General features: G+C 31.6%; 2 long non-coding RNA genes across 3 annotated transcripts; one reads left to right on the top strand and one right to left on the bottom strand.

The window, feature by feature from the left end:
- Window positions 1-40,122: 40,122 nt before the first annotated feature.
- LOC132294754 (uncharacterized) lies at window positions 40,123-44,011 on the top strand. 2 transcript variants are annotated; one of them, XR_009478198.1, is made up of 4 exons: window positions 40,123-40,542; window positions 40,782-40,883; window positions 40,997-41,074; window positions 43,734-44,011. It is a non-coding gene; the product is annotated as an uncharacterized LOC132294754 (long non-coding RNA). The 2 variants fall into 2 exon arrangements; XR_009478197.1 differs by having other exon boundaries at window positions 40,997-44,011.
- Window positions 44,012-49,280: 5,269 nt separating this feature from the next.
- Window positions 49,281-51,572, bottom strand: LOC132294752 (uncharacterized). The gene is made up of 2 exons (XR_009478196.1): window positions 51,223-51,572; window positions 49,281-49,626 (listed from the first exon to the last, which is right to left on the bottom strand). It is a non-coding gene; the product is annotated as an uncharacterized LOC132294752 (long non-coding RNA).
- Between the last annotated feature and the right edge of the window lie 20,517 nt (window positions 51,573-72,089).

The following is a 72,089-nucleotide window of genomic DNA, read 5'->3' as shown; positions in this document are numbered from 1 at the left end:
CAAAACACACCATAATGACACATGTCCAGGTCTAATAGATTGGTTAGATTTATGTGTATCTACCAAATCCTATGACCGTATGCTCACAAATTTAACGTAAATAGCGCTATGACTCCATGTTATTAAAACAATAATTGGTTGATCACACACTTATGTTCCTAACTAAATCACATACCAAATCCCGAGTAATTAACAAAAAAAATAAAATAAAACACATATGATAAACACAATAGAACAAAATATACTCCTACTTAGGACATCGTTCTTTCTAGAAAAGAAAGTCTCCTTTGAAATCAACCTTACTAGATTGTTTCCAAATTTTCTTTTATAGTTTCGTAAATAATCATTCAACCTCGAAACATATCCTTTAAAACATCGCTTAAAAGCACAAATGTTTTCCTAAGCAAATACCAAGGGCTTAACCCTCATCCTCCTTATATGTGGAATGTAAACTGTCTTACTTGACTTTATAAATCGAATTAGAACGTCACAACATAATACCAATGCCTTTTTGTATGTGACTTAAAAATTATGTATTTCGTTCTGAAAAGAACACATCCGATCCCCAAACTCCTGAACAATACTTCCTATATACCTCTTTTAGAGATGATAAGAAAGATTTAATTATTTGTAGATTGATCAACCCCAATTCTACTAATAACATTCATTATACTACTAGCAATTTAGATCACCTCGCGCAATCATCCCTCTTCAAGATTTAGTACCCTCTCTATTGGATACACATAAATCTCCTCCATTAGGATCTTCTTCGGCTCCTACTCCTTGTTTGTCTCCTTTTTGAGATCAACTGAAGTCGTGTTGGTCCCGATATGCGGTGACCTATCACGTACACCTAAATCCTTCATTGGTTTATACTTTTAAAGTAACGCCAAACGAACCTAAACCGTCAATCCTTAATTCTGCCTTCTGGCAACGAAATCGATAACATACTCCTCTACTCCTTTGGGTCTTTATTGATTTCGCCTTGAACCCATCCTTTTTCTAGTGCCAACCATTTTATGACTACAGAGTATAATTGATATCAACTCCTCCTAACAAACCGTAAATAAAGTACAACGAATCCTAATATGGGCTCTAAGTTTTAAGAGACGCAACGTGGAAGTCACATAACGAAAGACACTCCTAAGGACACTTGAACCTGGAGTGCTCTGATACCAACTGTGATACCTCCGAATTTCCGAATGCGGGTTGGCCAGGCCCACGCCCGAATACCCGAGGATATCAAAACAAATTGATAATAAACGAACACAGAGTACAAAAGAATAAAAAAGAATAAATAAAATGCTGACAAGAAACTAAAATGATAATCTAATGATAAACCTCATAATATATTTCCATTAATTAATAAACTCTTCTAATACAACTGATCCTCCAAAATACAACTCGGGAATCCATACTGTGTGAACCCCTAGAAAATCCAAACTAAACAAATGACAGTAATCTAAAACAGGAATCTGAATCATAAAGGAACTCCTATGTAGCATCGGAAGAATGAAGTAGACTGATCCCCGCTCAGCACGAACAACCTCTACTCGTGACGAACACCTGAAAAATAATGGTGGGTCAGGCCCACAAATAAGTTCTACTCTACTACAGTCCAAGCAGAGATCCAATACACGTATACATCCTAGTCAATCCAACAGTAACTAGTAATCCGTATATATATATATATATACACACACTAAAGGAACCTCGCTAGACTATAGGGTTGTCTCAACCTGAATAGTAGGCAACATGCAAAACGTACATATAGTGGGCATGAGTACCTAGACCTACCAGGATACACAACTACATTATATCCAGCTACACATCCCTGGCGATATACGCGTCCTAACCATTGATCCCGAGACTCAAGCTCATATCATGGCACCATACTTATATATATATAATCTAGTAACCATCCTATCCAGTATAAATTAATCCTCCATAAGTCATTCAACTTGTTCAGCTGACCTGACTTGAATATCAGTAGGACTTAACATTTCAGTTAATCCATTCCCTTATATAACAAATTAATCCTCCATAAGTCATTCAACTTATTCAGCTGACCTGACTTAAATATAAGTAGGACTTAACATTTTAGTTAATCCATTCCCTTATATAAAATAGGTAGGACTTAATTGATAAGTTAATCCATCCCTAGAATGCCACCGTCCCATACCGGTGCATTAAACCACACAATCCAACAATTGGTGTAACAATTAAGGAAATACATCAAACATTCCATAAATAACTATGATAAATATGATATCAAGTTATCACATAATAGGAATGACTTATTATTTCTTTAAACTTCTTATATCATATGTCCTACGCAAACTGAATCTTATACATGATGATATTTTATTATACTGTTAAATAAGGATTCTCTATATCCAATTCATCCTACACATTTAATTTTAATTGCTAAAATATTTGAAAGATTAAATCCATTCGTTTGTTTAAAACATTCAAATAGCAAGCATCATTATGATTGAGTCTATTTAAATTTATTAAAACCCAAACCTAGACCCTATTTAATGTTCAGGAATCCTAGACATGTTTCTACGTTCCATCATTCCACAGATATGAAAAATACATAATTTAAACATATAAAAATTCACATAAGAAATCAAATCAAAATCATGCATTTTATCAATTCATAACACAAGAACAAATATGAACCAACTTCATAAAACCTATGTTCTAACCTAATTAAACATGCATAATTATTTAATTTTATGTGTTTAATAAATCCTGGAATTTCTAGGCATGTACAGAAACACGAATCAAAGGGAAAGAGATAGAAGAAGAACTTGCCTTAAACTTTTGGATCGAAAGTTAAACTTCTTCTTCCTTAATCTTCTCTTTACAGGATTTTTCCCCTCATTCCTTCCTTTTCCTCCTTTTCTCTCTAACACTATCTCTCTAGTATATATCACGTGAATAGTTCTAACCCCCTTTTACAACCTATAGCTATATATTTATAGGCTAAATAAAATAACCCTAACCATTTTCCCAATCCAAGTCAACTAAAAAAAAATGAAAATAAAAATATTAAAAAGGTAAGCAAAATATGTTACGTATATAATTTATGTATATGTTTATTAAATAAATAAATTATACACATCCCATTATTTATTAATGGATTATCCAATAATATTTAAGTTACAATAATATTATAAAGTAACTTAAAACATAACACGTATCAAATCTATATATATTTTTATTATTTAAATAAACATATACATCAGATTAAATATTACTACCCAAATTACCATAAAAGTAATTAATAAATTACTTTCTCTTTTATATATATGTATATTAAAAATGTAAGTAAAATATGTTACGTATATAATTTATGTATATGTTTATTAAATAAATAAATTATACACATTCCATTATTTATTAATGGATTATCCAATAATACTTAAGTTACCATAATATTATAAAGTAACTTAAAACATAACACGTATCAAATCTATGTATATTTTTATTATTTAAATATAAAACATATACATCAGATTAAATATTACTACCCAAGTTGCCATAGAAATAATTAATAAATTATTTTCCTTTTTATATATGTATATAATATATATACATACATTATCCATGGGTAATAATCCATACATATCCAACCTCCTATCCAAGTAGTCCATGGCACTCAATTGGTTGGCCCATTACTACTGACCCTAACCATAAAAGAAAAATAAAATAAAATAATAAAAGAAAAGAAAACATTTAATTTACAATTAATCAAAACACCATTTAAGCACATAATCTAATTAAATAATTAACACATAGACAAATACAAATAATACATAGACACATAATCAAATAATCAAGTAATACCTAATTCAATTAAACACATAAGCAATTAGACAAATAATTAATTAAATAATTAAAAAATACAATTAAAATAAATAAATAAATACCAAGACTATCCTTTTAAAATTAGGGGTATTACAAAATCTTCAAAGAATTAAAAGATACTTTTACTTTTACTACTATTGAAATTGAGCGAAATGATGCTAATGGCAAAGTTTTATATTCAATTATTAATTATATTGTTCCATCTGAATATACTAGAATTTCTTATTGTAAAACAACTAAAGAAGCTTGGGATATTTTGCAGGTTACTCATGAAGGGACTTCAAAAGTGATGTTATCCAAAATTAAGTTGCTCTCTTAGAAATTTGGAAGCCTCGTGATGAAAGCAGAAGATGAATCCTTTTCTGATTTTTATTCTAGTCTTCTTGAAATAACTTCTGAACTGGTCACTTAGGTAAAAAAGTTAGTGATAAGAAAATCTGTGAGAAAATATTAAGGTCTTTACCTAAAAGTTTCTAGATTAGAGTTGAAACCATCTCTAAACATTGGAATTTGACCACCTATCAAGTAGATGCAGAACTTTGATTTAAGTCAGAAGGAGAAAAATCTTGCTTTAAAATCTACATAGGTTGAGAATTCTGTGAATGATGACTCTGATGATGATATTGTATTCTTGTCAAGGCAATTCAGTTAGATTTTGCAAAGGCAACAGAGGATAAAGAATAGCAACATAGCTAATCCTTAAAATTTTGACAAGACATCAAAGTTTAGGTTTAATGAAAAGAAAGTAGAAAAATCAAAAGAAACTAAATTTATTTGCTGGAATTGTGGTGGCAAAGGCCATGCATCCAATGTTTATCCTAGTCCTAAGAAAGAACAAAAGGATAGGAATAAATGAAAAGTAATGAAAGTTTCTATGTCAAAATTCTACTTTAAGTGATAATGATTCTCCTCAGGATGATTCTAATAAATTTTCTTATGTCGCTTTTCTTGATGGAGGTCCTCATGTCATTCATTTATCTGACTCTGACAGTTTAGATAACGATGACAATAAAGTTCATGATTAACAGATTGAAGAGGCTGAAAAGGACGATGAAAGACTGAAGAAGATGGTCAAAGAAACCATGGAAGTCAAACATGCAATCAATAAGCTAGCAAAGGAACTTATCCAAGCAAAATGAGAGAATGAAGATCTAAAGAAACAGACTGATGAAGGCAAAAGGAAAGCTATTGAAAGCAGTCCTGTCATCACTAAGCTTGAGAAGCAGATTATCATTCTTAAGGATAAGGTAAGTGTTGCTAACTCATCGAAGGAATGTCTTGCTTTGAAAAATGATTATCTTGAAATTGAATTGAAATCTGAATAAGATAAACTAAAAGGGTTCAATTTGAGTCACAACAGTTTGAATAAGATAATCAACATGGGTAAGGATGTGAATGATAAAATAGGGTTAGGATTTGTTAAAGGTTCTTCTAGTAATTAAGGTAAAATAACTTTTGTTAAACCTGTTATTATACCTAAACCATGTTTGCCTGATGCATTATATTCTGATATGTCTTATGTGCCTAAATTGTTGCATTCCACTTTTTGTGGAAAGAATGGACATAAGTATAACTCATGCCTTCAAAGGAAAAAGAAAGACTTTTCTAAAATTAATTCTCAAAAATCTCATGCTAAGTAAAAGGTGCGTTCTAAGAAGAAACAGAATACGACACCTAAGATTACTAGAACTGAAAATTTGTCTCTATAGAAAGATAAAGAATTTCAGGAAGTGGGAGTGAGAACTGTGTGGATCAAAAAGTCCAATTTGATCAAATTTGTGCCTGTTGAGTCCTTGGAACAAGTTTCTAAAGGACTTTACCTTCAAACTGAGTCCTATGAATTTTAGTGATCATGGCCTGTGTTTAAAGAAAATTTAGTTGCCATTGGATCACTTGTTAGGGTTTGGTTAGGGTTTTGAGTTTCTGATCATAGTCTTCATGATATATTTGAGAAAATTCTTCCATTAAATTTATGATCTATCTTTAAATGCATATTTGGACACATGATTTATCTTGATTTGTAATCTATACAACGAAAGTTGATTTGTATTGATTAAGGGATTCTTAGATTTGAATCTCTTAAGTTCATAACCTTTTGTGCACTAGTCCAAATCTGAAAATTTTGATTGAAAATCTTTGAATTGTTGACTAGGGTATATCGATCACAAAAGTTATAAAGGTTATTGTCTGGAAAAAAAAAAAATAAGAGCTTAAAAAAAAAAATTGAATAAATTCAGCTTGAAGAGAAAAAAGAAAAATGTGAAAAATGCTAAATTCTTTGTTTAGGAAAAGGCTACCTAATGAGATGTGTTCGAAAGCTCCCATGAGACTTTAAAGTGAAGCTAAATGAGTAAAAAAAAAAGGTGGAGACAAGTTGAATTAGGGAATTGCTATCTGCTTTTTAGAGTGAAAGTCACCTTACTTAGAAAAATTGCTCAAAGACAATTTTATCTTGATTTTTTTTATCAATATGGTTTGGACAATAATTTATTGATAATTGATTGAAAATTGATGGATTGCACACACACACACACTTGAACTTGCTAGATTGATTTCTAAATGTTTCATTAATATTTGCAAGTTAAAATTCGTGTTGTGATTATTTCTTGAGAATTGAAATTGAGTGAATATTCTGTGGAGTCAAAATTTGTGTTTATAGATATCTCTAACAATTTTCTGAAAATTTGGAACAGGTATGGACTTGAAAGACTTTGGTTGACTGCTTAATGATTTGTTCTTAATTTTGTTTTGTTTTTAAAAAATTTTAAAAAAAAAAAAAATTGTAAAAACTATAAAATTCAAAAAGATTTTTGATTTTAGTTTGTAGATTTTTTTAGTTGGTTTGATCATTGAGTAAATCAAAAAGTTATTTAAAATTTTCTGAAAAAGTTCATGGCTAAAAAGCATACTATCTCTTTCCTACCAGTTCCACACCTTACTACCGGCTCAGGATGCAAAGGAACAAGGCCAAAGCATTCTGGAGCTTGGCTACCGGTACCACAAGTTTGGTACCGGTTCAACAGTAGTCCACATTCCACGGTTGCTCACTGCTCAGTGGGAACCGGTTCCTAAATGGGCTACCAGTTCCTGGCAACGGGATTAGGTATTAAGTAACCCACTTTAGCATTTTATTGGGTAGTGTTACACGCAACTTTTCTCTCCCTATATTGTGCATTCTCTCTCTACAAATATACATCATATATATCTTCATATATTGTTTCAAATCTTGCATCATTCTTATCATACATTGCAAGTTTGAACATGGAATCATCCATTAGATCTTGAGTTTGAAGATTAAAGGTTAAAGTTGAAGATTGAAAGGAGTTTAGGTTTTTGAGAAAGAAAACTTAGAGGATTTGGTTAAGAGTGTTCTTGATCTTTGAAGGTGAAGATTGAAGACCTTGGATTTAATATAGTGCTCATATTGGCTTGATGTGTTGTTGATTTTTGGGGTTTTGAAGAAACAAATCAAGTTTGTCCAATAAAAAGTGTTGAAGCGCATGCCAAGTGTTCGACAAAATTACCGAGTGAACTTTGAAGCCTCAAACTAAAATTTTTTAGACACAAGATGCTTCCTAAATTGTCTCAGAAAGCCAAAGGTAATGGTATTGCTACTCCGCCACCTCCCGAGAGACCCCGAACGACAATTACCATCCGGGAACCACAAGAGGGTTCACATGCTCAAAGGGATGAACCAACTTCTCCCATGCATCCTTCCTCGCTTTCTACTGAAATACCATCTGGGTATCCTTCAGTATCCGACATCGAAAAGGTTGAGTTTTCTCAAGAACACTTCTATAAAGAGCATGCATGGAAGGTATACACTAAGGTGTACAAGGACTGTCCGATTAAGTCGGAAAGAAATGTGAACTTGAAGAAGCTTAAAGATAGTCCGGGGAAGAAGCTCGTTGACTACATTGAGAAGCATAAGTGGCTTTTTTTTTACCACAATGGCTAGTTCCTACAGTCTAGATTTGGTTCACTATTTCTACTCAAATATCCGAAAGGGTCATGATTCTGGATATTTTGAGGTCTCATTACTTGGCAAGGACTATGTGGTTGATACCGATGGATCGGCAAAATTCTTGGCATTCCTAAGAGTTTTACAAGCAGTGGCTACCGTCTTCCACTTGAGAATTCCGAGCTAAAGTGGGAAGATGTTTGCAATGAGTTATATTTTCCAGATTCGCCGAGATCTCCAGATTATATACCATCTCATTATCTCACGGATGAAACGGCATTTCTGAATTTGTCTACTATCTCTAATCTTAGCTACTTCGGGAAGAAGGACGTCATATGTTCAGATCATGTAGAGGTATTATATCTCATGTCAATTGATGCAATGATACATCTTGATTCTTCTATCTATCGACTGATGGTAGCATACTACAAGAACAATACAAAGAAGAAATCATCTCCATTCCCTATGATCATCATAGGTTTGTACCGACAGTTTGAGATTCCTCTTCCACCCCGTGCTCATCATATTGAGATAATGTCCGAGATGGATGTTAGGGCTTTTACAAGTCTAAATCTGCAAGAGCTTTATCCAGGAAAGCTAGCAGGGGTGCAACTACTTCTTCATCATCTCTTCCTGAGATTACTCAACTTTTTTTTATTAAACGAAATTTTACCACACTGGATACCAATCTGCTCTACTCCCTGATTCTTCAGAATCAGAAGGCCTTGATAGATGCTGTTTTTTATCTTCAGGAAGATGTTCTGTTGCTTAAAGAGCAGAGGACAGGTAGTACATCTGAGGATGTCTAAAAACCAACCCCTCCAGATCCATATCTTGTTGCTGACGAGAAGAGAGATGAAGATGCTGAGATAGATGATGATGCTGAGGATGACGATGATGGTAGTGGGAGTGACACTAATGGTAGGGATGAGGACATTTTGACTTCCATAGTTCCGTTTGCTGGAGATGATGTTGATACTTGATTCTATGTTCATGTCATTCATGCATCACTTTTTACTCAATTTTTACATTGTCATGACTTGATATTTTTGGATATTCTCTTATGATTGCTGACATGAAATTAACTAATTCCTGTTTACTCTGTTTTAGTATTATTTCTCTTTGGATATTTTGATATTACTTTGTCAATTTGGTTCCAAAAAGGGGGAATAAGCTTGGTACAAGGTACAAGGTTACATTAAGGGGGAGAAAAATCTAAAATTTAAAATTTTTTGGATAATTAATTTAGAGGGAGTTTTTAAAACTTGTTTTGTTAAACTTTCACAGGTAGTTTTGCTTGATTCATGTGCAAGAGTTCAGGTGAAATTTTGTCCAAGAATAGAAGAAAACAGAGATAAACACAATTTCATGTTTCCTTAAACAGTTGTAATTTACTTTTCTGCTTTGGGTAGATTATAAATTGTTTTTAGGGTTTTGTTACGAAATTGCTAAAGGGGGAGATTGTGAGATATATTTTTGTAATTGGCATATTTCGATAACAAAACAAGTCCTAGTCGAGTTGTAATTTCAGTTACTATATTAGACTTGACATCAACTGCCGAATTTAGAGGTTGTTTAGAAGAGGAAAGTACTGTTGATCATCGAAAAGGAAAGAACAACATATTATGACTTTATTTCCCACTTAGGACACAATTACCTACATGGCATATTTTCAGAGTTCCAAAAATACAGAAAATCCAAGTTCAAGTTGGATTCTGTCAAATAGGAACCGGTACCTGAATTTGGTAACCGGTTCCAGAAGCTAAGATTCGAGAACATCTTTCTGTCCTTTGGGAACCGGTACCAAGATTGGGAACCGGTTCCAGAAGTCCTGTTTGCAAAAGGTTTCCAGTTTCCTTATTCTGTTTAATTCCTTTTTGATCAAACTTTCCTTCCAAGTCCTATGCACAAAATTTCTTTTATTTTCACAAGGAATAGGACTTTACAAACCTCTATATAAACCATGTCATACACATAGGTTTATTCATGGCTTTACATCATTATTCATATATCATACAAAGCCTTATGAAGTTTAATTCTCTCAAAAAAATCAAAGTTAATTTTTCTGTTGTCTTCCTAGAACACACACATATTCACCTAGTGAGGTTAGAGTTGTGGAATTTGAATCCTGATCGTGATCATACAATTGTATCTATATCAATCAGAAAAAAGCAGATCTTCTTCTACATCAAGTTCAGACAGTTGAAGAACAGAAGTAAAAGCGATCACACTTTGAAAGGGTTGGAACATTCCAAGAGTGTTGTCTAATCTACCTGCTACTCTTCTACAAATATCAAGTGTAAGCCTAAGGTCAAGTTGTTGTTGGATGGGGAGTCGCAAAGCCAGAGGATTGTCAGCAGTTGGTATTTGGTAGAACGACAGGGTGTGAGCCAGAGTCAAAGTTTAGTGTACTTTGTTTCAAGCATAGTGGATCGGTTTACTTTGGAATGCATAGTCCACAAGGTTTTTCTCATAACAGTTGACATATTTTATCAACTGGGGTTTCCTCGCTAAAATCCTGGTGTCATCTCTAACTTTATACTTTGCTTTATTTTATCTACATGTGATTAATTGTTTAATTGCCAAAATAAGTAAAGTTGGAAAAGACACAGATTTGTTTTAACATAATCTAAAACTTTCCTAAGTACATTCCGCTGCGTAAAATTCACACTAAGTTTCAATGAAAGTAAAATATTTTTATGCTTTCCTCAATGTGAGTGCTTGTGACCGTAACCCAATCTTCTTCCCAAGTTCGATTGGGTAGATTTGAACCTAATGATGAATGAAATACCTCCCAATTAAGTTCAACGGTTCCCCGAAATCATTATAAACAGGTCATGTGGGGCAAATTGTCATCTCTAAGCACATATGATCTAAAATGCATCGATACACAATTTTTTGCAGAATTATCCAATAAAAATGAATTTTTAGTAAATTTTAGTAATTTTTATTTTAAATACTTAGTATTATATTTTTTACAAAATTAATGAATAATAATAAAAGAAAACTCATACCATATATAACACATGAAAAACACAATATTGAAACAAAAGAAATTAAAATTAATTTAAAAAGTATATGGTATTATATATTATAAAATAAATTAGACATATAAGATAAACATTTTATATGAGATTTTACAATCAATTTTTATGTTAAGAAGGGAATATATATGTAACCTTTCAAATATATATATATATACACACACACACATATGTAACACGTGTTTTTGCCATCCTACTCTTAAACCAAGTGTGTTTAATTTTATTTTTTTGGATTTTATTTTTGTCTTTCTCATTTGGTCTTGTATTTTGACCAAACCTTGTGAAAAATAATTTGAGTGTCTTATTTGAGTTTTTTTTTGTATGTTGTATAGTCTGGCATTAATATGTACAGAACTTTATAAAGTTCGTACGTTGATGCTGTATGCACACTTTCTTGTGGTTTACTAGATAAAGATAAGGACCACATCAAACAAAATCAATCTTTTTCTTCTTTTTGTCCGTGTAGGGCTTTTAGTAACTTAATCGTCATAAATAATGGAATGGGGACCGAGTCAAATCACAGCAATTGAAACTCGTGAAAAATGAATAGTATTTTTTTTTTTTTTTTTTTGGTTAGGAAAACAACACATGCATGCACCCACATGCCGGCACCGACCCTTTATACCTACAACTCAGTCTTAAACCTAGGTTCATTGTTATAATATCGATCGTGGCATCAGTTAGGGGTGTATAAAAAATCCCTAGAATCAGAGAATCGATTAGAACCAAATTGAATTGGTACTTCGGTTCTAATTTCACACCGATCCGATTTTGATTTTTTTAACCTGTCGAACGATTGAATTTCGGTTCGATTCTGATTCTAAATTCTTTGAAACTGAATCAAATCTGTTATATATTATATATAATATATATATTTTAATTCATGTGGAAGGAATAAAAAAAGGAAGTTGAATTCGATTGGCTACTCAAATGATCCTCCAAAAAAATATGTAATGCAATTTCTTTTACCCATTCAAGTTGTGGTCAACAATTCCTTCTATTACAAATCCAGGCCGGCCATTTGACTGGTCAATTTAAGTATTGTCATGAGGCAGGATAGAAACCAATATCATTTATGAGGCAGGCTCCTTTGATACTATCCAACTCCCGACAATATTTTGTGGATGATATTATATTTTAATAGGAAGTAATCAGCCATTTCTTCAGCATTTTGTTAATCGGCACCGTCTTTCCTTTGCTTTGAAAGATATTGGGTGTTAAGTCACTTGCACAGTTAATCAGATTATCCAATCCCAAACCAAATATACTTTGGATATTCTCGAATTAAATGTTTGGTGCTAAACCAGTGTCATCACCGGTTACAACTCATATCAAGCTCAGTCGAGATTCAGGAGCTCTATTGGCTGACCCAACTAAATACATAAGTATCGTTGGTGCACTTCAGTATCTCACTTTGACACCAGACATTGCATTTGCTGTAAATCAAGCATGCCAATATATGCATGCTATTGTTGTTGAAAGAAAACTAATGGGTTTTGTATTTACTTCGGATCTAGAGTCCATTTGGAATTGATGTTGAAATAAATAAATAAATAAAAACGATTTTATCAATAATGCTGTAAAAAAATTGCAGTAAGTAAAAAAAAACAGGTTAGATGTTTGGTAACAAATTATAATAAGTAATTTTTCCAATTAAATTATTTTTTAATTTATTTGATAACAAATTCTTTAAAATACTTTTATTGCTAATTTTACAATAATATCCCTTAATATGATGTTTTCATATTTGTTAATAACAACTTTATTAAGGAATGAGTAGAATTGCCGTCATAAAAAATAAAATGAATATAATTATTTAAAGAAAAAGAGTTACCTAAAATATTCAACCTCTACTCATAACGCAGTTTTATAAGATAGAAATTCCAACTTCATTCAAATGCTCTACTAAACTAAATTTTGTAACTATTTAAAACGTTTCTCATGGTTACAATTTTTTAAGATAAAAACGAGCTCCTAGTCCAATAACTTGGAAAGCTAAAAAGCAATCTACTATTGCTCGCTCCTCCATTGAATCTAAGGATCGCTATGCATGCTATTGTAAGATCTTCAGATTCATCTCCAAAAAGCCCCCTTCATTTGGTGGGACAATATTAGTGAAATTTCGCTGGCCAATAATCCCGTATTTCATGCGCGCTGGCAATTAATCCCGTATTATTCGTGAAAAAGTTCTTAATTACACATTCAATTCATCCCCATAAAGGATCAAGTCGCTGATAGTTTCACCAAAGGTCTCTAATCAGAACAATTTTTGTTCCTACAAGCCAAGCTTTTAGTATTCAAGAGAAATCACTACAAACCTCCAAAATTTCCTCCACGCAGATTATTGAACCATGGGCTAAATTATAGCCTCGTACATCTGTCGATACCAAAATCAGCTTATAATCAGCTCTTGATTCGTATGTTATATACGTACAATGTACCTATAAATATTTGATGCAATATAGTAGTACAAAATAGAGAGAATCTTAAGTTGGTTTTCTAACAGATTAATCACGTTTCAAAATAAAAGTTTCAAGCTTGTACACTAGGAAATGGATTAAAAGAAAATTAAGCAAAAGGCTAGGTATGTAAATGAAATCTTTTCATGAAATTGTGAAACTGAACCGAATTGGACCGATCTTCACAGTTTAGTTCAGTTTAATTTCACGTTCCAACTACTTCAATTTCGGTTTTAATTTTACTAGTATTTTTTGGAAACGGAAAGTATTCACGTTTAGCATTTTAATTTTTATTTTATTTTTTGTCATTCTCACTTGGTCTTGTAATTTGACCAAACCTTGTGAAAAATAATTTGAGTGTCTCTCTTTGATTTTCTTGAATGTTGTATGGTCTATATGAAAACGAAACGAGTCACTACATCCAACATCCAAAACGTTTGAAAAAGGAGTGGATAGGAATGATTTGTTCTTTAGTTTGTATAAAAGGAATGAGTCCCACGCGTCCACATCAAAAACGTTTGAAGATTGATGGTATGGATTTTACTAGGGGTGTTTAAAAAATCCGATAAACTAAAAAATCGGATCGGATCGTACTGAATTAGGCGATTTAGGCTAGTTGTATAATGGTTTGGTCCGGTCCTGGGCCCAAAATTATGGAACCGTAGTTTTTCGGTCCGGTCCTGGTTTAAGATTGTGCTGGACTGGACCAGCCCAGACCGAACCGTTACTATGTTATATGATATATATATGTATTTATATTTATATATGTATATCATATCCTAAATCTAAATCAAGTTAAGTTCTCACGTGCCCCATTTCTTTCTTTTGTTCTTTAAATTTCTTTTAAAAAAAATTAAATTTCCCTTTTCAAATATATCTCAATTTTCTTTCCTTTCCTTTCAAATATATCTCAATTTTCTTTCCTTTTTTTTCTTTCTTAATTTTTTTTTTTTTGGCGTGTTATATCAATGTTAGTTGATTTTTTTTTTTTAAAAAAAAAAACTTTGCGCCCTCTAAATTAAAATAAAATAAAAAGGAAATCAACTGAAATCGTGTGCTTGTTATTTTTAGCATGACTATATGATGTATTCATTGACATGCCTTATTTGATTATTTTCTACTTCTGTGAGTCCGTAGTCCATTGTTATGTTACATGACAACTGTTTATTTTATGTCATGTTTAGGCATTATGGGTTGTCCCAGCTTGGTTGGTTGAGATTGATGCTAGGACATCATCTCTTGGGGTTTCATGGTGACCTTGATGTGATGATGTAATTGGGGTCTTGTTTTTAACGTCATGGGACGATAGGTCGGGTTGACTCGAGTCCTTCCTTGGGGATTGGGAGGTTTGTTTTCTTGAGCCTCAACGGTGGGATTTTTGCATCTTTTCTTCTTAGAGTGATGGTTAGGGATTTGTTGGGTGCGTTGATCAAAGCATCTAGATTGTCCTTGGATGAAATCATTAAGGTCAACAGTGGAGGTGGAACAAAAATTGGCTGAGGCATTCCCATTGGAACTTGGCCTTGTTGTTGTGGAATGAATGGTCTAGGCATTTCTAATGGTACATGAATGTTCTCATGATGTTTGACGAGGCTGCTTGTATACGCCAAAATAATGTAGTGAATGTGCAGTTCAAGAAAAGTCTTTTAGGTTAAGTACAAACCGAACCGAACCAAACCAAACCGGTTTTTCGTGGTTTGGTTTGGTTTGGTTCCATGAACATTATAGTTCGGTTTGTTTTCAAAAATAGTGAAACTATTATAAATGGTTTGGTTCCAAAATACTCCCAATTCGGTCCAAACCGGACCGTGTGCACCCCTAGGATTTACTACGTTTTTTATGTAATGTTTACGGAAACAAGGCCCAGTTGTCAGCCCCGGGGCTTGGATGAGTTGACAAGGGGAGGACATTAGCTTGTATTCACTAGTGTTCGAGTCTTTCCACCTTCTTTATTACCCTCAACTTAAAATACTGCTTACATTATGGGGTCGGGATGAATATTCGGAAATTTACCTGATAACTACAGGTCCAAAGGACTGATAATTACGAAAGTTCTCAAAATCCCAATTGTCAGCTTTAAGAAAGCTAACTTTGCCTTGTTCACACTTCTCAGTTTCTTTAATGCTGCTTTTGGTAAAAAAAAATGGAAGAAAATTAGATAGAAGAAGAGATGAATAAGAGGTTCTACCTTGTTTAGATGGAAAAGAAGAAAATGAGATCATGCATTATTTTATTTGTTATGAGAAAACGAAAGAAAAGAGAGGTTAATTATAAAAAAAAGTTTTGTAATTTAAAAACTTTTATAATTGCCTTACATTTTTTCTTTAGTGTCTTCCATTCATATTTGGAAGAATGAAAATTTGTGCAAGACAAAAAATAACTTATTCATCATCTTTTATATTCTCTCCTTACCTCTTCGCTATTAAACAAAGGCAGTTTGTTTCTTATTCACAGTGCTCTCACCGGTTTTACAAACGCACCACATACTCATACCCATTTTACTCTTTTGGAGACTCAAGCCCTCATTATTCACTTTGAGAAGTAGATCGGAGAGATAGCAATGGGACAGAAGACACTTGGTGTATTGTCTTGTTTATTGAAGAGTTTAATAAATATATTCCCACATTAATCTTTAAAATAAGAATAAATATTTAAAATAACTATATATAAACCCTTACTAGCTAAGAATTCTTATCACATGGATGCATTCCCACCAAATTAAAGCACTACGTAGTGGCTGTTACATCATCATCAAAATAGTCGCAACACATGGTCCTCATCGCCAGAAACTGGTAATGGTTGCATTTGCTGCAAAATGCATGAGAGCCAATTGTTTGTTTGTACCTAACATTTTCCTTTCTTTTTCTTTGTCAAACTCGACTCCATTGCTGTCATGATTATACAAGTCGTGGCAACTCGTGATACATAAGCAAAAACATAAGACCAATTTTGTTACGCAAATTCTAGGCGCCACAAAAACACATGTAGGGTTAGGTCCACGCTAACATGGGTTGGGTGTTTTTTTGTGGCTACAAAGTTGGTATTATGTTTTTACTTATGTATCACGAGTCGCAACGACTATTGAATGCAAATTCTGAACAACTATTGAATAGTCAATCTCTTTTACAAAATAGCATTGAAGACATCAACCTAAGTATCTATCATCTGTTTTAATATTGCAATTCTCCTTGAAAATTTTTTATGCTTTCCTCAATGTGAGTGCTTCTGACCGTAACCCAATCGTCTTCCCAAGTTCAATTGGGTAGATTTGAACCTAAAAATGAATGAAATACCTAAAAATGAATGAAATACCTCCCATCATAGCTTGATCCTCTCTATCGAAAAATTGAAAGTGGAACCGATGTGGGTCAGATTTCGGTGAAAGTATAATGTGTGAAGGTTAATTTAGGAAATAAAAGTTAATGGTCACTAATCAGCAATTAAGTTTTAAAATCAGTAACTATTCATATTTTTCATACTTTATCTTCATTTTAGAGCATTATTCTTTTGAATTGGTCACTTAAATCTAAATTGGGCAGAAGATGTAGGAGGGAAAGAGGGGATGACTATCCATATATATAATACCAATTTTAACCATTCTAAATATATTTTGTTCTAATGAGGATATATTAGTAAAAAATTACAAAAAATTTTATTTCCTTACTTCCAACCAAACAAATAAAATGTGTCAACCTATCCATGATTTCCACTATCTTTGCCATTCAACCAAACAAAAAGTGAAGGATACACATTCCTTTCCTTAAGATGACTCATCCATCCCTCACTCTCTTCCTTCTATCGTTTTTTCCATCCTTCTAACCAAACGTAGCATTATACTAGTGAAATCTTATTTATGTTAATGTAACAAGGAATACTTACTCCCCCAAAGAGATAGGCCAATTTTTCTGGCCTAATCTATGTGGGTGTTGTAACAAGTGAGTGCTTTATAATCCGACCCAAAAGCTTAAGCAATTCTGCAATTAGGTAGGTCAAACACCCAACCCATATATACCCATTTTACTTAGGGTCGGGACACCCTGCTTACCTAGGGGGCAGACCCAAACTCCTCCGGATCGGAGGCTTGACGTGACATTGAATCAAGGATTGGATGTGACTATAATATCAACTCTACTGAGTGGATGTTTCATGATCTGATCCAAAAGCTTAAGTTATTAAGTAGGGTTAACACTCAACCTATATATTCCTATTTTACTTTTCATCTAGATTCGATATAGGACAAATTTCTAACAGGCGCGAAGATACTACATCACAAAAGTCAGAGTGTTAAGTCTTAGTTTTTCTTCGGTATTTTTCTCCTTTCGCATCTTCACCAATAGTCCAATCTCTCTCTTCCATCCTCTTTTTTTTTTCTTCTTCTTCTTCTTCTCTCTCATCCATTTTTCTCTCTCGTTTCTCATATTCACAAATCTATAATCTCTCTCTTTCATCAGGTATCTCAGCCCATAGTTAGTAAAATACAGTATGAGAAAAATATAGATTCAAAAATGTATGAATATATAATTCATTTTTTTTAAAAAAAATTACGTTATAAAAATTCGGCTAGAAAAAACAGAAACGTAAAAATTTAAATACGGATACATACATGTATAATATGACGTATGGATTAAAAATTCGTGACCGAAAATTCGGCTATATATACAAATTATTTATTTTATTATGTATCATATCCTCTTAAAGACATTAAAATAAATTGTAACAAATAATAAAATAAATAATAAAATGTTAGAAAGAATAAAAAAAAATTTATTCTATGCAAATTGGCACTATCATAAGAATAACCATAGAAGAAATAAACTAATTAAATATAATTAATTAATAACTATGACATCATAAGTTAATAAAAAAAAATTAATTCAAATAATCAACTATATTTATCTATAAATAAATAAAAACTTGCTCTCTTTCCCCATCTTTTCTTGATAACCTATATCTATATATATATATATATAGTAAATGCATAAGTATAATTTATTTAAATTAAATTAATTAAATTAGACTAAAATATCATATAATGCATTTCTGCACATACTTAAATCCTAAAAGTGTTCTCGACTAATTTTATCACTAAAAGATTTATAAACTTTCAAAAATAAAATAAAATAAAATAAATATCTACTTTTACAAACAAAATTTAAAAGATTTTCAAAAAATAAAAAGCTACAAAGATCTATAAGAATATAAGTTTCAAAAAGTGTTTCTATATATAATCATTTAAGAAAAATAGAGAATTAGAATGAAACTAGAAAAGCAAAACTAGTGGGATATACAAAAGCGTATTAAACCATGATTGACACGTATCAACGTTTAAAATCATTTCATTCGGGGTTTAAGAAAAATATAGAATTATAATTCAACTGGGAAAGCAAAACGATTGATATAATTAAAAAAGCATATTAAACATATCAAAACATTTAAATCGTTTCATTCGCGCCTATATCTTTAAAACCTCATAACGAACGGAAGTATTTCAAAAAATAATAATAATAATTCGCCTATCATTCATGAATTTACTATCTAGGTCTCAGCCCTCTTCCTCACAGACCACCAGAATCGATATACAAAAATTTGATTAATTTTTTGTGATTATTCGTACTTATAAAATCATAATAAAATCAAATTACATTACAGAGAATGAATATTAATGAAGTCCAAAGTAGTTTTTTAAGGTATAATCTTTTGGTATTTGAGATTTTCTCTATACTTCCTATTGATAAAAGGACAAATAATGAATGTTAACATAGTCAAGGTGATTTTGTGGGTATTAATTTTTGGGAAAACTATACATAGATAGAGTTAGGAGTCTTAAATAATAAATTGATTAATTTTAAAAGTTGATTTTTCACTTTGATTGAATTAAGAAAAATAATTACAAATGCATCAAAAACTATTGTTAAGGTTCAAAATACCCTCTAAGCTCTTATTCCAAAATACCAAAATATCCTTTTTAAATTATATAATTTTATTATATTAAAATGAGTAATAATACCCTGTCCGATCAAATTGGCCTATTCCTAGTCCGAATCTTATGTGTAATTGCCACGTAATTATCTAAATTGTTGATATTTTATTTGCAACTAAAGATACCAAAAATAAATATGGAAAGAAGCTGAAGAGGTTTTGACGACCTATCTCTATCTCTATTATTTCTCTATTCATCTTCTTCGTTTAACTGCTTCAAATCGTAATGAACTTTTGAAGGTTTTTTTTTTTTTTTTTTTTTTTTTTTTTTTTTTTTTTTTTTTTTTTTTTTTAATCAAATCCCCAAAACTAATATAATATACCGAAGCTAAAATATATATTGGAAAAAAATAAAAAAAATAAAAATAAATAGAGAACGTAATAGGGAGTTGGATGATGAACATGGCGTCAAAGGAGAGGGTATGACTTGACAACCTTTAGGAGAAGATCCTTTGGGAGGCCGTAATCCGTAATGAACTAAAAAAAAAAAAAAAAAAACATTAATACATACTTTCAATCTTATTAGGGTTTGTTTAATGAAGAAGATGAATAGAGAAATCAGAGAGATAGAGAAGGGTCGTCAAAACTTCTTCAGCTTCTTTCCATATTTATTTTTATTTTTGTTATCTTTAGCGCACAAATAAAGTATCAACGATTTAGGTAATTACGTTGCAGTTACACGTAGGATTCAGAATAGCAGTAGGCCAATTTAATCAGACAGAGTATAGTTACTCTATTAAAATAGATAATTTAAAACTAGTTCGACTATCATTTAATTCAAACCACTCAAGAATGTGATACAAATGCCTTATCATGTTAAGATTTTCGTTCAAAAAGCAATGATAGCTTTTCCTTTACTTCTTTGGAGGAGATCAAATCAAAGGATTTGTCCTCAGTAAAGGATGTCTAGAAGGTTGCTCTCATAATCTCATTATAACCATCCATATACAAAATTTATAAATTTATATATATATATATATATATTTAGGGTTAAGTGCCCAAAAAACCCTTCATAATATACAAAATGTGCAATTACCCCCTTATTCTTTAGAAACCCACCTTACTTCTTCAATTTGTGCAAATAAGGACAAATCATAGTTTTGGCAGTAAAATTACTAAATTAACCTTACTTTATCATTACCAAAAAACGAAAAAAAAAAGCAAAAGGCAAAATGTCAAAAGTAACCTTAAAGTCATATTTTCCTTCTCCACCTGCCATAAAATAACAATATTCTATATAATTATATATATATACACATTGACCTATATATATATGGCATGTTGTATTTGTGCACAAAGTTAAAATTTGAAAAAGGAATATGTAAGTAAAAAATTTGCAGATAAAAACTAAACAAGTTCACACAAATGAAAATACTGATAGAATTGATCCAAACTTCCTAATATTGCTGTGACGTGGCCTAATGTGAATACAATAAGTAATTTTCTATCTAATTTTCCCTCTATTTTTTATATATCCCTTTTTTTTTATGATTTCTATCTATTTATACTGAAAATTTGTAACTGATTCTTAATTTTTTTCTCTTGATCTTCTTGAAGAGAGAAGAGATTGGAATTGGATTGCTTATTTTTTGGAGTGAGTTGTGCTCTCTGTTGATACTATAAAATATCTTGGGGCTTACTGATTTCGGGTGCTCTTTCTACTGTTTTAGAGAGATAACATAGAGAAATTTTAGAGAGAGAAAAAAAATTGAGAGATATTATATTTTCTTATAGAAGGAGAGTTCTAGGAATAGAAGGAAAATATATATAAGTTATAGAATTAGAAAAGAATATTTGCAAAAAAAAAAATCATGTTTCTATATATATATATATATATATATATATATATACTGAAATAAATAATATCCTAAAAAATTAAAAAATTAAAAATGATGTACAAATGCCAGAATCTCACTTGACAAACCAAACAATATATATTATCATAAAAAAAAAAATGATGTCTTCTTGGAAACAAATTGCTAAACAGCAATATAGAGATATTTTAGAGAGAAATATAAAATTAGAGAGAAATATTTCCTTGTATAGGTCTTCAAGTACATCCCAACAAACCCATAACATGCAATAAACTCTGCCTCCATGGTAGATGAAGTTGTTAGTGTTTATTTAATACTTTTCCATGAACTTGCTCCTCCAGCCATCATGAATATAAATCCTGAAGTGGATTTCATGCTATCCTGACAACCAGCAAAGTCAGAGTCTGTATAATCCACCACTTCAAGCCTGTCGGTCCTTCTATATATAAGCAAATGGTTCTTTGTCTTTTGCAGGTACCTCATTACTTTCTTTGTCGCTCTCTAATGATCCATTCCAGGATCACTTTGGTATCTGCCTAACATACCAACAGCAAATGCTATGTCTGGTTATGTGTAAACCTGAGCATATATCAAACTCCCAATTGCAAATGCATAGGGAATGTTTTTCATTTACTCCCGCTCTAGGTCATTTCTAGGACATTGGAATTTACTAAATTTATCACCCTTTACTATAGGGGCAATTCCACCTTCATAGTGTTACATATCAAATCTTTTAAGAATCTTTTCTATATAGGCTCTTTGTGACAATCCAAGAATCCCATGAGATCTATCTCGATGAATCTCAATGCCAATGACAAATGAGGCTTCACCAAGATCTTTCATTTCAAAACTTTAAGATAAAAAATGTTTAGTCTCGTGTAACAGGCCAATGTCACTACTAGCAAGTAAGATATCATCAACATACAACACTAAAAAAATGAACTTACTCCCACTGACTTTCATATAAATGCACTCATCAATAATATTTTCTTTAAACACATATGAAGTAATTATCTCATCAAATTTTATGTACCATTGTCTTGATTCTTGTTTTAACCCATAAATAGATTTCTTTATTACACACCATATGTTCTTTGCCCTCAATTTCATAACCCTCGGGTTATTCCATATAAACTTCTTCGAGCAAGTCACCATTTAGGAATGAAGTTTTTATATCCATTTGATGTAATTCCAAATCAAAATGAACTACTAATACCATTATAATTCTAAAAGAGTCTTTCTTTGAAACAGGATAAAAAGTTTCTTTATAGTCGATACCCTTTTGTTGAGTAAAACCCTTAGCAACAAGTCGGGCTTTATATCTTTCAGCTTTACCTTTTGAGTTTCGTTTAGTTTTAAATACCCATTTTTAGCCAATGGGTCTAACTCTCTCTGGTAAGTCAACTAAATCCCAAACTTTATTATTTTTCATAGATCTAATTCATTTTTCATTGCATCCGCCCATTGTTGCGCAAAAGTGCTACTTTTGGCTTCCGAAAATGATAATGGATCATCTTCTTTACCAATGTTGCACTCAATCTCTTGTAGATAAACTTCATAGTCATATGGAATAACACTTTTCCTTTCTCTCCTTAATCTTCGTAATGATATGTCAGCTAATGGTTCATTTAAGATTTCTTCTATGTGAGGTGTTTGCTCTTCAGGCTCTTAAAGACTTAAATCACCATCTTGCATGGTAGCGAGTAGGACAACTACGTCATCTCAAGGAACTAAATTCATATTTTGATTTTCCTCAAATACCATGTACTTGGGCTCTATACTCCCACTTATATAACCATCCTCAATGAACCTAACATTTAGGGTCTCAATAAGTTTGGTACTATGTGATGGACAATAAAACCTATAACCTTTTGTCCTTTTTGGATATACTACAAAATAACAACTGACTATTCTAGGATCAAGTTTCCTTTCATATGGGTTGTATAATTTAGCCTCTGTTGCACATCCCCAGATTCGCAAGTGATTTAAACTGGGTTTTCTTCCTATCCACAACTCAAAAGGAGTCTTTGAGACTGCCTTAGATGGCACTCGATTTAGGATATATGTAACAGTCCTAAGAGCTTCACCCCACAAAAAATTTGGTAAAGATGAATTACTCATCACAGTTCGCACCATATCCATAAAAGTGTGATTCCTCCGTTCAGGTACATTGTTTTGCTCTGGGGTACCCGGCATGGTGTACTGCACAACTATACCACACTCCTGTAGATACTTAGCAAATGGCCCTAGATTACGACCTGTATGATCGTGCCTTTCATAGTATTCACCACCACGATCAGATCGTACTACTTTAATTTTCTTATCAAACTGGCACTCAACTTCTGTCTTATAAATTTTAAAAATATCCAGCACCTCAGATTTCTCACCAATCAAGTACACATAACCATAACGAGAATAATCATCAATAAATGTAATAAAGTATTTCTTCCAGTTTAGTGTAGCAGGAATGAAAGGACCACATATGTCTGTGTGTATAAGCTCTAAGAGGCCATTACTTCAAGTAGCACACTTATGTCTAGACTTGGTTAACTTTCCTTTAGTACAATTAATGCATTTGCCATAGTCTGAAAAATTTAATGTGTTCAGAACACTTTCTTTAACCAATCTTTCTAATCTCTCTCTAAAGATATAACTTAAACACCTATGCCATAACATAGAAGAAGAATCATTGGTAAGACCATGTTTGGTACTCACATTAAAAGACAAAAGAGATTGTGAAAATTTTAGGTCAAGATTTAGAAGATAAAGACTATCAACTAATGAATCAAAACTAATAAATTTGGAATTATAAAAGATATTGATATTGCAATTACTAAAACGAAATTCATAGTTCAACATATCAAGTTTAGGTACAGAGATCAAATTTCTGGACATTGAAGGAACATACAAAACATCTTCTAACTCTAATACAAAACCACTACTAAGGACAAGATGAACAACTTCACAGCTTTAACTTGTGCTTCTACCCCATTACCCATGAAGAGTGTCCTTTGGTTGGGATTAATTTTCCGGCTCCTTACTAATATGAATAGTAGCCCCGGAATCAATCCACTAAGTATTTGGCGGAACAATGGTTAAATTAGATTATGAACACATTAGAAAATGGGTGCTACCTTTCTTTGCTAACTAGTTTTTGTAACTAAAGCATTCTTTTTTGACATGACCTCACTTGTGACACTAGAAGCATTGAACTTTCTTTTTCCCCATTTTATGTACCTGACTGGGTCCAACATCATTAACCTTTATACCCTTTTTCCCAGTTTTCTTATTATTATTTTTACTGTTTTTTGATCCACAATGTGTGCCATATCGGGCTTCTTGTGTCAGGTTCGCTCTTCCTCTTGTGTACACATACTAATTAATTCTGTTAATTTTCACTTATCTTTCTGCGCATTATAAGTAGTTTTAAAAATATCGAACTGCGCAAGAAGAGAAGTCATAATAAAGTGGATTAGAAAAGAGTCACTAACTTCCATATCCAGATTTTTCAATTGGCATGCAATATCAATCATTTTCATGATATGCTCACGCACACCACTAAGACCATCATATTTTGCGTCAGTGACTTAGTCGAAATAGTAAAATGTTCTTCTAGAGCCTTAAGATAATCCTTAGCCAATGGTTTATCAAGAATGACACCCCTAATATATTTAGGAATATTATTCTTAAAATACATTAGACTAAGTCTGTTAGACCTGTCCCATTTATCCCATTCTTTTTTCACCTCTGCACCACTAGTGTCTGTAGGCTTAGGTGGTTCAACTGACCTAATGGCTAAGTCTAAATCCCCAAATCCCAAATTAAAAATTATTTCATCTTTCCAGTTCGAGAAATTAGACCCAGTCAGGGCCTTCACACACGGTAATGAACCAACTACCATGCAATAATAACATAAAATATAATTCACATAAAATCAAAATAATTAAGGCCATAATTAAATAGTTTAATTGATGGGAAAACAATCAAACTTTTCAGAATCAATAAGTAATGCCTCAAAATAATTGACTCCGAATGGGATCAACATCACATTCAACAATATTTCATTTGGGCCAATGTTGTTAAATGTTAGTCTCCTACTAGTGAAACAAATTTAACCTTTGAGACTAATTAATCATAGATAATACAATATCAAAAATAAATTCCTTTGGGAATAGTATATTATCTATTATATATTCTACATTAATTAGCTCAATCCGTTTAATTGGACAAATCTCATTACTGTTAACAGAAGAGATCAAAGCACAAATCCTTGTAAGTAGGAGTGTTCATTTAGTTCATGAATTCAATTTGATTCAATCTGATCGGTGCAGCTCAGATTGGTTTTTAATTAGTCCATTGTTTCGGTGGAAACTAAATAAATAAGTAATTAGTAGGGATTGAATCAGTTCACGAATTTAACTCTTAGAAAACTGATCCGATTCGGCCCGACCTGTTACATATTATATATATATATATATATATATATATATATATATATATACACACACACACACTACAATTATATAGATTAAGAGTACTACTACAAAATCCGATCAGTTTTTTTTGTAACTACATCAATAGATATAGTCCAACAAGAACCTCTTATTAATTTTTTAAAAGAATAAAACTCTTTTCAAAATATATATGTAAATCCTTAATTGTAATACCCCTAATTTTAAAAGGATAGTCTTGATATTTATTTATTTATTTTTATTGTATTTTAATTGTTTAATTGATTATTTGACTAATTGTTTATGTGTTTAATTGAATTAAGTGTTACTTGATTAATTGGCTACTTATTTATGCGTTATTTGTATTTTGTCTAGGTGTTATTTGTATTATTTGTTTAATTAGATTGTGTGCTTAAATGATGTATTTGATTAATTGTAAATTAAATGATTAAATGTTTTATTTTATTTTATTTTATGGTTATGGTTAGTGGTAATGGGCTAAGTAATTGGGTCCCATGGACTACTTGGATAGGAGGTTGGATGGGTATGGATAATTACCCAAGGATAGTTCTATATGTATATATATAGATATATATGTATATACATATATATAAAAAGGAAAGTAATTTATTAATATTATAGTAACTTTAGTATTAATAAATAATCTGATGTATATATTTTATATATTTATATAATAAGGATACATAACATGTTTTAAGTTACCTTTTTAATATTATGGTAACTTTAGTATAAATAAATAATCTGATGTATATATTTCATTTATTTAATGAGGATATAGATAGATTATATACGTAACATGTTTTAAGTTACCTTTTAATATTATGGTAACTCTAGTATTAATAAATAATCTAATGTATATATTTTATTTAATTAATAAGGATATACATAGATTATATACGTAACATATTTTAAGTTACCTTTTTAATATTTTCATTTTTATTTTTCTTTATTAAGTTGACTTGGATTGGGAAAAGGAATAGGGTTATTATTTAGCCTATAAATACACAACTATAGGTTGAAAAAGGAGTGAAAATATATCACGTAATATATTCTAGAGAGAGAGAGTTAGAGAGAGAAGGAGAAAAAGGAAGGAAGGAGGAGAAAACCCTTTAGAGAGAAGATCAAGGAAGAAGAAGTTTAACTTTCAATCCGAAAGTTTAAGGCAAGTTTTTCTTCTATATCTTTCCCTTTGATTCGTGTTTCTGTACATGCCTAGGAAATTCCAGAATTTATTAAACACATAAAATTAAATAATTATGCATGTTTAATTGGGTTAGAACATAGGTTTTATGAAATTGGTTCATATCTGTTCTTGTGTTATGAATTGATAAAATGGATGATTTTGATTTGATTTCTTATGTGAATTTTTACATGTTTAAATTATGTATTTTTCATATCTGTGGAATAATGGAATGTAGAAACATGCCTAGGATTCCTGAACATTAAATAGGGACTAGGTTTGGGTTTTAATAAATTTAAATAGACTCAATCATAATGATGCTTGCTATTTGAATGTTTTAAACAAACGAATGGATTTAATCTTTTAAAATATTTTAGCAATTGAGATTAAATGTGTAGGATGAATTGGATATAGAGAATCCTTATTTAACGGTATAATAAAATATCATCGTGTATAAGATTCAGTTTGTGTAGGACATATGATATAGGAAGTTTAAAGAAATAATAAGTTATTCCTATTATGTGATAACTTGATATCATATTTATCATAGTTATTTATGGAATGTTTGATGTATTTCCTTAATTGTTACATCAATTGTTGGATTGTGTGATTTAATGCACCGGTATGGGACGGTGGCATTCTAGGGATGGATTAACTTATCAGTTAAGTCCTACCTATTTTATATAAGGGAGTGGATTAACTAAAATGTTAAGTCCTACTTATATTTAAGTCAGGTCAGCTGAACAAGTTGAATGACTTATGGAGGATTAATATATTATATAAGGGAATGGATTAACTAAAATGTTAAGTCCTACTTATATTCAAGTCAGGTCAGCTGAACAAGTTGAATGACTTATGGAGGATTAATTTATACTGGATAGGATGGTTACTAGATTTTATATATATAAGTATGTGCCATGATATGAGCTTGAGTCTCAGGATCAATGGTTAGGGCGCGTATATCGCTAGGGATGTGTAACTAGATATAGTGTAGTTGTGTACCCTGGTAGGTCTAGGTACTCATACCCACTATATGTGCGTTTTGCATGTTGCCTACTATTCAGGTTGAGACAACCCTATAGTCTAGTGAGGTTCTTTTAGTGTGTATATATATATATACGGATTACTAGTTACTGTTGGATTGACTAGGATGTATACGTGTATCGGATCTCTGCTTGGACTGTAATAGAGTAGAACTTGTTTGTGGGCCTAACCCACCATTATTTTTCAGGTGTTCATCACGAGTCGATGTTGTTCGTACTGAGCGAGGATTAGTCTATTTCATTCTTCCGATGCTACATAGGAGTTCCTTTATGATTCAGTTTCCTATTTTAGATTACTGTCATTTATTTAGTTTGGATTTTTTAGGGGTCCACACAGTATGGATTCCCGAGTTGTATTTTAGAGGATCAGTCGTATCAGAAGAGTTTATTAATTAATGGAAATATATTATGAGGTTTATTATTAGATTATCATTTTAGTTTCTTGTCAGCATTTTATTTATTCTTCTTTATTCTTTTGTACTCTGTCTTCGTTTATTATCAATTTGTTTTGATATCCTTGGGTATTCGGGCGTGGGCCTGGCCAACCCATATTTGGAAATTCGGGAGTATCACAGTTGGTATCAGAGCACTCCAGGTTCAAGTGTCCTTAGGAGTGTCTTTCGTTATGTGACTTCCGCGTTGCGTCTCCTAAAACTTAAAGCCCATATTAGGATTCGTTGTACTTTATTTACGGTTTGTTAGGAGGAGTTGATGTCAATTATATTCTGTAGTCATAGAATGGTTGGCACTAGAAAAAGGATGGGTTCAAGGCGAAAGCAATAAAGACCCAAAGGAGTAGAGGAGTATGTTATCGATTTCGTTACCAGAAGGCAAAGTTAAGGATTGACGGTTTAGGTTCGTTTGGCGTTACTTTAAAAGTATAAGCCAATGAAGGATTTAGGTGTACGTGATAGGTCACCGCATATCGGGACCAACACGACTTCAGTTGATCTCAAAAAGGAGACAAGTAAGGAGTAGGAGCCAAAGAGGATCCTAATGGAGGAGATTTATGTGTATCTAATAGAGAGGGTACTAAATCTTGAAGAGGGATGATTGCGCGAGGTGATCTAAATTGCTAGTAGTATAGCGAATGTTATTAGTAGAATTGGGGTTGATCAATCTACAAATAATTAAATCTTTCTTATCATCTCTAAAAGAGGTATATAAGAAGTATTATTCAGGAGTTTGGGGATCAGATGTGTTCTTATCAGAACGAAATACATAATTTTTAAATCACATACAAAAAGGCATTGGTATTATGTTGTGACGTTCTAATTCGATTTATAAAGTCAAGTAAGACAGTTTACATTCCGCATATAAGGAGGATGAGGGTTAAGCCCTTGGTATTTGCTTAGGAAAACATTTGTGCTTTTAAGCGATATTTTAAAGGATATATTTCGAGGTTGAATAATTATTTACGAAACTATAAAAGGAAATTTTGAAACAATCTAGTAAGGTTGATTTCAAATGAGACTATTTTTTCTAGAAAGAACGATGTCCTAAGTAGGAGTATATTTTGTTCTATTGTGTTTATCATACGTGTTTTATTTTATTTTTTTGTTAATTACTTGGGATTTGGTATGTTGTTTAGTTGGGGATATAAGTGTGTGATCAACCAATTATTGTTTTAATAACATGGAGTCATAGCGCTGTTTACGCTAAATTTGTGAGCATACGGTCATAGGATTTGGTAGATACACATAAATCTAACCAATCTATTGGACCTGGACATGTGTCATTATGGTGTATTTTGGGATGGGATAATTAAACCATCACTACGAGTCAAACAATATAGAACGATTAATTTGATATACTTTATGTTAGGTATAGATTCGTATCATATTACAACGCCATAATATTGGTGATTGTTAATGTTTCGGTATGCGTGAGGTAGTAGTAAATAAAGATCACTAAAACGCCATGATGATATATCAGAGGTGCTGGATTTACTGAACATCTTCTTGAAAATTTCAGAAGTTGTTACCAAGTCAGAAGGAGGATTTAGTACTGGATTAAGTACTTATTGGAATGACACCGAGTAAGGATAGGAAACTGAATAAATATTCATCAGTAAATTCTTAATCAAGAATTTATTCTAGAGGGTGTGTCATTGGGAGGAATTTACCGGTGTTACACATGGAGGAGGAAACTAAGTCTCTTCATTTCCATAAATAATATGGAATTATTTTTTTTAGTCACAATTTGCAACAATTAGCTGTTGCAAGGAAATTGATGACTTATGTAGAGGATGGGAAGATTTCATATTCTTTTGAAGTTAGATAAAGAAGTCGAATTGTCATTAACTTGTCTTAAAGAAGCAGGGTGTGTTAAAGACAAGATGGTGAGACCAAATACTTATATAAAGACGAGGTGTATGGTATGTATGGAAAGGTCGTAGTTTGTTGACTTTTGTTGAGTTAAAGTCATAGTTAACTATTGATAAATTGAATTACCGATTGATTTTTAATATCGGCAAGTTTATCACGGATCAGTGGTGGATAGATTTAGTTACAAAATTCGCTTTTGAAGATGCTCTAATTTAAACAATGGGTACAGACGAAAGCTGGTGGTACCGGACTAACGGTACTTTCTGTAGACAAATTTGATGGAGGATGCAAGGATTGAGTTTCACAACTCTTAGTTCTTTATTCACCCTAGTAGAAATATGATGCTTCACAGTATGAAGCAGATGTTTGGAGGACAGGCAGGAAGAGGAATATAGTGTTTTTTCTCTAAGTCTAATATTTATTAAATAGTAGAGATGGACCATCAGAGATCACTGGATTCTTACAGCTATTTTCTATACTGAAGTGGAAATGACAGAGCATTTTCACAGATTTAGTTGAGGGATTGCTGATTTGATGCAAAGGTCAGGATTCTAGATGGGATATTGGTTGACTAATAAAATTAAATCAGTTTCATTTTGTCTATTTTGATCGAGCTGGTAAGATATCAGTTCATACGAATATAACGGATCACGAGACGGCTTAGATGGATGCAAAGTGTGAATAATAACACTTGTTATTACCAAGGTAGTTCAGGAGGTCAGTTTTGAATATCGGAGCTGACCCTAGAGAAGGTGTTACCTTACTCGGATGGAGTTTAAGGTACTGGAGGAGGAGTTAGTAATTTCTATAAATAGTGATATGACTGTCGAGCGACTGAGATGGAAATTTATAATTTTTCTTGGTACACCTAGATAGTTAGAAGGTACATCATGACATCAAATGTCAGTTTTGGTGAACAGGTACGGATAGGGACGTGTATATAATTGCCTTAAGTGTAAAACCTGCTACAAAGGTGGAAAGTTGATCATTAGATATCATAGGAATCTTTAGCCACTTCCTATAACAAATATGGAAGTTGAACTAAACAGGAGTGATAGTTGGTGGGAAGGATCGACATTGATTTGGAATTTCAATTTTCCATATGGAATCCGAGTGGTGGATTGAGAAAGATCGCTTGAGGACACAAATTTGAGTGATGCTTATTTTAGAACTTCACAGTAGTTATATAATTCAGTGATAGTGGTGTTATAGTATGTGGATGTCCATATTAGTGGATGCAAAGTGCTATTTCGAAGGAGCTTTATGAAGATTTTGGAGCAGCAGCTCTACTTCATATATATAGATGGAGGAAATAATCGAGAGATTAAATTAGACCATAAAGGATATGTTTGAGGCATATATCCTAGATTTTCATGGACTATTAGAAGTGTTTACTTCACTTGTCAGAATTTTGTCTGTGATATTATTGGCACAAGGAGGTTAGTGTGACAACTTTGGAGGTTTTGTATCTTTCACAATGCATACCTCTCATTTGTTGGTTGGAAATGGAAGTAAGGGTTGTACAATCAAACCTCGACTTCATTTAAAAATATGTCGGAAATAGATACTTCCCTTTATATTGAACTGCGCGCGATTGGGAGGCAACAGTAAGATGTTGTAAATAGTTGAACTCGTATACTAAAGTTTTTCTATCAGGGAGTAGTTTGCTCGTTCTGTTTTCTATGTAGGAAGAAAGGCGATTTTTGGAGAAAGGTCAATTTTACTTATTACATTGACTTTTAGAAGATTATGTTTCGCAATTGAGGCAGTCACCTCTGAATTAGCGTTACCAAATTATTAGCGCTGGGTGCATAAGAGTTTGTGCATATATTCTATGGCACTTGGAGGTATGTAGATCATTCCCTTGTCGACATCGGAGGATTACGTTGTTAATTGATACAACCTACGCATTGTATGATTATTGTGTTTCTTAAAATATAGGAACTCTGTCTACCACTTGGTATATTGGAGTTAAGTGGAGCCCTTATAGTGAGGTTGCGTCTACTTGGGAATAGGAGGATGTTTTTCGCTCACAGTTTCCAAGCATAATGGAAGAATAATGGAAGGAAGTAAAGGTGAATTCCGAGGACAGAATTCCTTTTATTAGGGGGGAAGAATGTAATACCCCTAATTTTAAAAGGATAGTCTTGATATTTATTTATTTATTTTTATTGTATTTTAATTGTTTAATTGATTATTTGACTAGTTGTTTATGTGTTTAATTGAATTAAGTGTTACTTGATTAATTGGCTACTTATTTATGTGTTATTTGTATTTTGTCTAGGTGTTATTTGTATTATTTGTTTAATTAGATTGTGTGCTTAAATGATGTATTTGATTAATTGTAAATTAAATGATTAAATGTTTTATTTTATTTTATTTTATGGTTATGGTTAGTGGTAATGGGCTAAGTAATTGGCTCCCATGGACTACTTGGATAGGAGGTTGGATGGGTATGGATAATTACCCAAGGATAGTTCTATATGTATATATATAGATATATATGTATATACATATATATAAAAAGGAAAGTAATTTATTAATATTATAGTAACTTTAGTATTAATAAATAATCTGATGTATATATTTTATATATTTATATAATAAGGATACGTAACATGTTTTAAGTTACCTTTTTAATATTATGGTAACTTTAGTATAAATAAATAATCTGATATATATATTTTATTTATTTAATGAGGATATAGATAGATTATATACGTAACATGTTTTAAGTTACCTTTTAATATTATGATAATTTTAGTATTAATAAATAATCTAATGTATATATTTTATTTAATTAATAAGGATATACATAGATTATATACGTAACATATTTTAAGTTACCTTTTTAATATTTTCATTTTTATTTTTCTTTATTAAGTTGACTTGGATTGGGAAAAGGAATAGGGTTATTATTTAGCCTATAAATACACAACTATAGGTTGAAAAAGGAGTGAAAATATATCACGTAATATATTCTAAAGAGAGAGAGTTAGAGAGAGAAGGAGAAAAAGGAAGGAATGAGGAGAAAACCCTTTAGAGAAAAGATCAAGGAAGAAGAAGTTTAACTTTCAATCCGAAAGTTTAAGGCAAGTTTTTCTTCTATATCTTTCCCTTTGATTCGTGTTTCTGTACATGCCTAGGAAATTCCAGAATTTATTAAACACATAAAATTAAATAATTATGCATGTTTAATTGGGTTAGAACATAGGTTTTATGAAATTGGTTCATATCTGTTCTTGTGTTATGAATTGATAAAATGCATGATTTTGATTAGATTTCTTATGTGAATTTTTACATGTTTAAATTATGTATTTTTCATATCTGTGAAATGATGGAACGTAGAAACATGCCTAGGATTCCTGAACATTAAATAGGGACTAGGTTTGGGTTTTAATAAATTTAAATAGACTCAATCATAATGATGCTTGCTATTTGAATGTTTTAAACAAACGAATGGATTTAATCTTTTAAAATATTTTAGCAATTGAGATTAAATGTGTAGGATGAATTGGATATAGAGAATCCTTATTTAACGGTATAATAAAATATCATCATGTATAAGATTCAGTTTGTGTAGGACATATGATATAGGAAGTTTAAAGAAATAATAAGTCATTCCTATTATGTGATAACTTGATATCATATTTATCATAGTTATTTATGAAATGTTTGATGTATTTCCTTAATTGTTACATCAATTGTTGGATTGTGTGGTTTAATGCACCGGTATGGGACGGTGGCATTCTAGGGATGGATTAACTTATCAGTTAAGTCCTACCTATTTTATATAAGGGAATGGATTAACTAAAATATTAAGTCCTACTTATATTTAAGTCAGGTCAGCTGAACAAGTTGAATGACTTATGGAGGATTAATTTATTATATAAGGGAATGGATTAACTAAAATGTTAAGTCCTACTTATATTCAAGTCAGGTCAGCTGAACAAGTTGAATGACTTATGGAGGATTAATGTATTATATAAGGGAATGGATTAACTAAAATGTTAAGTCCTACTTATATTCAAGTCAGGTCAACTGAACAAGTTGAATGACTTATGGAGGATTAATTTATACTGGATAGGATGGTTACTAGATTTTATATATATAATTATGGTGCCATGATATGAGCTTGAGTCTCAGGATCAATGGTTAGGGCGCGTATATCGTTAGGGATGTGTAGCTAGATATAGTGTAGTTGTGTACCCTGATAAGTCTAGGTACTCATGCCCACTATATGTGCGTTTTGCATGTTGTCTACTATTCAGGTTGAGACAACCCTATAGTCTAGTGAGGTTCCTTTAGTGTGTGTATATATATATACGGACTACTAGTTACTATTGGATTGGCTAGGATGTATACGTGTATCGGATCTCTGCTTGGACTGTAGTAGAGTAGAACTTGTTTGTGGGCCTGACCCACCATTATTTTTCAGGTGTTCGTCACGAGTAGAGGTTGTTCGTGCTGAGCGGGGATTAGTCTACTTCATTCTTCCGATGCTACATAGGAGTTCCTTTATGATTCAGTTTCCTATTTTAGATTACTGTCATTTATTTAGTTTGAATTTTCTAGGGGTCCACACAGTATGGATTCCCGAGTTGTATTTTGAAGGATCAGTTATATCAGAAGAGTTTATTAATTAATGGAAATATATTATGAGATTTATTATTAGATTATCATTTTAGTTTCTTGTCAGTATTTTATTTATTTTTCTTTATTCTTTTGTACTCTTTGTTCGTTTATTATCAATTTGTTTTGATATCCTTGGGTATTCGGGCATGGGCCTGGCCAACCCACATTTAAAAATTCGGGGGTATCACATTAATTGTTACATCACGTTGGTTGTACAGTGGATAAGGGAATTCATCAAGTATATAATTTTTCATGGAATAATGCTACAATTTTATTTTTATTTTTAAACCATGACAAGAAATAAATTCACACACTTGTTCACGGACTAGAACACTTGATCTTTGGAAGGTGAAAATATACACTAGACTACATCATTTGCAGCCTTTGGTGGTGAGTAATGCTATATACAATTGATATATATATATATATTTTTCCCGACTTCAATAATCAGTGTCATGGAGACTGCAACTTTTGGTGGTGAGTGATAATGGGCCGGTAAATCTAAATTAAAATTAATTGTGAAATTTATGCATGGTATATGAAGAATGATGGGTAATTTAAATTAAAAATAATTGGCAATTTATTTACAAAATACAAGAATAATTATCTTTCAAAAAAAAAAAAAAATACAAGAATAATTAATAGGGTAAATTAATTATACACTTGTGTTCGTGGTTCATATACATGGCATGCCAATCCAAACTCTCCAAAAGCAACCATTTTAATTCTATCCATGAATAATTATGTACGGATTGATGTTTTAATTAATTTACAGGAACTAATGATAGCAACAGTGGACAATCCGTCGAATACTGTGGAGTGGACACTTGCTGAGGTGCTAAATCAACCTGAGATGCTTCAAAAGGCAGTAGAGGTGCACTCTAATGTCATTAAAAAAATAAAAAAATAAAAAATAAACTCCCTTGTACAGTACTTTGATATTGTTGTTTGTTGTTTAAGAATAACAATACAATAACAATCCGTATAATACACTATCTAAATTATTGCACGAACTTAAAAATAAAGTATGAAATGCCCACATAAAAATAAAGTATGGAATGCCTGCAATTTTGGGGAAGCTCGAAATTGAAAATCACTTTTTAATCGTGCAATACTGGATTTTGGTTGATGGAACTTGTATTTGACATTTTAACTCAAAGACGCTCTCTTCAAAATGATTGGGGCAATACCGTTTGCAAACAGGACTGCAACCTCTCTTATTAAATCTCATGAAGGTCAAAAATATATATTCCCTTATTAAGGGCGAGCTTACAAAGCTTAGACAAAACAATTCCCTTATTAAAGGGAGAGTTGAGTGAAATTCGTAAAACTTATTTTCTTTATTAAAGGGCGAGCTGAGTGAAACTAGTAAAACTTATTTTCCTTATTAAAGGGCGGACCGAATGAAACTCGTAAAATTTATTTTCCTTATTAAATGTTGAGCTGAGTGAAACTCATAAAATTTATTTCCTTATTAAAGAGCAAGACAAAATAACTCTCTTATTAAAGGACGAACTGAGTGAAGCTCGTAAATTTTATTCCCTTCTTAAAGAGCGAATTGAGCGAAGCTCGTAAAATGTATTCCCTTATTAAAGGGCGAACTGAACTGAGTAAAGCTCATAAAATTTATTCCCTTATTAAATAGCGAGCTGAATGAAACTCGTAAAATCTATCCCTTATTAAAGGGTGAAAAAAATCGCCAACATGTGTTTTAGTGAGCCCGTAAATACATGAAAATTTACAATATGGTGCTTGACATTTGAAATCAACTTGACACAATCCAATTTTCAACCAATCTCTCTAACTTGAGATCAAATTTCAATGAATCTAGTAATATAATTTTCAACCTATTTCTCTAACCTGGGATTCAATCAGAGTTGCAAAATTTGCATATGAACAAAAAACAAAAAGAGGTCACCAACATTTGTAACCCAAACTCTATCAAGATGGAAATTTGACAATGATGGTTAACTTCGATTTGGTACCACACACCACGCAATGCCAAAAAGAGGTTACCTAAAAGAGCTATGTGCTTGCCCAATAGGAGGTTGGTGAGAAAAAGAACAGATTTGGCCAAAAGGAGGCCGGTCAAAAAAAAAAAATTGCACGATCAATAAATAAATAAAAAGAGTTTGAAAGGAATTCCTTCAAAGAAAAGGGACTTACGACTTTTGACATTCTCAATACTTAACAAGCGAGTATGAGAATGGGGGGCAACTGATAAGGATAAAGATAACAAGCAGTTTAAATGAGCAACTCAAATTCAAATGGGATAGAGATCATGTAAGCCCATCCCAAATATCTCTTTCGGATCATGAAAAGTCATCGCTCGTCATTATGATGTGCAACGACGGTTACCTTCTCCTATAAGAAGGTGATCGGCCCACTTGTAAGGTAGGTGAAATTAAATATAGAATTTATTTTCTTTTACATACAGAACCCCAAAACTGACTTGATTGTAATAGGGTACCCGGCCGGCACCCGCCGGTGCTAGGCGTCGTTCACTATCCATTTTCTTTTGCAAGAACCAGTGCGGATCCGGGTCGTGCAAAATTTCACTTCAACATGGTTGATGACCGACTCCCTCTACCTCTTGATGTTCATTGACTAAAATGACTCAGGACAGCCATTGATAATAGCTAAAAACTGTATTTGTTCTTAACGGTCATCTCAAAGTTTAAACCTCATTTTTTTGGTTTGGGTTTTGTAGTTTTCAAACATTCATGCATGTTTGCTTAGGTTTAGTCTATATATCCAAGATCCTTCGTGGAAAGCCAAGTCTGTTTTCCCTTATGAAACACAGACACGCGTGGTAGGGGTGACGTACCAGTGTCAGACATGTGTCCAACATGGACACTCGTGTCCCAGCCTTAGACACGTATGGTCGGGACCCGCCGGAGGACACGGCTGGTACACTGGAGGACACCGCAGTTTAGATTCTTGTATTAAAGAAAGAGAGGATGAAGAGATATGTGTGTTTTTTTTGTGTGGACCGATCGAAGACAACAAACCAAAAGCAACTCAAAATTTTTTTTTTTTTAAAAAAAAAAAAAAAAAAAAAAGAATGGAGGGGATGGGAAAGAAATTGGAAGAGAGAGGGGAAATCAACAAAGATATGATGAAGAAACTGATGATCATGCTTTGGTTGGTGTGGATCAATCGAAGACAGAATGAAAGAAAAAATTTCTTTTAATTGTTTGAGTGAAAATTTGTTTGCATATTCTCTAAATATAAATCAATAGATGGAGGAGAAGAAAGATAGAAAGTTAAGAGACGGAGGAGATAGCGTCTGGCCAAGAATTCCGATTCTGCTATGGTCTCTCCCTTCTCGATGCAAAAAGATCTCAACCAAAGGCTTGATCGCCTTTTTCTTCCTCTGTCAATGGTTAACAAAAGAGGAATTTCATCTTAAGGAGAGAGAATATGATCAATCAAAGGTGGGAAGACCAAGGAGATAAGATCTTTTCAGTGTGTTTGGCTACAAAGTTAAAACTATTCTAGTATTGATACAAATTCTAGTATTGGATATAAAGATATACTACATATTTATTGTTTGAATTTTAATAGAATTTGGATTGGACTTAATTTATATGGATCATGTCTATTAATGTAAATTAAAAATTAAGAGAAATTAAAATTTTATATATAATAAAAATATATATTATTATTATTTTATTATTGTATCCTTGCCTTGTCCGAGTTCTATTTTTTTGAAATTTGCCGTATCGACTTATCCGTATCGTATCGTACCCGTGTCCCGTTTCGGTGTCCGTGCTTTATAGGTTTTCCCTTTTGCCCAACTCGAGCCACACTGTACATTTTTGCATATCTATAAATTGTTTTACTGTTTGGAAAAATATATATATAGTTTACATTTTAATGTTTAAAAAGTATATGAGAATTATTGGATACGTGCTCATGGTAGAAGAAGTATTGGATACGTATTTTAAAACCATGAATACGTTTAAAAAACATAGCATATGTATTCACAAGTATCCAAAGAATATCCATATTCGATACAGAGTACATAATACTGGGGAACATTGTCCTTGTAAAAGTTTTTGTATTTCTTAAAGACATAAGGGTCTCTTTGGTAAACATTTTGTTTTTTACGTTTTGTTTTAATCAAAAACAAAACAAGTGTTTTATTGTAGGGTGTTTTGAATAATAATCAAAAGTATGTTTGGTAACTTTCATTGTTGCAAGATTTTTGGGAAGCGAAAACATGAAAACATATTTGGTAAAAATTTGTTACAAGTTTGAAAAATATAATGGTTAGTTTTTAAATGTTTACTATTCACCAAATTGTTTTAATTTTTGCCCACTATTCACAAAACGTTTCGACACTGTGCAAAATAAAACAGTTTTTATCGAATGCATTATTTTTCCATTATTCATTGCTACAGTACTTTACAAAAATAAAAACATCAAAAATAAAATGCATACCAAATAGACCCTAAATTTCTAGCTAGAGGTCCGAATCAGCTTGGTCTATAGACAAAGGAGGGTTGTGTCAGCCTGGTGGATGATAGACCGCCCCAACGTATGGTTTCATATGAAACTTGAATCAAAGAAATATAATAATGTGGTGTTTTCAAAACAATTTATTATTTGGATTAAAAAACTATTGGAGATTATCCATATTCAACGTCCAAGGCTCAAAATTTTCAAGATAAACATTTATTTATTTAAAAATTCAAAGCATAAACTAATATAAAACTGCTAAATAATTGATTTTTTTAAAAAAAAAAAAATTTAATAAGTGGATTACTCCATTTAACTAGCATTTTATTTTAAAGTGTATATATATATATATATATATATATAATTCAATAAGTTGATTATTCCATTTAACTAAGTAGTATTATATATATATATATATATATATATATAAAAATTCAATAAGTGGATTATTCCATTTAACTAGTATTATATATATATATATATATATAAATTCAATAAGTGAATTATTCCATTTAATTAGTATATATATATATATATATATATTGGTTAGATAAATATTTTTGTACACAAAAAAATTCTCCATCGCAATCAATGTAGTACGGAGTATTATATTTGTGATTTGATTGTGATGAGACTGCAAGCTCAAAAGAGGTAGGTGTTTGCAGGGCGTGAATCCCCTGCTGTAGGTATCCCTGCGGTCCCATGCGGTGCAATCAAAACGCAGTCGTCGAAATTAATAAGCGGTCCAAAACTTGCCATGTCTACATTCATTCTTTTGTCTACTTTTTCCTTTTTACCTTAACCACGGTTAAACTAGCTCTATACCCCAAGTTATTACGTATTTAATATACAATTATTTTTTGTTTTTTTAGATGCGACGTGGAGAAGACTGTCTCAATCTAAAATCCTCTCCACTTCAAAATGATTAGATCTAAATTTCTCTCGCCTTGACACCCAGCCATTAGCCATATAACCCAATAATTTTAGATTTTATAGCACAGATAAATAAGTATAGCAGATCCAAATATTTGATTTCGGGTTCTCAGGTTCAACATTATTTTTCTCTCAGATGCGATTTAGATTGTATAGCACAAGAATACGAGAACCAAATATTTGATTTAGGGTTTTCATCTTCAACAACATATAGCTGAATTCATGGTCTGTTCCAGCAATAATCATCTACTTATTCGCATAGTCACTCAACAACCAAAGCCCAATTTACCAGCCATGGCCGATGCTCATCTCAAGTCTGACGACCTCATGGACCAAATGAAACTCCTGAGCAAAGGTAAGGGTTTCTCATTTATACTCTATTTCATTCTTAATTTTATCTCAATTCTGAATCAATTTCGATAATCAAGCAAGCCTCAAACCCTCTCATCAGTCCAGTGCATTTTACAGCTATATATATATATATATATGTATATATTGTTACTATGCGTTCTCGCATTTAGCTAGAATGCGTCAATTGATGCGATTCTTTGATTATTTGTGTAATTATTTATTGATTTTTTTGGAGAATTTTAGGTATATATGAAAGTGAAAAACCTGATGCCACCTTTTCTTTCAAGGATGAAGATTTGTTAAGGTCTCCATTGGCAAGTTGAACCCCCAGATTGCTTTCATGAGGTCTCGTTCTCTTTTCATATTAGTCTTTTTCAAATCTTTTATTTTTCATACTTTACAAATAAAGTACCAAAAAATAATGTTTTGATGTTTTTGTGATACACTGATGGATGCAGGGGTGCGATGAAGATTAAGGGCAGTCTCAGCGTGCCTTGGAAATTTACTCATGACAGTTTTCCCAAGCCTTCAAAAATGTGAGAGTACACAAAACCAATGATTTATGTGGGAGGGTGATTTACTAGACAGTTATTTCAATTTTCTATAAAGCTACGATTTTGTAGATTGATACTATTTCACACCCATATTAGGAAATTGATAATAATCTGAAACCATCCTTCAACATATGTGGAATTTGATTGAAAGTTTTTACTCCTAAAGGAATTTTAAATTTAATTTTCCTTTCCGAATCATCTCAAGCTCACTTGTCTCTTTGATTGAAATCATAAGCATTCGAGGATCTGTAATTTTTTTATGTACCTTCATAGTTAGCTTATCTCACTATTAAGTTTAAACAATTTTTGTGGATTGGTTGTTAATCTCAAGCATTACGCACCAATGCATAATTCTTAGTTTCTGTCAACATTTATTAAGAATTGTGTTGGAGTTAGAAATCATTGTAAAATTTCAAAGTATGTTGTATAATGTTGTAGGTTGGGTAAAGAGGGAGAAAAGTAAGTACTCCAGGAGAATTCTAAGATATTTTATTCGAATAAAAAAATCAAAGGTCCTTGAATATCTCGATCTTTCTGTGTTTTCATTTTTTCAGAGCTAATACTTTGGGAGGAAATACATAAAACTTTACTATATCTTGTAGTGGCTCACCTAAGAAATGAAAAGTTGTGTTTATCATCTTCCAAAAGGGTTTTTGTTTTCCATCAAAATGTTCATATATGTGCAGTTCTTTTTAAGAGAATAACAAATTGCATGAACGTTGCGGTGGAAAATTGTGTATAAAATGGCTAGAGGAACACTACACTTTTGTCTTTTGTTTTCTCTTCCATACTAATCTATGTTCTGCTCAGTTGCTTAGAACACTGCAGTGGGATTTCATAGTATGTTTCATCTTCATTTGAGTTACAGAAATGCTACAACTAATAATGATGAAATTTTAATGGAAAATTATTTTATTTGTCTTCATAATTTTCCTCCTTCGCACTTTACCAAAAAATAATTCCCCCCCTTAAACTTCTCTAGAAACAATTTTCTCCTGCAACAATAGCTCGAGAATTATACTAACAATTTTCATTCTTTTAACCTAACCTATCAATACAAACAACATCACAGCAAATTGCATGATCTATTAATATGTTTGAGATAATGGTGCAGAGTCTAATGGTTTTAATAACTCTATCACATGCATTGAAATTTGTGACGCTTGAACCATTTGGAAACATAGTATACCGACTTTGGTTGCTGATAAGTATCTTAATTCTTTAACATCCATATATTATTCTTGTCAGTGATATGCATTTAAGCAATTACAATATATTCCAACTTGATTTAACTAGAAAGAAAGAGGATTTGGTATCTTGGAAATAAGTAGGGTCCATTTTTATAGATTAATATTTATATTTCTAATTATTTGCATTATTGTATGCTCTTCATAGGTTTGCAATAAAGCTGACACTTTTTATCCATTAAAATTTTCAAAGCATCCTCATGTTCTTCTGATTTACGTTCATCACATGTAATTATGAACTAGCATTTGACTTTGTATAGTCAAGATCAATCTGCATTCTTTGTTCTGATGTGTACTATAATAAAATCTTATGCTGCTAAGCTTGCCTAGAATATAAGAACCAATTTTTTGATTATTTGATAAAGTAATCATTTTGTGCGAAAACAAAGTTTTCAAGTTGTTGGCATGGTGATGTTATTTTCTTTGTTTCTTTGCATTTGAGTCCCACCACATTTTTTTTTCTTAGTTTTGGTACTCACATACACATGCCTCCACTGAGGCTCGAAACCCTGACCTCCTTTTGAGAAGTAAGGCTTTAATACGACATTATTGTTATGGTGATGTTTTTGGATCTCTCATTAGGCTAAAATCTCTCATTAGGGGCCTTGTTTTTGGATTACAATTTAGTTGATGTCTTTCCTACCCAAATACACGTTTGTGTAGATGTCTATAATATACAACAGGATTGAGGAATTATTCGCAACCAAAGGAATGCATATCTGGTTAATATTCTGGTGAAAATATGTAATTGATTGTATTGTTACATTTTCTATTTCACTTTATTGTACTTGGGCATAATTTGAACTTCTATTTGTATATTTGTATGTATGTATGTATGTATATATGTGTGTGTGTGTGTGTGTGTGTGTGTGTGTGTATATATATATATTTGGTGCTGGGACTTTGGGAAACAAGTGTATTTGGGTGTGGATATGATTATATGATTCGTCTGCTGTGTTGATTATCATTACCTAGGTATTATTTAGGTTTGAATTTTGTTATATTTTTATTTTTGGTAATTATTGATGTCGGGTTGTCAAGTGGATTTGACACTGCTCATGACGCTGCGGCTAGGTAGTAATTATTTTAGATATGGAGAACTCTTGTTAGTTTAGCTTAATTTATAAGCTGTTTTAATTAATACTTGTTAATTATTTTCCGGAATCAATGCTCATGCATCAATTTTAATCTCAGTGATTATGTTAGGGATGTAGAACACGTTTGATGCTTCACAATTTTTTATCAGACATATAATTATGCTAGATCACCACCGGTCTTCCTTCATTTACTAGTATTCTAATTGAATCATCTGCTTTTAGTTTTCATCAAGCACCTATTCTTCAAGTAGATTTATTTATTTATCTATTAGTAAAATGACATTTTTTTTAATGCAGGTTGTTAGTGCCATTGATGCAGATACCATGCTCCTGGAGTTTGACTTTATTAATATTGAAGATGAAGCACACGGTGCAAATCATTGCATACGTTGATAGAGAGTTGATATAAAGTTTTCTGAAACTTGAATTATTATTTTTATTATAACCATTGTATTAGGTTGATTGAATTGAAGAAGTTTGATTCTTTTAATTTAAATTACTCCTAGTGTCAATGAAGGCATCATAGATATATTGTAATTAATTGTTTATCAATTTATGAAACGTCTTTGAAGAAATATTTGAATTGTGTTTCTTATGTCATTACAACCAATATTCACGATACAATAAATCTAATTTAGTAATTAACTTCTCTCTCTCTCTCTCTCTCAACAACTTTATATTCACCATAGTTTTTTAAAGTAACTTCAGCATCCTTCGTAGAAAATTGTCTTTCTTAGTTATCTTATATCAACAATGCTCGTTAGTAACATTAAGGGAGTCTTCAAAGTAACTATTTTTTTTTATCACCACCTTCACCTTCAGAAGAAGGGATTCACATAGTGCCAAATAAGTAATGTCACACATAAATATAATTTAATTCAACATATTATTTGAAGTTAAATTTTACCATAAAAGGAGAATTAAAAAACTGGCACATACTAATTTAAAGAGTTTCATCCCAAATTAAGTCACAATTTTTTTTTTTCAGGTATTAAAAAAACGTATTGTTACCCAATAATTGACTCTAAAGGAGGGGGGAGAGCAAACATTAACAAGAAGCAAGACCTTGCTTCTCCTTTGCTTGCTAAGAGAATAACATTTTCCTGGTCTTCCTTTGGGTCACACCAACCCTTACAATGTTTTCAAGTAACAAAGTGGTAGTACAAAAGTATCTCTTTAAAGATTGATGTACAAAAGTAAGCTCACAAGACTAGAGTGATAAATGAATCAAAAAAACCCTGGCAAAAGATTGGTATCAATAGCCATTTGCTCACTCACTACCTTCATTCTCAAAATAAGGTATTCACATAGTGCCCATAACTAATGTTACATGTCAATATAACTCAATTCAACATATTATTTATGTTATTGTCTGAAATTAAATTTTACCACAAAAAACAGAGCATTAAAAAAACACTTTCACATGTTAATTTAAAGAGTTTCATCCCAATGTTAAAGTCAGTTGGGCTACCTTTAGACAACAAACAAAATAACAACATAAATAATATGTTGAATTGAGTTACATTTATGTGTGACATTAATTAATCGGCACTATGTGAATAGCTTGATATGAGGGTGAAGGTGATGAGTGAGAAAATGGCTATTAATATCAAAATTTTCAAGTATTTTTCGATAACATAACAGTACGAAGGTGGTGAGTGAGCAAATGACAATTAATACCAGACTTTACTAAGTTGTTTTCGATAACACAATGGTATGAAAGTAACGGATCTATATCAAAGAACTACATGGTTCACTTTTAGAAAATAACTAAATGTATGCATTTTTAATACTTGAAAAGAAAAAAAAAAGGTTGCAACTCTCTTCATTATTTTGGAAAACATCGAATATTTTGTTTGTTGTCGAAAGTTAATCCAAGTGACTAACTTTATGATGGAACTCTTTAAATTAACATGTGAAGTTGATTTTTAGAATGCTCTATTTTTTTGTAGTAAAATTTAACTTCAAATAATAACATAAATAATATGTTAAATTGAGTTACATTTATGTGTGACATTAGTTATTCGGCACTATGTGAATACCTTATTTTGGTTTAAATTCTTTAAATTAACATGTTAAAGTGTTTTTAAAATACTTTAATTTCAAATTATAACATAAATGATATGTTGAATTGAGTTACGTTTGTATGTGACATTACTTAATCTGTTTTATGTGCATACCTTATTTTGAGGGTGAAGATGATCAATTTTGTTATAGGTAACATTTCACCACTATTTATAAGTAACATCACAAAAGTCTAAAAGTAACATCACAATTTGTAAACTTTGCTAAAAAAAATTCTAAGATATGTTAAATAATTTATACCTAAGTGTATGTTTTTTTAATATTTGGAAGAAAAAAAAAAGAAAAGAAAAAATGTGACTCTTTCAATTATTTTTCTAAACTTCGAGTATTTTGTATATTGTCTAAAGTTAGCCCAAGCAACTAACCTTGGGATGGAACTCTTTAAATTAACATGTGACAGTGATTTTTAGGATGCTCTATTTTTTTGTTGTAGAATTTAACTTTGTTGGCCTAAGGATTTAATCTAAAGGTTAATATTATATTTTGATGATTACAAACCATTAATGATGTTTATGTACTAATATTTTCCTTGAGTGCTATATAGTTGATCAATTAATTCAATCCTCAATATTGAGCCAGAAGCATTCGAAGTACTCAAGCAATAGGATTCAAGGAAGCATTGAAGTTGCAAGAATTCAAAGATTATTCAAGTACTCCATCAAAGGCTAACCGATCATGGTCAAAGATTGAAGGAAAGGGTAGATTAGATGGTGAGAACTTAAGATTTAATGTCAAAGTTAATTTGAATATATTTGAAGCTCAAAATTCAATCCATGCATTGCATTTCCATTTTATTTCTCAAAGAAAATAAAATCAGCCCATGATCACATTCACAGGACTTAAAGAATTTCATATTAAGTATCAAAATGTGAGATGGAGAAGGCTCCATAAAATAAAGAGAAGGCTCTTTTCTCTTATTCAGTGAGCCCTGAGAAGGTTCTTCTCTTTAACTCCAGTAAGTCTTTGAGAAGTATTTAAGAAAAAGAGAGGGCTCAATCAAAAGAAAGAGAGGGCTCTTTTTATTCCAAAACAAGCTACGAAAATGAATCTTCAAAATAAAGAGCAGGCTCACGTTTTCATTGAGCAGGCTCTTTCCAAGGAAAATGAACAAAGAGCAGGCTCTTTGGTTTTCAAGAGACGGCTCTCTTTAGGGTTTTGAACTGTAACGTAAACATTTTCATTAAATGTTCTCAACAACCTCTAACAGCTATATTGAACTCTGTTATTTCTATAAATACTGAGGTTGGTCTTTAAACTAGAATCACTTTTTTTAACAGAGAACATTCTATCATTCCTTAAAAAGCATTAAAGAAGTTTTCTGAGCTTTCATTCCCTCTCTGTTATTTCATATCACTGTAGCAATTCTGAGCTTCACGTATATTCATCTTTTCTATAGTTGTGAGCTAAACTCTGTAATCTATCTTTGAGAGATTCTTGTACACTGTTTCTTCAAATTTTAAAGCTATTGTAAAAGGTTGGTATAACCCAAAAGAAAGCCTAGGGGAAGGGTGTTCTCCTAGCAAAGAAGAGAAGCAAGATCTTGTTTCAAAAGTGAAGGTTTGCTCTCCACCATTAAGGAGAAGCTCTAGTGAATTTGGGAAGTCTCAAGGGGGATCTTGAGCCGAAGAGTAGGAGTTTCCGAACCTCGCTAAATCACCGAGTCATTGTTTGCAATCTCTTATCTCTATCTCTCTTAATTTTGTGCTTTATTTTGCTTGAATATTTCAATAAACTGATATTCAACAGTTTGGTAGAAATATAATTTTTAAATTGAAAAATTGCTCCTTGACTCTATTCACCCCCCCCCCCCCCCTCTAGAGTCAATTAGTGACTAACAAACTTCAAAAAACAACATAGATAATATGTTGAATTGAATTATATTTATGTGTGACACTAGTTAGTCGGCACTATGTGAATATCTTGATATGAGGGTGAAGGTGATGAGTGAGAAAATGACTACTAATATCAAATTTTGCCAAGTTTTTTTCGATAACATAATAGTAAGAAGGTGGTGAGTGAGCAAATGACAATTAATACCAAACTTTACTAAGTTGTTTTCAATAACACAATGGTATGAAAGTAACGGATCACTATCAAAGAACTACATGGTTCACTTTTATAGAATAACTAAATATATGCATTTTTAATACTTGAAAAAAAAAAAAAAAAAAAAAAAAAAAAAGAACAAAAAAGTTGCTACCCTTATCATTATTTTGGAAAACATCAAATATTTTGTTTATTGTCTAAATTTAGCCCAAGCGACTAACCTTGTGATGAAACTCTTTAAATTAACATGTGAAGGTAATTTTTAGGATGCTCTATATTTTTGTAGTAAAATTTAACTTCAAATAACAACATAAATAATATATTAAATTGAGTTACATTTATGTGTGACATTAGTTATTCGGCACTATGTGAATATCTTGTTTTAAGGGTGAAGGTGGTGAGTGAGCAAATGGCAATTAATAAAAAACTTTGTCAAGTTTTTTTTGATACCACAATGGTTTTAATGTAACAAGTTTCCAATCCAAATTATTTTCATTTGTACTAAATAAATTTTATCCTTCCTATAAGGATCACCGTGATGAATCATCAATCTCGACAACAGTTGTTCTAAATGGAGAATATGAAATAATTTTGAAAACTTTCACCCGTATCATAGTACTTTTGCACAATTTTTAGTATGTTACTTCACAATTCATTATATTTTGTGTTCTTATTATGCATCTTTAAAGATATCTTATAATTTTATTCCAATAGTTTTCACATGACAAATCTCCATCATAAATTATATTTACCCTTACCTACATGGATTAAAGAGATGAATCATCGATCTCGACAATTCTAAATGAACAATAGCAAATGCTTTTACAAAATTTCACCCGAATTTTAGCACTTTAGCACAGGTTTCAATATGTTACTTCACAAATTTTAATATTTGTATTCTTATGCACATGTAAGGATTTTTGAATAGTTTTATTGAAATGGTTCTTATATAACAAGTTTCCAATACAAATTATTTACATTTGTACTAAAAAAATTTAATCCTTTCCCAAAAGAATCATCGCGATGAATTATCGATCTTGACAACGGCTGTTCTAATTGAAGAATATGAATTGCTTTTACGAACTTTCGCTTCTATTATAGTATTTTTGCACAATTTTTAATATGTTACTTCACACATGTATTAGACAACAAACAAAATACTCGACGTTTTTCAAGATAATGAAAAGAGCGAAAGCCTTTTTGTTATTCCAAGTACTAAAAAAAATCATACATTTAGTTAGGGACAAGTGAACCATGAAGTTTTTCAAAAAAATTCATGTTACTTTCGTACTATTATGTTATCGAAAAAAACTTGATAATTTGCTCACTCAACACAATGCCGACTAACTAATGTCACACATAAATTTAACTCAATTCAACATATTATTTATCCTAAATATCAATATCACGTGTTAACAATAAGGGAGTGAAAGAACATAGAAAATCTTGTAATGTATCAATCTTTGAATGTGACACCTTCCTTGTTGATTTCATATAATACATATTTTTGCTTCTTTGTGCAAGAGTTTTCATAGAATGAAATATTGCTATAATACAATGAGTCACAATTTTTAACTCAAAATATTGATTTTCATAAAATGTATATATTTTTTTTTAACCTCAAAACCATGATTTTCGTAAAGTCATTATCCTCCACTTCAAACCCATGATTTTATTTTCAAGGTTAGTTGTTTGGGCTAACTTTAGACAATATACAAAATTCTACCTTTTTTTTTTCCCTTGAATCTGGTGGGTTTTATTGATACAAAAAAAATAGACCAGAAAACAGAGCTAAGAAAAATTTTACAAAACATAAATTACCAATATTTTTAAAAAACTAACCAAAAGGATAAATACAACAGAATTAAGAAATTCAAAGCAACTCCATATCCTCAAGCCCCATATAGAGTAGTGCTTCCAAATATGCATCAGTAGCTAGCAGACCTTGTTTGATCCTCATGTAATCTAAGATTTCTCTCCCTTCAAATATTCCAAATAATCACAGTACCATCTTATGAACACCATGCAAAGCCGCCTCAAGTTTTGCCAAACAATATGCCTAGAAAAAAGTTCGCCAACGCAAGTTGACACAACAAAGAAAGTGGAGAGGAAAAAAATTACTTTCATTTACTAAAAACTAACAATGTAAATAAAAATTATTAGCTTAATCTTATACTAATGAACACTTGGACCACCTGCAAACACATATATCTATATCAATACATCTCTTTATATATTCGATATCCTCATTCCAAACATTCAATTACAATCCTAATAATCATTTACTCTAGACCCAAAATTAAAAATAGAAAACTAAAAAACTAGACACATTTTAAGCTCATGTCTGCCATATACAAACAATTGGACGACCTTTAAATGAGAAGGATGCCTAATTTATAGAATAAATTATCTGAGGTCAAGTCATTATAAATAATAAATTGAACGATAAACAAGTGGAGGTACTCAATACAATTTAATGTGCTCTAAATAATCAAAATTAAATGCAGAAGAAATTCTTAAATTTTAATTTAAAAATAAGATCATAAATGAGATAGGGGATGTCATCCACACAATTAAATAAACTTTATAACTTCCACAAAGAAATTAAAATTATATACAAGAACAATGAAAAAAAAATAGTATTTTTCGCTCAATCTTATAGAACAACTCACTTAAACCACCTATAAACGAATTTACCCACATCCTTAGCCTTAAATTTTCAAAATCATTAATGTATACAATATCATTCATGTTAGAATATACTGTAATAGATTGTGCAAAAACTACAAATATTATTTTATGTTAAGTCTGACACCAAATAACAATTGGAACATGCATGAACAATAAATTGTTAAATTAGAAACATTGAAGACAACAATTGAGGAAAAAACCATTATCACTCCATCCCAAACCTTACCGTACAACAATCCATGGTCCAAATAAAACTAAAATATGTAACGAATTCAAAGCCAAACAATAGTAAAAAAATAAAAAATAAAAAAGCAGTCAAGCAAAACCCAATTTCAGTCATACAAAACCTATTCACACTTGCAGAATAATCAATCAAAAGAATTTTAAAATTCAAAATTGACAGGTCCAATATTGAAAACCACCGATAAAATCATTTCAATCATACAAAACCTATTCATACTTGCATAATAATCAATGAAAAGAATTTTAAAATTCAAATTGATAGGTCCACTATTGAAAACCAATGCTAAAATCCCAACCCCAATTTTTTTTCAATACCACTTAGCTACCAGAGAAATAGAGATCAGATTGATGGTTACATCGTCACCAGAGAGCATATCTTTGGTGCTCAAACCCTACCGATGTGCGAATCTTCCTCTCTTATTCTTAGTATTTGACTATGCACATACACAATCTTTCTCGCACTACACCCTACCTTGGCCACCGATATCGGAGACTTCATCTCTTCAAACAAGAGATGGAGCAACAAATGTATGGATGTGTGTGTATATATATAGCTAGCTAAGAAAACATAGAGAGGTTGGGTTTCAATTTTGCGGTGGAAGATGAAACCCCCTTCAGGTTTTGAATTTTGGATTTTATTATTTTTTATTCGAACCATCAAAATGGGGTACCAACCAAAGAGAGATAAACATGAAGATCAAAAAAGAGTTAGGAGTCTTACCCAAGCTTTTTTTATTCACTCCGCTTCGAGGGATTCAGGGCTTGATATGTAATTGTTTTTTAGATCTCCTGCTATCGAGTTAGAGTTAGGGCTTGGAGTGAGAGTTGATATTGTTCTCTTGAAGCATATCTAGACAACATCTTCTTGGCTTAAGAAACCCTAACTCACAAAGATCTTTGAAGATGAAACCCTAATCAAAATTTTGTTTCTGGTACTTTGGTGCTGCAGAATAGTTTGTGAGAGAATTCGGAGGTTTATTATAGTATATATTTTAACTTAGAGTATGTAATACAATACAGCTGGGGTTGATCCGGGTATACAGTATTAAATACATTTAACTGAGGTTAACATTATTTGACTTAATCTGTTTTGATTTCAAGCCAAACGCGCCTTTAAGGCCGCACCGTAGGGGACCGCACCACAATTCACTGCAAGGGATTCACGCCCGTGTTTGCAAGGGGGGGTGGGGGGGTGGTGTGGTGGGAGTCAGTCACAAAGTGATTTTCTGTTCCCCAAAAGAGTTTAAACACCCCCATTTGGGATGAACCAAATTACACTGTAATTTGAGAATAAACCACACACACCAGCCAGTCTAAGTCAAACTAGAAACCAAGATTGAAGAAGACGGTGACACGTGGAAAATATAATTATTTAAAGTATAAATGATATGTCCCTGTATACATCCTGCCACGTGTTCTTTGTCGATTCATTTGTCACTTTATTCGTCAAGTACTCAATCGCAATGTTGACATCGTGTGGGGCCCCAATCATACAATTTTAAGGATAATTTATTTTGAAGAATAAAACTTAGTGTGTGGCCCGCACATACCAAGTATTTTAGTTTGGATTTCGAATAATTTGGTATATAAAAAAGTCCATGTCAACTTAATTTGAACTAAGTTAATAGAGTCTTGACAAACTTTTTATTGATAAACTATTATTAAATAAGAAAATAGTACAAACAACATTTCATATTTTTAGGTGAAGTTAAAGTACATCAAACGCTTTATCCATATATAATTAATATATTTTTTTAATTTTCTTCTTTTTTGTATTGGGAAATAAATCATTCTAACTTTGGTAATGGTAAATTTTCTTCGTTATTTTGTTCTTCCCTGTATATTATTTGTTCTTTTTAGGTCCCAAATCTTGTGAAAAGCTGAAGAATGTTCGAAGAAAAAGATTTACAAATTTACCTTTTAATCAAGATAAGAATTCATTTTTTTGTTCTTCTACTATTCTGCATTGTTTTCAAGTACTTCTTCTTCTATTCGTTTTCCTAGATTTTTCTTTTTAGAATTTTCCTTCTTTATTTTGAAGATATTTAAATTTCAACCAACTGGAGGCATAAAGTGAAAGTCAATTTCATTAAATAATATATATTAAAAGTTTGGTAAACATGAATTTAACTCAACTATTAAGTCAATTTTTTTACCACTCATTAGACCAATCCAGTGAAAGAGTAATTGAGTTGTGTGTGTAATTTACCCAAAACTATAACACCACCATAAAATTGCATCTGTTTTTCTTTTTTTTAATAAATAAAAAAATCCCTTCCAATTGGATAACCTTTGAAAGCATTTGAATATTTAATTATATGATTTTTTAAAATAAATACAAAACCCATTTTGATTAAAAAATAAAATTAGAAAAAGACAAATTCATTTACTAAATACCGACAACTAGAGATACAATGAATGGGTTACATAATTTGAAAAGTGTCAGAACAGTGTCCATAACGTTTCAGGCTATTCCATAATGTACAACTAGAGCTCTAAAAGATACAATGAATGGGTTACATAATGTACAACTAGAGAGACAATGAATGGGCTACACAATGTACAACTAGAGCTCTAAAAGTGTCAGAACAGTGTCCATAACGTTTCAGGCTATTCCAGTTGGCGGTGCGGCACATGGATTTGTGTGGATAATGTCTTCCACCTACTGTTTTCGAATCTTACATCAGCACCCCCTGGACACACACATATATACACTTAAACGTGTATGTGACTGTGTGTATATAATTATATATATACACACGCAGTGTATGGGTACATGCATTGAGTCTTTTGAAAGCAATCCAAAGTGTTGTTACCAAAAAGAAAAGCATTTGATGCTATGGTTCTAAGCTTTTATGATTTGGGTTGAACCCCAATAAGAACATTTCAATTTGTCGGTCAAAACGTGTCCCCTTTCGATTGAGTCCATTAGTGGCAAGTTCTTTCATAGTCCAGGTTCCTACTCAAGCGTAATAGAAAGTTTAAAAGTCCAACAACTTCAAATTAAGTGATATGAATGAGAAGTGTGGTGCTTATCACTCAGTTCACTTTGTTTAGTAGAAACTTTAAAAGTCTAAGACAATTTTAAAATAATTGTTTTTTTTTTTTAAATTTGTGAGTTTTTCAAAAGAAATATTCTTTCTGGAACAGGGATAGTAATATGAATAGATGGTGTGGCGATCACCACTAATATCACTTTGTTTGACATTTTTGGAAGAAAAATGATTTTACTAACAATTTTCATAAACATTTTTAGTGTGCATTTTTAGTTTTCATAACTATAGAGGTATAAATTATGTTGATATGATGAATACAAAATACATTCTTAATCTTAATTAGATGAAGAACCCCTTTTAAGAAAATCCTAAAGAATCCGCCTTTTAGAAGAATTATTATTTTTTTTAAAAAAAGGAAAATGTAAATTCAATTATAAATAACACTAGTGACTGAAGAAAAAAAACAAAAAAAAAAAAAAAATTCAAAGACATTTTCATTAGGAAATTAAAAGATGAAAAAGTAAAAATCTTATGACCCTATACTCAATTCTTCGTTTTCGGAGTGAAATAGACTTGGTGCTGTTTGATAAAACTGAAAATTAAGTACTGAAATATTAAAAATTGAATTTTAAATGCTAAAGTTTTTAAGTGCTAATTTTAAAATAATTATATATATATATATATATATATATATATATATATATATTTTTAATTTTTCATCATTCAGAGGATTCCTGCCACTTAAAATTTATTCATTTTAAAATAGTGTTTATCATTTTTAGTGATATTCAAATTACGTTATGAAATACAATTAATTAAAAAAGTGCTTAAATTAACTTTTGAATTGAGGTCTCAAACAGATTATACTTTCGAGATGAGAAAATATTAGAAAAATATTTAGTACTTATTCTCTAAGTTAGGAAAAGCATTAAACACAAACACAACTGAACTCGAATACTCTATCTCCCATATCGGATAAGTTTTTTTTATTTTAAATAATAATAATAAAAAAAGAAAAGTAAAAATCTCCATGTAGAAAAAAGAGAATTCTGTTTAAAACCTTGGTAAATTATTGCAAAAGTTGACAATGGGATTAACTATATTTTCTTTAATACATATATTAGCTAGTTTTATGTTCTTTTTACAGGGAATCCAGTATATAAATTTTTGGATTGAATATAAATATGAATTAATAATGAAGCATGAAGAGGGGAAGAGGTGAAAAACAGTTGCAGTCCTCTCAACATATTTTGATTAAAGAGAGAGCAATTAAGTTTTATGAATAATAACTGAAAAATGTGAAGTTATGAAATTAAAAAAGACAGAGAAGTGGTATTTAAAAATAATAATTATTAAAATTAAATATGATACATATTAGATTAAGACAAATTAAATGTAAATTTGAGAAAGAAGACAACTAGATTAAGACAAATCAAGTATAAGATTAAGAAAGAAAACAATACGTGATTGACACTTGACACAAAACAAAGATTTACTTACCATTCCACTTTTTTAAAAATAAAATTTTCATATATATATATATATATATATATATATATATATTCAAATACATGCTATTGATATATTATATGTTATAAGAATTTTAGAAGATAAAAACTTGCCAAAAAAGTATTCATTTGAGTGGTGCATTTATACATATTTGATCTATTTACCTATATATTTTTCCGGAAAGAATATATGATCTAAAAATTAAAGTTAAATAATGAAACACTTATGTTCATTCTTTTCCATCGTTACTGATTTTTTAATTAAGCCCTTGGAGACGTGGAGTTCCATAAAATAAAAAAATAAAGAATGTTTCATGAAGTTATTATCATAAAGAAGTGTGGCCCAATATTGAATTTTGTTGACAAAAAGCCCAAACATGTCATTACCAAAAGACTGGGTCAAGGCATAGAGACTTAGTATTTCCTTTAATTTTTTTACTTGCTCAACCCATGTTGCAGGCTTTCATCTAGGTCCATATAGGGTAAGCCGAACCCAAATTGATTGTCCTCTGGAAAAAATGTTCTGCCAATTTAAAGCAGTTTTTGAGACATGGAAATAATGTACACAACACCGATAAAAATCACTTAAAAGAGGACATTATTCAAACATGGGCACATCTACTCGGGAAGTTGGGTACTCAACCAACAAGGCCACTGAATAAAGTTCCCAATTAAACTCTTATTTTCATTTAAAGTTTTTACAATTGCACAAAATAATGACCATCGTGACATAAGCTGTCCAACCACTTAAGCCCATTTTGCTTGAAACAAATGTAAGGAAAGGAAAAGAAAAGAAAGGAAATGAAGGAATATGGTTTTTTATTTGTTGAGTTTGGTATAAAATTTTGAAAGGAAAAGAAAGAAAGTGAAAGGATTTGGAGGGATATATTAAAGTTTAAACTGTTAATTAGATACAAACATTTAATTTGTTACAAGTGGTATTAGAGACTCCACACGCTTTGAACGTGTTATGCTTCATCGGAGTTCTAGTGTTGAACACAAAATTTTTACCTCATACTTGACACGAGTATGGTCACGAGTTTAATTGAAAAGATGCAACTTCTTGTGTAATACTATGGCTGCTGCTCATTAAGTACTTGTTTCGTTAATAACAGGGAGTTAATGGTCTTTGATTTCCAGTGGAAAGGTAAAAGGGAGGGCATATTTGCATTTCATCTTTTTTTTTTTGAAGTCGAGAGTGAGTCTTGACGCAAAAATGAAGTTGCTCCATTACGACATAGAAGTCTGCCTGTGTGCAGGTTGCCCTTTGCCCTTTTCTTCAAGCCAAACCATTAAGCTATAATTCAACCTCTTATGATTAATTACTTTGTTTGGTACATGCCCCTTTCATTTGTTTCTTCTATTTATTTAAAGAATCCAATGCATTTCAGTTGTTTCAATCATAGGTATTGTATAATAATCCTTTTTCCAAGTCAAACTTAATTTTGATAAAAAATTTCCTTCTGTTTATTGTCAACATTTTTAATTTATTATAGTCACTATAGAAAGCTAAATTCCACACTTCTTGTAATATATTACTATAGAAAGCAATTTCCAGTTAATTCCATTGTCAAAATTGTAATCTAGAGAAATGGTTCTCAATTCTACACATGCTGCAATATTTTCTTTTTGACAATCAAGGTTAGTTTTGAAGCTCATTTCTCTCTTTCTTGTGACAACATTCAATTAAGTTTGTCATAGCTTGTTTCCTTATTTATTGTAGAATCTAGTTGTAAATTGATCAATCTTGCTCTGATATATATATATTGGGGTGACTTTACAGAAGCAATTAAGATGAGTAAAGATAAGAAAGTGAGTTGCTACTCGCCATCTTTGAGGTCATTCACTGCATGCTTCTTTAAATCCGGTGAAGGCAAAAAAGTGAAGGTTTCAAAAGCCCCATCACCTGCAGGGCCAGAAGAGACCATGGTTGCGGCTGCAAAACATTTCTCTAGTGCTCATAAAGTACAATTAGGCTAGTCTTTGTGTACTGACTGCTTCATGTATATGTGCGTTGGGGGTTAAAAATATATATCTTCTCTTTATTTGAAATATAAATAAGAAAGAAAGAAAAAAGAGCTATATAAAATTTTCAATTTTTGAACTCTTCATTGCAGTTCTGCAATTCGAATAATTAATAACAGGAGATTAATGTGTGCCATATTGTATTAGAAACTTATTGTTTTGTTATATTTGAATCTGATAGAACCAAATCAAATGAAGGTACTTGGGAATCAGCTAAACTGAACATGAGGAACTTCATCTTTCAGTTAAGTGTATATAAAGAAATTTACAATGTACAGCTTCATGATATGTATTTTGTGAATCTGAATACATTTTTGATCACGTATTTGTTTACATACCGATTTTGGCGCCTATCAAAGGTTGAAGCCAAAAACTCACTCAAAAGTGTTGAGTTGGAATCCCATTCTAACTAAGGATTCTTGTGATTCCAGAGGATCAAAGAGAACCAAGAACAAATAAATGGTCACCGTTCTTCGACCTGTACTGCCCAATTTGAGAGCCGTTTTGTGCTTTGCAATGATCAAAGTGCCAAGGTCGAGACAGATTGCACTACCATTGCTACATGATCAAGTCAAGAAAAACTGACATATAACAGATTACTAATGGTTCTGTAGCTCTTTTGGACTGTCAAAGAGCCAAACGGACGGGTTGACACAGTTATTGGGATAGTTTCAACGAGTTCATTTTGACTTGACAAGACCATATTCTGATTGGAAATGGTGTAAGTGGAAGCAATAAATTTGTTTACAAGGAACGGGTTATCCATAAAACGAGGATAATTTTAGAGAAATTTGATATTTGATAATTGAATGAATAAAAGTTAATTCTACGCTTGGTAATACACATTTATAATAAAAGAAAACCTATCTCTAGAAAAAAACTAAAACATAAAGAAACCTAACTCTAGAAAAAAACTAAAACATAAAGAAACCTAATATAGCAAAAGGAAAATAAAATTAAAAATGAGTCTAAAAATAAAGTTTGTCTCAAAAATTCTGAAAAAATAAAATAAGAAACCTAATAAATAAAAAATACTAAATCTTAAATTTGAGAGCAGTCAAGACTTTTTTAGGCCTGGAGCAAAAATTCAGAAATAAATGTAATAAAACGCGATTTCGGAGTCCTAAATGAAAGTTTTCAGCTGAAAACCAACATGGCCCACTAGCAAAAGCTAGAAGGTTTTTTTCTCAATGCGTAGTTTCCACTAAAAAATATACTATTGTTTTGTCGAAAACGGACTTGTCAAACTGTTCAAAATTCTGTCCTACATCATTTTAACTCGCAAATTCATACTCGTGTGAGTAGTCGGTAATCAGTATCATGTGTGACCCAATACATGCTCATATAAGTAGTTTGGTAGAACTGAATGTCTCAAGGAAATGCATTTTTCTATGCATATATATATTATGCTAGTGTAACAATTAGTGCATTGGTTATTATAAATTACCCCTATTGGGTTTGTGGCTCAAAATTGCATAAATTAGTTTCCTTTTCCGTTTTAGAAGACTGAAAGTTGTGAAAGAAATTGTATCTCATTAGGTTTCTATTTTAGAGTTGAAATTGATTTGGTAACTCCTTGTAGAAAAGTGGTATAATTCTTGTCTAACAAAGAATTGAATGTTTTGAAGACTTTATAAATAGAGATGGGTTTGGGTAGAGAAGAAAAAGAGATAATTGTAAAGAGAGAAAAAGTGAGTTAAGTTTGTGAGAAGAGAAAAAAATGTGTAATAAAAATTTGAAATAAAGATAGTCGTTCTTCGCCTATGGATGTAGGCAATTTGCTGAACCACATAAATCTCGTTTTGCTTGTGTGTGTGCTATTATCTGTTCTATTTGCCAATTGTGTGTGTGAAATCCTAACAAATAGTTTGCGACAACTATTATAGAAGGAAAGTATGTGGTCAAGAAATTTGATGTAAGAAGGAATTTCAGTCTTTGGGGTTAGGAAAAGCTTTGGGTGAGAAACCAGAAAAAATGGAAGATGCAGATTGGGAGAAGATCAACTTGAAGGCAATAAGTGCGATTCAATTGACGTTGGTGGATGATATTGTGTATGATGTGATAGAAGAAGATTCAGTAGTAAACATGTGGAAGAAGTTGGAGAATTTGTATATGGGAAAGAATCTCACCAGCCAGTTAGTCTTGAAGCAAGATTTGTATTCCTTTAGGAGAAAAGTAGGGGTAAGCTTACAAGAATATCTTGGTGAGTTTAACAAAATTATTTGTGATTTATCTAATGTTAATGTCAAGTTAAGTGATGAGGATAAAATGATTATTTTATTAACATCAGTACGCTCTACCCATAAGCATTTATTCAATACTTTTGTTTTATAGGAGATATACCATCTCAGTGGAACAAGTTAAGAGTGCTTTGTTCTCTAATGAAAAGTTGAATAATGAATATAGTTGTGATGCTCAGCCTCAAGCTCTTATTGCTCAAGAGAAGAAGAGATTTGGAGCTTGAATAAATCTTCTGCCATTATCAAAGAAAAAATGCTACAAGTGAGGAAGAAAATGGCATATTCAGTGGTATTGTTTAGAAAGAAAGGAGAGTGCATTCGCTGCTGCGGTTGTGTCAGAGAATACGAAAAATGAGTGATAATGATGAAGTATTATCAATCATTGATAATAAGGGAGAAGCTAATGAGTGGATACTTGATTCTGCTTCTTCCTTTCATGTGTGTCCTCATAAAGAGTGGTTTGTTACCTACAAACCTGTAGGTGGTAAGGTAATTATGGGGAATAATGCTTCTTGTGATGTTATAAGAATTGGAATAATCAAAATCAAGGCAACGAATGGTTTGTTAAGAACTCTAACGAATGTACGTTATATTCCAAGTATTAGAATGTATGTGATATTTGTAGGAGTATTAGATTCCAAGGATTGTTGGTGTGAAGTGAAAAATGGATTAATGAAGATTAGAAGGGGACCACATGTTATGCTTTTAGGAAGGAAGATCAATAATCTCTATATTTTATTGGGAAATACTATGCTAGGTGGAGCAATTGTAAAGACATAATGGAAGCTTGTTTCGAGATCTACTAGATTGGAGGATCAAGAGAAGGAAGAAGTCTTAGTAATTGCAAAAACACCAACCTTTATTCTAGAAGCAAGAAGAGTTCGATTTGGTGATGCGAAAGTATATTATAGGTTCAATTATTTGAACTTGGAATTTGCTAGGAATAGATGAGTGTGGCGGAACATCGAAGAACGACAAGAAGAAAAAAGATGTTAGGTTCAAGGTGGAGAGATCTTCAGTCAATATGGAACTATGGAGGAGCATGTGAAGATGAATTTTGAGCCAAGGCAGTGATTATTGGGTTTGTGGCTCAAAATTGAATAAATTAGTTTCTTTTTCCGTTTTGGAAGACTGAAATTTGTGAAAGAAATTGTGTCCATTATGTTTCTATTTTATAGTTGAATTTATTTGGCAACTCCTAGTAGGCAAGTGGTATAATTCTTGTCCAACAATGAATTGAATGTTTTGAAGACTCTATAAATAGAGATGGTTTGGGTAGAGAGGAAAAATAGATAATTGTAGAGAGAGAATAAATGAGTTGAGCTTGTGAGAAGAGAAAAAGTGTGTAATAAAAATTTGAAGTAAAGAAGTTTTGAGCGGTTTGAATTAAATGATAGTCAAGCTAGTTTTAAATTATCTATTTTAATAAAGTAATTATACTCTGTCTGATTAAATTGGCCTACTCCTAGTCTAAATCCTACGTGTAACTGCCACGTAATTACCTAAATCGTTGATATTTTATTTGTGCGCTAAAGATAACAAAAATAAAAATAAATATGGAAAAAAGCTGAAGAAGTTTTGATGACCCTTCTCTATCTCTCTGATTTCTCTATTCATCTTCTTCATTCTACTGCTTCCTTGATTCTTTCTCTTTGTGACTCACAATCCAAACATCTCAGATATAGAAAGAGAGGTAGGAATTTATTGAACGAGCCGCACTCCTTTGTATACATCAAGAGTCCATTGATGAGAAGGGGCTAGGGAATCTCTCTTTTCCACTTTGCAAAAGTGAAGGGAAAACAAAGCATTGAGAAGTCTCTATTGGTTCATAAAATCAAAAAGGAAATCAGAAAGGAAAATACATATAAACGTATATTTTTGCTTGAAGAGAAAAAAACAAACGCTAATAAGATTGAAAGTATGTATTAATGTTTTAAAAAAAAAAAAAAAAAACCTTCAAAAGTTCATTACGGAATACGGCCTCCCAAAGGATCTTTTCCTAAAGGCTGTCAAGTCATACCCTCTCCTTTGACGCCATGTTCATCATCCAACTCCCTATTACGTTCATTTTTTTTTCCCCAATATATATTTTAGCTTCGGTATATTGTATCAGTTTTGGGAATTTAATTAGGAAAAAAAAAAACATCAAAAGTTCATTACGATTTGAAGCAGTTAAATGAAGAAAATGAATAGAGAAATAAGAGAGATAGAGATAGGTCGTCAAAACCTCTTCAGCTTCTTTCCATATTTATTTTTGGTATCTTTAGTCACAAATAAAATATCAACAATTTAGATAATTACATGGCAATTACACATAAGATTCGGACTAGGAATAGGCCAATTGATCCGACAGAGTATCATTCCTCAATTTAATATTATAAAATTATATAATTTTAAAAAGGATATTTTGGAATTTTGGAATAAGAGCTTAGAGGGTATTTTGGACCTTTACAATAGTTCTTAATGCATTTGTAATTATTTTCTTAATTCAATCAAAGTGAAAAATCAACTTTTAAAATTAATCAATTTGTTATTTAAGACTCCTAACTCTATCTATGTATAGTTTTTCCAATAAAATTCATGAATCCAATGCATAAACTTGGTAAAAAGAAGACATACCCGAATATAGAAATTATATTGAAGAGAAGTACAGCGTTCTTGACATATTCTGATTGGAGACGACTTTCAATCCTCTAATCTTCCGTCTGCATACCGGATAATGGATTCTAGACTTCTATGCATATATATAGATGAGGGTTGGGACCGTTCCAGTAGACGTTAAGAGGTGTGTTAGTTCATCAACCAACACAACTCTTCATATGCGACTCTTCGACAAAGCATCACAACTTTTAAATATATAGGTGACTATTCATTCAAATATATGGATAACTAAATATTAATTAATTATTGTTAGACTATTAATTTTTTTGCTTACATTCTCCCACTTAGACTAACGATAATTAATTCTGATGACGTCAAGATCAAAATGATCATTGAGTGTACTCTAGAAGTTAATCCATATATATAAAAAAAACACGTTTTGTCATCAATTTGGAGTACCTTCGAGTCTATAATATGGAATCAAGGGCGTTATAATATCATCAATGATATAAGACACCAATGGTCACTGATACTAACAAACTCAACTCCAAAGTCACATATATACCTCATATGCATATATTCAACACAATATTCATGCCATGCATCGGTCCTACCGTGTCTCAATAAGGACACACCGTGTCTCAAAACTGGACACTTAAGTCACAAATTTTCCATACACATGTGCACTAATATGGAAAATCTAGTAGATGAGGATAATAACTGTGATCACAAAATAAAACTGTCTTTACCTGAGCCAAATATAACCTCCCACTAACTCAGTAAACTAGTTGTCAAAGAGAAATATGCATGCTTACTATACAATATTAGCGGAAAATCCTAACAATCTTTTGTTGTGTATCAATGTGCTTAATCAGACACTAGCTGGTTTTGATTCCTCTATTTTACAACAAGGTATTAACGGTCATATTTTAGACCAACTTGAACTTTTGTTGTTTCTTTAACTACTAGACTGTAGCGGAATTATTGACCTGAAGTCTAAAACTGATATTTTATAATGCATGAAACGTGGCCTTATAACATGCAAATAAAATACACTTCTATCACTTATCATAATAGTAAAACAATACTTAAAGTGGATTTTGTACTGTCATGACAACCAGCATAGTCAGTTTTTCTACCACTCCAAACTTGTCGATCTTATTATAAAGCATATTGTTCTTAATCCTTTGCAGATATCTTATAAATTTCTTTGCCGCTCACTGTAGCTCCAAACTAGGATCACTGTGATATTTGTCTAGCATATGCTATATTACAGTTAACCATATACAAAACCTGAGCATACATTAGGTTCCCAAAGGCATATGAAATGCCTTTTATCTAATCTTGCTCTAGGTATTTTTTTGACCATTGGAATATCAAATTCTCATATTTACAATGAGTGCAATTTCACATTTATAGTGTTATATGTCAAGTACTTTTAGAACTCTATCTAAGTAGGTTCTTGGTGACAATCCAAGAATTTCACAAGATTTTTTATTTATTTTTGGTGAAACTTAATACCAATAAAAAGGCTTCACCAACACCTTCATCTTAAAATCTTTGAGAAGTTAAATTGTTTAATCTCATGTACAATAATGTCACAACTATCATACATAATTAACACTAAGATAAATTTTACTCCCACTGACTTTGAGAATAACTAAAACCACACATTTACAGTTTAATTGATGGGAATGTCAACTAAACTTTCCAGAGTTAATTAAATAATGCCACAAAAAATTAACTCTAAATGAGATCAAATAGCATATAATAATCTTTCCTTTGGGCCAAAATTATTATATGTTAGTCTCTCACTGGTACAATAATTTTCACCTTTGAAGCTAATTAATCATATAAAACACAATAACAACTTATAGTCCTTTGGGCGTAGTGAGTCATCAGTTGTGTCTTCTACACTAATTACCTCAATCCGTTTAGTTGGACAAACTCAATGACCCACCTTTGGGCTTGATCATTGCTCGTCTTTACTAAACTCCAATACAATCCTGTAACTTTAACAAAATAATAATTTTGTCACTAGCTACAAATATCATTAAAATTTTCATGAGTGTGCCACTTTGGTAACTAAACACTCAATCAAATTTAATGACACTTGTGCTTAGAATTGCAAACTATTATTCAATTTTCTCGAATAAATCAAAACATATACATATACATATTATGCAACAATTTGTAACCATTTATAACATGAGGCATATGCATAATTATATATATAATTTCAATAACATGTATAATTTCATAAACTTAAATGCTATGAAACTTTAATTAATCATTAACTATGCCATGTATATCATTAAAGATATAAAACATTAACCAGTGATGATAACTTAAGAAAAATGACATATTTATGAAAATTATTAAAGCACTAAATCAAATCTCAAGCCTTGAAATTAATACATAGTATAAAATAAAGAATTTTGGGACAAAAATGAATTATGAATCTTATGTGTCATATAATTATTTCTAGTAGAATTGTGCACGCTCTAATTGAGTTTGTTATGGGTCTATAGCAAAACACCTCTAGAATACCACGTGCACAACTCTTGGTGCTTAAACCACGAATACAGGTGTATGCAACACGCATGATCAGCATAGACAAGCCTATTGGTTAAAATCCAAAAGACATTACTATTGATCAAAATTCAAAATACATGACATCCATATATATATTTGTGTACGAATTAATATTTGTGACCCAAACTAAAACATGCTAGGGGTAAGTGTTGTATGAGTGGTAATGTTTCACTTACAACTGTCATAAACAGTCGTAATCTCTTAATATTATTGACAGTACGTAACACTTTTACATGAATGTTAGAAATTTAGGTTGCCGCATAACGTGACATACATCTGTAACGTGATTAAATTTATTTACTTCTAAATAGGATTCTCTTTATAATGAGTTATTCATTCTAAACAAATTAGACAGAATTGACGTTATTTATTATAACTGCGTGTGTAGGAAAATATTCATTTTGTTGTCATAAACATCCAAAACAAAAACAAAAAAAATGTTGTCCCAAAATGACATTCACTTTATTGTCTAATGCATTCACGTTAAAAAAAATATAAATTTTCATTTACTTACTGAGACTTTTGTACTGGTGTTCGGTTCGAAGCTATAGGAAAGACCATTTTCAGTCATTTGCCGTATATAGGAGATCACACTTTTGCTGTTTGATCTCACTGACTAGAGCAAAAACAAGGTTTAGTCATTTTCCGTATATAGGAGATCAAACAATTTCAAAAAGAGACTAGGTCGTAAGGCTAAAACAAGGTTGACAGCTTTTGCAGCTATATCCGACAAAACTTTTCAGAAAATAGAACTGATTCTCACATATATTATCTGTAAACATTGTAAATCTGTTTCATAATAAAAAATAGTGTTGATCCCATGAATCTATGCAAGTGTAGTACGGCTTCAAAGAACATCAAAAAACTGTTGTGACCTTTTGATTTAATTAAAGTAGGATTGTCTTACTCTTGTCTTGATGAGTAAACAAGTTTGATTTAATTCAAGTAGGCTAAAACAAGGTTGACAGATTTTGCAGCTATATCCGACAAAACTTTTCAGAAAATAGAATCGATTCTCACATATATTATCTTTAAACATTGTAAATATGTTTCATAATAAAAAATAGTGTTGATCCCATGAATCTATGCAAGTGTAGTACGGCTTCAAAGAACATCAAAAAACAGTTGTGACCTTTTGATTTAATTCAAGTAGGATTGTCTTACTTTTGTCTTGATGAGTAAACATATCTCTCGATATATATATTTACGGAGTGGAAGATGAAAAAATGCTTGTGCTTAATACACAGAACACAACATTTATATATATATATATATACACACACATATATAAAAGTATATAAGTGTATATATATATATATATATATATATATATATATATATATAAAAGTATATTCTCTTAGCTTTCCCAAATGGCACAATCTTTGTCCATAATGGGGCAATGTTGAGATATATGTATTTTGCAAATATCTGAAGTAAATCTGTAAACCATTATATCATGCATAGTTATTGTTATTTAATCAACAAAATTAATATTGTGACATACCTATACTTTTAATATAATTTTTATTTCCACTCCAACTAGTGTTTTATTTTCTTTCAAATTCATAAACACCAGGAATGTAATATACTTAAAATAAACAAAATTATTCAAAAATACAAAGTTTATGTATTAGAATCCATGTTGGCTCTGATACCACATGTAAGAAATTTCTAACATAAATAAAATTTATGGATCCAATGCATAAACTTGGTAAGAAGAAGACATACCCGGATATAGAAACTATATTGAAGAGAAGTACAACGTTCCTGACATATTCTGATTGGGGACGACCTTTAACCCTCAAATCTTCCATCTGTGTACTGGATGATGGATTCCACACTTCTATGCATATATATAGATGGGGGTTGGGACCATTCCAGTAGACGTTAAGAGGTGCGTTGGTTCCATCAATTAACACAACTCTTCATATGTGACTTTTCAACAAAGCATCACAACTCTTAAATATATAGGTGACTATTCATTCAAATATATGGATAACTAAATATTAATTAATTATTGTTAGACTATTAATTTTTTTGCTTACACTTCTAAAATGGGCAGAGTGTTACTGATTTCCAAAAATAGAGAGATAAAGTGTCTGTATGAAAGGATAATGTGTCAAGTCCGTTCACCTGCACACCTGTTATATTTGAGTTTCAGTCCGAAGCTTCAAATCAATGGAGTGAAGGGAAGCTTTGGGAAGTTTTATCATGCAGGCTTTCGGATGTGACTGCTACTGAAGGGTAACTACTTTAGACAGATTTTGATGTCATTCCAAACCACAACACATGGACATTCGGAGAGAATTGTAGAGAAAGAGATGGGTTTTGGTGAGCAATTTTTGCAAAATCAAAATCATAATTACTAAACATGATTTCTAATTTTTTACTTTCAAAATATTGAAAGCATAAATTATTATTGAACATGATTCTACTTTGTTATTTCAACTTCAGAAAGTAAAAATAAGAAAGTGAAAGCGTTAGTAAACGAGCCCTAAAAGATTTGTTTTACCTTTCACACTATTGAAAAATTCTCTCAATTCAATAGTTAATAAATAGGGAAACTTTCACATAAGTAAAGTAATAGTCCTAAAAAAGAAAATACTCTATTTAAAAGTTTATTTTTTAATTTAACTGAATCAAATAAAATAGTTACAAATGCATCAAGACTTATTATTAAAACCCAAAATATCCTCCAAGCCCTTATTGTAAAATACCAAAATAACCTTCTTATAATCATATATTTCCAATATATATATATACATATTTAATTACTATAAATATAAGTTAAAAGAGATGGAGTCCAAGGTCAAGCATGATCAAGAATGCCATTTACATAATGTGGTAAATACTTGTAAGATAAAAGGAAATTATTTAAGAATGAATTTATACTTGGAAAAAAATCTGCAATAGTTGTAGCAAATTTGGATCAATTATCTGATCTATTTAGGCAAATGACATCCATCTACAAAAGTTTGCATCTTTTTTATTAGACAAGAACCGTTATGTTCTAAGTTAAAATATAAATTTAAGGGTTAAGCGCAAAAAAACCCCTCGCTATATAAAAAAAAGTACAAAAACAACCCAATTAGAAAAAAATTGCATATAACTCCCTATATTATTCATTTTTTGAGTAGATTGCCCCAATTTAATAAATCTGATGAAAAATAGCTATTGGTGATGTCATTTTTTTTTTCTTGTGAAAATCCAAAAGTACCATTTTTGTGTAATAAGAATGCCCCTACTAATTTTGTATATATTTGAACAGTGAATATATAGTGTTATCCAAGAATTGACTCTAGAAGGGGGTGAATAGAGTTAATGGCCAATTTTCACAATTTATAAATTTACAATTTCTAATCAACAACTTAACCAATTATGCAATAATCAAGATGTGAAAGTAAATAATTAATAGCACAATTGTAAAGAGATAAGAGAAGAAAAATTACAAACAATGACTCGGCGATTTTAGCGAGGTTCGGAAACTCTTACTCCTCGGCTCAAGACTCCTCTTGAGACTTCCCAATCCACTATAGCTTCTCCTTACAGGTGGAGAGCAATCATTTACATGAAGCAACTCCTTGCTTCACCTTGCTAAGAGAACAACATTCCCTTAGTCTTTCTTTGGGTCACACCAACCCGGTGGGTCAAACCAACCCTTACAATAGATAGTAACAAGAACAATGAAGTACAAGAAATATCTCTTAAAGATTGATGTACAAATTTAGCTCTCAACTAGAGTATTTATGAATCTCAATTAAGCTCAAACTCTATAAATGATATGACTGAGAGAGGATGATATAAGTGAAGAATAAAAGCTCTTATGAACTCAATAGATCTCTCAAGTATAGAATAGAGCAAAAGCTCTTTGAATCCTTAGTTAAATCTCTCAAGTATGTATATGAATATATGAGAAAGATGAAGAGAAGATGAAGAACAAAAGCTATTTAATGCCTAATAAGGTCTCTCAAGTGTTGGCTCTTTGATGCTCTATAATTTCTCTTGAATGCACTTTCTCTTCTATGCCCACAATGTCCATACATTGTGTATTTATAGGCCCTAGGAAGAATATAGTCGTTTGGGGGCATTATAGTAAGTTCCCATGAGGTCAAATGGTCAAAATATCTGTTGGGAAGCTTCTGCCCATACATCTAACTGGTTACCAGACTTGACTACTCAAGTAGATGAGATTTCACCGGTTACAAGGATGTTCCTAACCGGTTACAATAAAGACATTTCGAAGTGGCACCTTTCTGTCTCAATGCAGCTACTCGATTACACAGATTTTCTTAACCGGTTACAAGCAGTATTTCAAGGATCGTTCATTCTGCTCAGTCAGCTACTCGGTTAGAAGGATCTTCCTAACCCGTTATATGGTCATCAGAAATTGTTGACAGTTTTTCAGACAGTTCAATGGGACAGTTTTTCTACAAGACTTCTGCATACACCTTATTTTCATTGAAAACATTTATATGTCTATCTACTTTAAGTTTATAATGTAAATAAGGAAGTATCCCCCATTTGGATTCAATAAAAAATATAAGAAAATTGAAATCCAACTAAATCAAAATGTAGAAATTCAGTTTTAGTACAAATTTGGATTTTCGACAGTTTTGGTAAAAATGAATCCTTATGTAGACCAATGTAGAATTGATGAAAAAATCTTATAAAATCAGATTAGGCTATTTAAAGTGTAAGGAGTAATTACCGGGAAAAATTATTTTGAAATAATCATTAACACCGTGATGACCCGAAACGGATCCAAAATGCAGAAGCAAAATAGCCTCAAGAGATGTACGTCATTCCTAAGGCACCAAGATAACTCCCCATGAAGCCACGGAACTCAAATGAACCAAGCAATGAAACAAAAATGCCAAACCCGAAAAAGAAATGAACTAAGGACAAAATAGTTATTTCACACTGAAATGGGTGCCACCGTATACACCATTAGAAAGACAACAAAAATTGAATGAAGTTAGACTCAAAAATCGCCTGATTCTGAGTCCGAACGGAAAAGATATGAAATTAAAACAAAGTGGCCTTCTCCGTTTAAGAGTTACCATAAACTTATCTCACTAAAACTGGAATAACTCACACTATAGATAGATTTTTGATGAGTGGTTGGTACCATTGGAAAGCTAACTTCAATCTCTTGAATTTGGACCCAAGAACGACCCAATTTGGATCTAAAACGAATGAGATATGATCTCCCAAAATTGGAACAATAAAGTTATCCAAGGAAAAGATAAAGAAAATGGTTCCGGGGAGAATCGGTTGACCGACGGCAAGGGTCAGCCAGCCGAAACTCAATCATCAGCTGACCGAACCACAATGATCAGACGGCTGAAATGATGTTTTTCAATAAAAGGCTACTGGAATGGTCTCGAGGGCATTGTTAGCCAACTGATGGATCCTCATCAGCCGACCGACACATCTGCTGCAGCAGAAAAAGCTGTTGTAATGTGTGTGTGTGGTGCTTGGTCCATCTCTAAGGCTATACATGCATTCTACATGATTCGAGCAAGTTTGAAAACATTCCCTAACCTCATTCAAGCATTTAAAACATGTCAAAACAAAGAGGAACTTAAAATGATACCCCAATGCATGAATTTTCATAAAAATTCATAAAATCACCCAAAAATAGGTCAAAAGTTGAAACTTAAGAGTTTTGTGACATGTGGACATGCACGCAAACGTAAAAAAGACATTTAAGACGCGTCCCAATGGTCCGCAGCCTCAAAATAACCCAAATGCAAAATCTGACCTCTCAACGGCCAAAAATGACTTAAAATGCAATAAATGAGACCAAAATGCAAAACCTAGAACAAAATGGTGTTTGGCCCTTGGTCAGACCTAATATATGATTATGGAGACCCTATAAAAGAAAAAGAATGAAATTCCCAGACCCGATGCAAACATGGTGAAACAAATACTTAACATTTTTCAATACTTTCATGGTGAACCTTGAAAATGAAAATGTATAGATTACAAGATAAATGTCATTGGCCTCCGGCCTCATTTGATGCATGCTAAATACATTGAAAATAGTGTACTTTTGTACACTTTACATATATGGAATCAAAGATACAAGTTTTGATATGCAAGGCTACAAAATGACATTTCATGCTAACATTTGCATAAAATGGAAATTTAAAGCTACAAGTCATCCAAGGAATGATGAGCATCACGAACCAAGCCTTCGTACCTGAAACAAATCCCCAGTAACTTCAGGGTGACTAACATAAAGCTACTCGTAGGAAATAAGCATGCATCAACCTAGCTGACGAGGCCGCTCGATATATGACAAAATAATGTAGTGAATGTGCGATTCAAGAAAAGCCTTTTGGGTCAAGTTTAAATTTATAAAAACCACTACCACCACTACTACTAATGTAGCAAGAGTGAGTAGGGATCGTCCCAAGGGATTATACGTGTTGGAATCTAACTTCAACTCTAGCATATCACAAGATTGCAAAAGATAGAGATTGGTTGATTACTCTAGAAAGCAATTAATTAAAATGAAAGTGAAATAAAATTAATTAGAGATAGGGATTTAAGAGATATGAAGAGATGAGTTAGGGTGTTGGAATCACCACTAAGCTCGTGTAATTAACCACTTACTTTCCATTAATGGGGAATACATTGTTGCGAACAAAATGCGACTACCAATTGCAATATTAAGCATGGACCATCTAATTTATGTATAAATTGTCTATCTAAACTAAGTGTAGCACAACCCATCAATTTTAAGCATAACCCATCTAAGAGCAACAATTGTAGCACACATCAATCTAGAGAATCATGGAATTTGCAATAATAAGCCATGGAATATCTAAGCAAGCATAGATTGTCTACCTACCTACAAGCATAAATTAAATTGTAGAACAACCCATCAAGCATAAGTATAAACCATCAAATTAATTGACAAACCCATTTAATGAAAACCCATACTTAGCCATCACTAGATTTTCAATCAACCACACATAGACATGCAATTAATATAGAAAAACTAGTGTAGAGATTAATTCCCAAATAATCACACATAAGACAACATGTAATCAAATAGAGAATCAATAGAAAGAATTAATCCATATGAATCATGTAAGACATAATTTCCAATTTAATCACACATAGACATGTGAATAAACTAGAGAATTAATAGGAAGAATTAAACCATAGAAATCATAGAAATACACCAAGATTCATGAAATTCACAAGGGTAGAGCATTAATCACAACAATATATATATAAATCCCCAAAAATAGAAATACAAAGGTTTAGATTACACAAGGCTTAGGGCTCATCCAAGCCCTAAGTATAGATCTAGCCAATCATGGAGGAGGAGGATGTGGTCATGGAATCAAGCTCCAAATATGACTCCATCTTCTTCTTCGTCTTCTTCCTTGAAACTCTAGAGATGGATAGAGAGAGTGGTCTAGAGATAGATCTTGAGATGTGCCTCCACTTCCCTCTTTTCTGCTAACCCTAATCTCTAACTTTGCTAGAGAGAGAAAATAAAAAAATACAATGCAAAAAAATAAAAAGATAAAAAGCTCCTTTACAAATAGGTCACTTCCCTTTATATAGAAGGTCCTTTTCTTAGTCATTAAGTCAGGAAATAGG

The sequence above is a fragment of the Cornus florida genome, unplaced genomic scaffold (genome assembly GCF_030987335.1).
Source record: "Cornus florida cultivar Cherokee Brave unplaced genomic scaffold, ASM3098733v1 CherokeeBrave_3.0.0_Hap2_Chr02, whole genome shotgun sequence".
Lineage (NCBI taxonomy): Eukaryota > Viridiplantae > Streptophyta > Magnoliopsida > Cornales > Cornaceae > Cornus > Cornus florida.
The sequence above is the reverse complement of the archived record's forward strand: the minus strand, read 5'-3'. Positions and strand labels throughout refer to the sequence as shown.